Source organism: Polypterus senegalus, chromosome 15 (genome assembly GCF_016835505.1).
Source record: "Polypterus senegalus isolate Bchr_013 chromosome 15, ASM1683550v1, whole genome shotgun sequence".
Lineage (NCBI taxonomy): Eukaryota > Metazoa > Chordata > Cladistia > Polypteriformes > Polypteridae > Polypterus > Polypterus senegalus.
In genome coordinates this window covers 90,363,256-90,424,203 of record NC_053168.1, presented here as the reverse complement: position 1 = coordinate 90,424,203, position 60,948 = coordinate 90,363,256, and the positions used below count along the sequence as shown (strand labels likewise).

At 39.1% G+C, this 60,948-nt stretch overlaps 1 protein-coding gene across 2 annotated transcripts; it reads left to right on the top strand.

Moving 5' to 3' along the window:
- Positions 1-8,186: 8,186 nt before the first annotated feature.
- Positions 8,187-41,834, top strand: LOC120515928 (pyruvate dehydrogenase [acetyl-transferring]-phosphatase 1, mitochondrial-like). 2 transcript variants are annotated; one of them, XM_039737304.1, is made up of 2 exons: positions 8,187-8,312; positions 37,938-41,834. In XM_039737304.1, exon 2 carries the CDS (start codon positions 37,968-37,970, stop codon positions 39,612-39,614), a length of 1,647 nt encoding a protein of 548 aa, XP_039593238.1. In that variant the 5' UTR covers positions 8,187-8,312; positions 37,938-37,967; the 3' UTR covers positions 39,615-41,834. The 2 variants fall into 2 exon arrangements, with proteins under 2 accessions (XP_039593238.1, XP_039593237.1); XM_039737303.1 differs by having other exon boundaries at positions 8,224-8,312; positions 37,933-41,834.
- Positions 41,835-60,948: the final 19,114 nt, after the last annotated feature.

Here is a 60,948-nt window from a genome sequence, read left to right as displayed (position 1 = left end):
GTGTCATGAACACATGAGAGAAAAAAAGCTAGTGGCTTGTTCACAGTATAATCCTGCCCCCACTAAAGGAATTGACTGTGCATGTGATATTTTTTTTATCCGGATTTTAATTGCACTCACCTCTGAATCACCTCTCCTGACTCCGAAGTCAGAAACAAGCACAATTACAAATGGGAAATAAAACTGAAGTGCGGCCTTTTGAGTGGGATTATGAAGAAAGAGGGATTAGATCTAAGCAGAGTAATAGCCATTTATTTTTGGGTATGCAATTTGGGCATATAAATGCCATAAACTCCTTAATGCATAAGGGGCCAATACCTCAGATTGGTGTAAGTATATATTATTAGTGCCAACATGCAACAATAAGGTAGTGTGACGATGTGGGTTCTGGCTCCACACTCCCTTTGATGTTTGGGAACCCTTGAACCCAACACCGTCGATAATGAAACCGAGAGAGCTAGTCAGTGAAGGCAATAATTGAGCATCTTAGCAAGGGGATGGTTAAAAGTGAAAACAGTGCTTTTATTAAAAAACAGTCAACAAAAACAGTGTTCCATAAATAGTGCAGTTGCAAAGTTCTTCATTAAATAAATAATCCATAAAAAGAACACATGGAGGTTAAAACCATTGGAAAAAAAAAACAATCCTTTAAAACGAGAGGTAAAATCTTCTCATGGAAGCAGTCTTAAAAACAACAACAAATCCGGTGCATCGTTTATTAGCGTTTCTGTTAGCGTCTCACCTGCTTATCCCATTTGGGCTTAGCAGCAGGCAAGACGCTCTCTGCAGCTGCCCTCCTAGAACACACGCGAGACTGGAGACCTCCCGATCCCTGGCTCCGGTATGGCACTCATCCCAGTCCCCGAGACTTGATTACCCCAATAGCCAGGACGCACACATTGGGGACTCCACCACCAAGCCTTACACACACATTGCCAAACACATTAGGCAGCGGGGCTCCAATGATCCTCTCAGCAGCCCTCACCACCTTCCTCAGTGCTTTCCAGTCCGAAGCGCTGTAGCTCTCCTGCCACAGAGACTGGTTAGCATGCTCTCCATGGTCCCTCTGCCGAAAGTGGCGAGGACTGACTTGCTGAGATGGGCCCTCTTTAGCCTCCGCAAGAAGATCAGGCGCTGGTGAGCCTTCTTGGTGATGAAGGAGGTGTGCAGGGACAAGGTGAGGTTGTTTGTCACATTTACTCCTAGGAACTTGGTAGACTGCACAATGTCCACAGCAGTGTTGTTGATGTAGACCGGGGTGTGTGTCAGCTGTTTCTTCCTGAAGTCGATCACCAGTTCTTTCGTTTTTTCGACATTCAGTTTATTCTATCTATCTATCTATCTATCTATCTATCTATCTATCTATCTATCTATCTATCTATCTATCTATCTATCTTTGTGCTTGAATCTGTTTTAATACCTAATATGAGTACCTTAAAGCAGTGTTTCCCAACCTTTTTTGAGCCATGGCACATATTTTACATTAGAAAAATCCCACGGCACACCACCAAACAAAAATGTCACAAAAGTATATGTAATGAAATATAATTATCTTCTAGTTTCAATTTACTCACAATTTACTTACTTAGTGTGAAACCTGGGCCTGTTTAGTTGAACACGATGCTGATATACACGCAGGAATTGAAGAAAGACACACACGAAGATCTTTTTCAACAGCTCTGAGTCTCTCTTTTTTTCGTTTTTTTAGCAGTCATGCTTGAAAAGCTAAGCTCGCATAGGTAGGTTGTGGAAAATGGGAGCAGGGCTGAAATAGCTCTGCTTGCCAGAATGGGGAACTCCTTAGCAGCAGTCAGCCAAGAACTGTCCAACAGTAGATCAGCAAAGCTCAGCTTTAAACCACTATTTTCTCTCAGTACAGTTATTTTCTCCTGTTCCTGCAAAGTCATGTCCTTTCCAACTGCGGATGAGCTGTATGGCTTCCTAACCCAGTCAAGGCAATCAGTGGAAACTGAAGGGAAATAAAATGACAATTTCTGTTCAAGAGTTTTCAAATGCTTGCCAACTGTCTCACACAGTGCAGCAATGTTGATACCTTGCCATTTCTGGATGTGTGGGAACATGTCAAGGTTGGCACTTTCCACATGTTGTTGCCAGAGCTGCACCTTTGAAGGAAATCCATTTATTTTATCTGCTCTTGTGAGCAGGTTTTCATTTCGGCCTTGCATACGTGTGTTCAGGTCATTGAAATGTTGAAATATATCCGCCAGACATGCTAGTCTTGCACACCACTCATTACTTGAAAGCAACTTAGCGTCGTCACACCTCTCATTTGTCAAAAACACTTTTAGTTCCTCCGCAGTTCATACACACAGGCTAAAATTTTGCCACGGGGCAACCACCAGACCTCCGTATGCAGCAATAGCACTTTATGCTCCACTCCCATTTCCTCACACAATGATGCAAACATGCGACTTTTTACAGGTCTTGTTTTCACAAAGTTTATCATACACACAAAATCGTTCAATCCGGGAGCTAGGTCTGCTGGTAATGTCTTGGCAATGAGTGCTTCACGGTGTAGAAAACATTCAGTCGCAATAACATCTGGATGTTGCTCTTTCACTCTGCTTACAAATGCTTTGGTGCGCCCGAACAGGGCGGCAGCTCCATCAGTGCAAACACTTATGCAGCTTTCCCACCTAAGTCCTCCTTGTTCAAGGCACTTTGATACAACTCGAAAAATTTCCTCTCCTGTTGTTCTTTCTGGCAATTCCTTGCAAAACAGGAAGTTTTCTCTGATGATGTCTCCATCTACAAAGTGCACAAAAGTTGTGCATGTCCACTGATATCCGTAGATTCATCGACTTGCAATGCAAATTTTCCACTGGCGTGCAACTTTTCCAAAACAATCCTTTCAATGTCTGCAGACATCTCATCAATACATCTGGAAATTGTATTATTTGAGAGAGGGACTTGGGCTGTTTCTTTAAGAGCACCAGGGCCGAATATCTCATTTGCAATGATTTTGCAGGCAGGTAGTATTAATGTCTCTGCCACTGTGTGTGCCTGTTTTGATTTGGTGATGAGTTCAGCAACTTTGTAGCTAGCTTTGAGAGCTCTCTCATTTGTCTTTGTGGTTTTCCTCGCTAAAGATGCCTGTTTCTTAGTCTGTTCACGAAGCTGAGCTTTCTTCTGACCACTACTCATACGAGGGCCTTCATCTGGGTCACAATTTTCTCCAGAACCCAGTTCGGATTGTGTACTTTTTCTTTTGAGATATTTATCCATTGCTATCACTGCTGTCACAGCCGAAGCATCACTAATTCTACTGTTTGAATGGCAACAGGTAGATACACAGATTAAGAGTATTTAATTGTTCTGCCTATCACTGTCCCATAGACGAACAAAGACAAATTATTTGCAGTAAATAAATAATCATTTTCATACCAATTAAGTGAAATTGAATCATTTTCCACGGTACACTTGATGATCTCTCACGGCACACTAATGTGCGCGCACAGTGGTTGGGAATCATTGCCTTAAAGGATGCATATTTTTACAGGCAATGTTCTGTTTGTCACATTATCCTAAGGCCACCTCCTCGATCTTGACTAAGGGGATAGTGTCAGATTTACTAAACCAGATTTCTGTGAGAAGATACAAATCAGACTGTGTACTTAATATAATTTACCAAAGCAGCTTTATTTCCAATAGTGCAAATATTTAGTTTATTTATTTAAACTGCAAGGATGTTTTGTGCTGATATTATATTTTTGTTTTAATTTAAATTAATATACAAATACACCTACCCCTAATGAATGATCCAATTTTAATTCTTGGTCTAATTATGCTTTTTATCCTTTGGTTATCAAGTGATTTAACTTTTGCTACAAGACTAATTTATAAGATGCCCCACAACAGGCACTCTGGATAACAGCTACAGGATAGTAACAGGTGGGATGAACAACAGCCCATGAATTAAGATTACAAGGCTACAGCCAGTATGGACCATCTTTCTTGAAAAATCTAGGCCTTTCCAAAAATCATTCCAATCGTTCACAGAAGCTATGCTTTTATTTGCACACCAGGTTTCTAAACCAGCAGTGAAGGGAATTAAATCTGCTGTAGATGATATATCTATATAATCTTGGTAAAAGGCCAAACAAAATTAAAAGCTAAATTTTTTTTTAGCTTTGGTGCATAAAGATATGAAGTTCCTCTATAGCCACTTATGCATGAGGTGTCCATCTCACAGAACATGGCCTTATTTCAAAGTTGTTTGTGTACATTGCAGTAAACCCACAAGTCAAAAACAATAATTGAATTTTTACAAACTCAAGAGTGTTTTATTCTACATAAATCCTAAGTTTCCATATTGTCTGCTCTTTTTCATTATTAAAATATGCAATTTGCACACATATACCCAAAGACAAGCAGTGCACCACAATTGAGTGAATCTGCTTTTATCAAAGATTTTACCTACTTCAAGCCATATACAGTGAAAGGCTCATTATCATTGGATAGTTGAGTTTCACCCCATTCTAATGATGTATAGTTGTCTATGATTGGCCATTCATATTAAATGCCATGGCAGTACTCAAAAGACAAGAAATAAATGGCTTCTGTGACAACTCATCTTTACACATTTTTATGCACAAAGCTTGAGCCAGATTCTGCTCACAGTTTTGACTCTATTAAGAATGATGCATTTGATGAAGGACTTGGTGCTATGTTTGACTTGTAAGTACTTTTTAGTATAAATTTGATGCATTGCGGCATGTAGGCTTACAATTCAAGTGTCAAGAATTCAACTACCATACCCGGATACTGTGTGTTGCATGTTCTTACTATGTTAGTTTACTGAGCAGTGTTTTAAATTTCATCTTAGAGCACAGGCAGCATTTCCTAGCATACCTGTGAGTACTGTTAGGCTGTACTTGTGCCTCTCAAGGTTTCATCGAGGACCCCTTACTTTGATTGAATATCATTGTATCAGGCATCGCTGTGTCATGAACACATGAGAGAAAAAAAGCTAGTGGCTTTTTCACAGTATAATCCTGCCCCACTAAAGGAATTGACTGTGCATGTGATATTTTTTTTATCCGGATTTTAATTGCACTCACCTCTGAATCACCTCTCCTGACTCCGAAGTCAGAAACAAGCACAATTACAAATGGGAAATAAAACTGAAGTGCGGCCTTTTGAGTGGGATTATGAAGAAAGAGGGATTAGATCTAAGCAGAGTAATAGCCATTTATTTTTGGGTATGCAATTTGGGCATATAAATGCCATAAACTCCTTAATGCATAAGGGGCCAATACCTCAGATTGGTGTAAGTATATATTATTAGTGCCAACATGCAACAATAAGGTAGTGTGACGATGTGGGTTCTGGCTCCACACTCCCTTTGATGTTTGGGAACCCTTGAACCCAACACCGTCGATAATGAAACCGAGAGAGCTAGTCAGTGAAGGCAATAATTGAGCATCTTAGCAAGGGGATGGTTAAAAGTGAAAACAGTGCTTTTATTAAAAACAGTCAACAAAAACAGTGTTCCATAAATAGTGCAGTTGCAAAGTTCTTCATTAAATAAATAATCCATAAAAAGAACACATGGAGGTTAAAACCATTGGAAAAAAAAAACAATCCTTTAAAACGAGAGGTAAAATCTTCTCATGGAAGCAGTCTTAAAAACAACAACAAATCCGGTGCATAGTTTATTAGCGTTTCTGTTAGCGTCTCACCTGCTTATCCCATTTGGGCTTAGCAGCAGGCAAGACGCTCTCTGCAGCTGCCCTCCTAGAACACACGCGAGACTGGAGACCTCCCGATCCCTGGCTCCGGTATGGCACTCATCCCAGTCCCGAGACTTGATTACCCCAATAGCCAGGACGCACACATTGGGGACTCCACCACCAAGCCTCCCGACTTCCGCTGCCTTTCCACGGCCTTCTGCGGCTCGTCGCTTTCCTCTAGGCACTCCCGCTACCTGGTCACTCAGCGGGAGCAACCTCAACTCAAACGCCTTGGTGTCGGCCTAACACCCAGCTTCCTCGCAGCTGCCTCTGCCTCGATCGCGCGCTCACCACACTCACGCACCGCCTGCTTCCTCGCTCTCTGTAACCTCCGTCCTCTTTTCCTTTCTTTCCTTTTTCTTTTTTTTTCTCCGATCAATTCCTTCTTCTACACAACCGACTCGCGCTTCTTTTTAAAACGTGAGGGGCCATCACAGCTGTAGCATTAGCCACGGGAGCAATCACGAATGTGGGCAGTTCCTCACCTGTGCACACGGTGAGAAACGCCCACATCGACGACTGCCTGCTCGCTATAACATCGCCCCTCACGAAGCCGCCTCGGGTGCGGTGATTATTTATTTAAAATGAATGGCCTTTTCTCAACGAGCTGTGGACCCATAACACCACAGGTAGACACTTGATTGTAGTCCAGAAGGCCCAATTTTGCTTCTTTGTCAGATAACTTTACCCCTGGAAGGCATTTAACTTTGACTGCTGGATTAACATAGTTTGGAATTCTAACATTCTGAGCTATGAAAGAAGTCACCAATTATGAGCACTTTGTTTTCAGCCTCGACAGATGTGCTGCTGAGAATATGTTTTAGGCCCAGATTTTTGACCTTGGTGCAGAGAAACTAAATTATGACTTCTTAGGACCCTGTCTAACTGTTACCCACTCACCCTGCTGCTGAATTGGCGATGCTGAGTTTGATTGTGTACTGACTTCAGTAGGACATGGAGAGACTAAAGCCATATCAGAAATGGCCGAATTGTCTAAACAAACTGAATCAATTTTTAGATTGCCTAATCACTATTCCCCCACCAAATTCTGAGTTAACTATGCATTTTTGGCAGATGAGGCTTTCTGTATTGTCGTCTGGAGAACCTAAACTGCATGGACTGCAGGACACAAAACATATAAACAAATAAATCTTAGAAGTACCAATACCATTGATCATTCAAAAAGCATCAGGTGGTAGGCAATTGCAAGGTACATTTATATAATACAGAACCAACTAAAGTCACCAATTCATTTTTTGTTTTGAAATGTGGAAGATAATCCCATCCACACAAGGACAGAGTGTTCACACTCAACACAAACATTGCCCTTGCTGGGATCTGAACCCAGAACTTTCTAGCTATGAACAGAGATGATACTGGTAAAGGTTTTCAAACAAATCGCTTCATACAACAATCAGATATATTTACACTTGAGCTGATATTATGAAATCTGTTCTTATTGAATATTTTGTATTTTTGGATACCCAACGTATTGCACCTGTCTCAAGAAGATATGCTCAAGTTAGTTTTTGGAAACACCTAAAAAACCTTCAAAATTAACTGAAACTTACTATAGTGATGAACAATAAAATACTACTAATCATAACGCATGTAAACAGATTTAGCTTGACTGAAGGCTTGAGTGGTTTTAGGCACCTATTTTTTCACATGTTATTTTTATTTTCAGGCTGTCACAACACTGGAGAGTAAGTACAAATTCAATTCCAGCTCAAAGTGGTTTTACCCTGAAACGTTGTTGGCACACTGACCAAAAATAGTTGCGCTATGGAATTCTAAGTACCCAAATGACTTAGTGGAACATCCTGCCACAGCGGCAGGAAACCAGACAGAGCTGGCAACCCTTCAGAACTGATTCACGACATTCTGACCTTGATAAGAGAGTTATGATAATTACAGTAATGGTTGGGCAGACCAAATTTTTACTTTAAAACACCATGATTTGAATAGCACGACTATACAATGGCATTTGTCTGAAAATGACATAATACTACAATATTGTAGCAAGCGCTCAATAATGTTAATAGTTAAAGAACAGTCCGACATTTATAAACTTTCTGGTCCTGTGCATAGCGTTTTAATGAAAGAAATTAAAAGATTACTTGTGTATAAGTAGCAGCAAAAGTGGGGGAATTCACTTGTGTTAGGCAGGTTACAACGTTATTAGAACAAAGTTCATAAAATTTTTGTTGCTATCTACCCGTTGATCCATTTTGTGACACGCATAGTCCGGTTATGCAGAGAGACAACCCACTTTCTTCCGCATAGGCCACAGAACAGGACTTGTGTATACTGAATTATACTAAGACCAGACCCGTCTCAGCTCTACTGATTTGTCCCTGTCTCTGACAATAAAAGGTTAAACTACTCCTTGTTACGTCACTACATTTTTCGTGCCTCCGTCGGATGGCCAATCAGCTACTCGAGTGAGCACGCCCAACTAACCTGGCATGGTGGCAGTTTTGTGTCGCTGCGGCTCTAGTGTCAACTTTGCAGGAGTGAAGCAGAAGTCTTGTGCAGCCTGTAGATTGTCGACGAGCGGTGGGTATTCGACTGTTCGGTTTGTGTGCTTTTTCTGACCTTGTTGCGTCGCATGTTGTCATTTCGCAAGAAATGGCTGTGGTTTGCAGGCTTTATACGACTTAAACGAAGATGTGTTTGATTGCAGTTGCTAGAATAGGCGCACTCACTTGGCGCTTGCATGCTTAAATCCCGAGAAAAGATACGATTTCAGTAGGTGCTTCCCGCTGACGCTGTTGTGTGTGACATACTCGAATTGATGTTTTTTTACAGCGAGGGACGAAGTATCTTGAACTCGCTTCACGGCCCATCCCATGCAATGCAATGCAATGCCAAGGCAATGCAATGCTGAGCGAGGCATATTGGTCGATCAGGAGCATTTTAAGCTAAATGAAGGACGTTACTAGGGTTTTGTGGTTGAAATCTGGTACGTTGGTAGGTAGAGAAATATAATGGGTCTTCATGTATTGCAAGAAACGTGTACAGGGCCTTTTAACAGCGGGTCAATGCATATTGTCTTGGGTGTCTTTATGAAATCTGTAAAATACCGTTTAAAGTATTCTTATTTAAATATAGGATTTGCTTCATAAAATTAACGCGTCCAACAGCTACGCACATTAATCGAATTACACATTACAGTACTTTCATCTGCGCACTATTAATCTAAACCGTTACCTTTTAGAAGTCTGTCACGCAGGATTAAACGAAGCTGAGTACCATTTTTGTCTGTGATTATTTTAAGCAGGGAATGTTTTCTGGAAGCGAGGCGAGCCCGCCTCTCTGCAGTTCTAGTCAGTTTACTTGGGAAATATTTTGGCGTGGGGGACGGGTAATTTTAACCACTTTTATTATACTAGCGTTTAAATGCGAGACTCGTGTACGTAATGACAGAATGCGTTTCTGTGCTGATAAGCGCTTTGCTGGAGAAAAAGGCGGGGTGGTTAGTGAGGTCCGTGCAACGTTTTAATCCCAGGATGTAAACAAATAAAGGCCTCAACTGCGGTCACTCAGTAAAACTCCAAGTTAAGTAAAGGGATGTTTTTACAAGTCTTGTCAACGTGGTTTTAACAAATATCTACAGCCTGACAACTTTAGCAGTAGCCTTTAATTCAAACGTTTTAAGAGTGTTTTTAGACTTAATTTCAGGTGCTTAATAAGAACAGCATATACGTCTTTAGATATATATTTCTTACACTTGAGCACAGGGAAGTGATGTGACTTTAACAGGGATTGGACCAGCAGACTTGGGCCAGGTATTCCAGGCAGAAATTTTGAAGAGTGTAAAACTGAAATTGGCAAGTATGGATTAATGAAGTAAAAGTGTAAAAATGGGAAGTGGCATGGTAGAGCAGGTGTTTATCGCTGGCTTACAGCTTGCAAGCCCTGGTTTCAAGGAGTTCAGTGTGAAGTTTGCGTGTTCTCCCCATAGTTGAGTTTTTTCCCCCATCTTGAAAGCTTTTTCTTTTTTCATATAATTAACTTTATCACCATGTCCTCTAACGTTTCAGTTTAGCTTGTTAACTCTAAATTGACCTGGTACGAGTCAGTCTGTGTTTATGCCTTGCAATGGATTGGTGCCAAATCCAGACCCAACGTACCATCCTTGGACCCAGTGCTGTTGGAATGGCACCAGCTGACCAAGATTCTGAGATAGATAAACAAATGAAAAATGTAATTGATAGTAACTTTTTGAAAGTATGGTAGATTGTTATTTGTAATATTTGCAAATAAAGTTGAGAGTACTGTATGTCATTTTTAGTCTTGCTTATGTTATCTTTAAAATGTTTAACATTTGCATAAAACTGTGGCAAGGACAACAAGAAAACCAAGCAACACTGATATAAAGTAAACTCTGTTTGTTGTAGGCTTTTATCACTGATGTCATGCACCTTATTGCAAAATAAACAAGAAGGCTTAAAAATAATAGTAAAGGCATCAAAAATGGATGTTCAAATCATAACCACAGAAAATCATTTTTCCAAATGTAATAAACAATAATGAACATGCATTCTCATTTTAAAATAAAATGCTATGAACGTATATGGAAATGGTTGTGAATTCCAGTTTAATCCAAGTGATTATTTTAGTTATAAGAAGATACTGTAGCACAGAAGGAAAATCAAAGTACATCTAGTTAAACAGCAATATGTTCATGTCACTGTTTATTTATGTATGTTAGACATTATTTTACTTTTAAATTATTAAATTACATTTTTTAATTCAGAAAATTTAAACAAAAAGTATTATGTGCAAGAGTATTAAAATGGCATTGCAGCGGAAATGCTTACTGCACAGTATAATTATAATTCTACATTTCAAATCATTTATGAATACATCCAGTTTGGTTTGTTTAATGATAAGAGTGGAACATGGTGGACCAGTAAACTTATTTTCTGGGTTTATGCATGTCTCAGCCTGGGTATGTGTTCTGTGCTGCCATGTCCAAGGCTATGTCTACACTACTATGTTTTCATTTAATAACCTTCATCCACACTCCCACATCATGTATGAAATTGTCTCTGTCCATACGAAAATGACTGACAATGAATTTGGTGTAGATGTTCAAATGCATTAGGCATGTGCACACTGGCCTTCAGCCAAGAGCTTTACCTCAGAACTGTACCTACCAGTAAACTATTTGCATTTTGCTTAAGTAAACTGCACTCAAACTTCCAAGGTGCAGTTTAAATTCATGCAGGTAAGCAACATAACAAGTGCAATGGAAAGCAACTCCTCTGTGCCCAATGTGGTTTTCATCTGTGAGGGGTGACTAATCAGGGATCTGCTACAGAAAGCAGAATTAGTTTGAAATCTGGTTAAAGTAGGTCTATGCTCACTGAAATTGTGTCCATTTTGTTCCAGAAAACCTGAATTTAGCCAAACCTGTATTTCTATAACACATTTTTAGAATTATGTGATATGTTTGGCCAGAGATGCACATATTTCATTATTCCTGCATTTTGGAGCGGGATCAGGTTTTTCCTGTTCCAGAAAGAAAGATCTGACAAAAGTAGCTCAGTTACTGGAGCAGCAAGTGCTCTGAAACTAATCTGCATCTACAACAGGAAAAAGACGATGCTGGCCTTAGAGGCAGAGTTTGAAAGAAGTCATATATGAAACTGGCAAATAAAAAGTAAAGGTTAAAATTGGCAAATAATACAGATATTTTACAGAAGATGACTGGAAAGGAGTATTATGTTCAGTGTCCTGGAGTTGTCTTTTCCCTGTTGGAGATGACACTGGTATTTGATGTGTATTTAGTGAAGAAGACAACTAAAAACCTGTAAAATGTTTGTTTCTCAAACTACACTTTGCCATATTTCATTAAGAACTATGCCCTAATCGTGCCAAAACTGAATGTAATCAAATGACTCATCCGCGTCAACAGTTGGGGTAAGAGGCATTCCACTTCTAAACATTTCTGTGTTTTACCAGCAAGCATAAATTTCATCAATTTGGAGTGGTCAACTGAACCTGTGGCAGGTATGTTTTTGGTCTCTCTGAAAAAGTTTACTCTATGTTAAGTTGTCAAAATAGTGTATTATGCTTGTCTTATATCATACTGTTCTGTTTTTCTTCTGATTGTCCTGACTGATATATCACAAAGTTTAGCAATAGCAGGTACTATAACCCTATCTGCAGGTATTTATTAACCATATTTAGGGGAGTGTTGGGGTATCAAGGCTTCAGTTGATGAGCTACATAATCGTATGCTGTAGCTGTTCGGAACATTAGCTGTTGAATACGTTCTAAGGATGTTAACTGTAACAGCTGAAAATTCTTCTCTTGTTGTTTCTTCTATTACACCTTCCCTTTCCAGCAATTTGTTGACTCTGAACAGAATGAAATCATCATTTACATCACCGGCATACACATGTTTAGTGAGACAATGGATCGATCCCCTGCCTTATCAACTCCTTATCTGTAGCAGTGGATGAACCCCAACTGTTGACTCCTCTTACTCTACCTTTGATGCTGGTTGGTCATTTGATTACATTTAGTTTTGCCACAATTAATGCATGGTCTTCAATCCAAATGCATTATAGGGCATAGATAAGGCAGAGAACTACTGCTATAGCTAAAAGTGGTGTGCAATTTCAACTGAAACATTAACCTTGTCATAGTTTATATTAGTTTTTGTGAGTGAGAAGTTGGAAATCATTATAAATTACATTACAGGTGATCCTGCCTGCTGGAGAAGAGAGTCCTAGTTTATTGTGTTGACGGAGTACCTAGTTTACATATGCCCTGAGCTTTATCATTTCATCTCTGTGTATACTTCTATGCGAATGAGATGGTAATAAAGTTACTTTGACTTTGACAGTGCTTGTCAGTTTCAATTGGTGTGTTTTTTCTGATTGAAATGGAACACCTTAAGTGTGTATTTTCTTCAGGACAATGAAGTAGACAAACATTAATATTAATGAAATCTATTCCATGATATTTTGAACTTCTAAATCTACTGTTTTACATGTAAAACATATAGATCTCTCTTCTTCTGTCCTCTGGTTTCTACATCCAGATATATATTTTTCTTGTTCTTTATTTCACGTTATACTATTTCTTGTATTATTAATTTGTTAGTTTTCATGTATCCTTTGGGGTCAGAGTACAGGGTCAACCATTGTATGGCACCCCTGGAGCAATTGCAGGGTAAGGGCCTTGCTCAAGGGCCCAGCAGAACAGGATCTGTTTTGGCAGTAACGGGGATTTGAACTGGCAACCTTCCAGATACCATCGCAGATCCTTAGCTTCAGAGCCACCACTCCACCCTATGATGTGAAAGCTTCGGCTACAGTTTTCCATTTGTCTTCAATTTCCTCTTCCTTTCTTTGAACTGAGGTATGCAAAGATGCCTTGAATTGAGAACAGTGTGAAATAGCGCAGATATTAGTCTGCTGTTGGTGTTCAGTTTGGACTATTAGGTAGCATCTGTTTGCAAATTAATTTTGTTAATTTTGTGCATGCAATGTACATTCATGCTACATACAGTATCTGTAAATACTCCTTTCAGGTTTAGATTAATTGCAATGTTAATTTTTATAGTTAAAAAAAAAAAATCAGTTATAAGCCAAAAATCATGACTGAGATACTTTTAGATGAAATATGAAGTGTACTAATTGACCTCAATGTAAATAAAGTCTTTTGCTTGGGAATCTGTTTTTGACATACCAGGTTGCAGTCTATCCTGACAGCATTGCCACAAAGCAGTTGAGGGGCACATTCGTATGGAAAAATACCTATTTTCAAATAAAAACCTGTTCCCAGTAAACAGCAGTTGCTTAATTGGTGAAAGTGTTTATGGGATAGGTTGGCATCCCCTTAAGTAATACTGTTGCATAGCTATAAAATACAGTAATCCTGTTACATGTTTAAGTAATCAATACATAGTGGGTCTAATGCCCACTGCAGGGCTGGCCCTGGGGATTACTACAAAGAAGGGTGTTGACTATCCATTACCCTAATTTGCTGTAAACATGTTTAGAAAATGAATAGAGTGATAGCTTCAGAAAGTTGATGGTGGATAGAGCGATTTAAAAAAAAAAAAAAAAAACAAACAAACAAAAGTAACATATTGCTGCTGGATAGTGAGCCTTCCTATCCCAAGGCACGTTATGCACTCGGGACAGTGAAGCTGGCGTAGTACGTTTGTGGTTCCAAATTGCTAATTGCACCTATGTTAATTGTTTATATGCTGGAAATAATCATAAATCCATACAAATCTAGAAGGAAACCTGGATGTTTTGTTGCAGATACCTAGCCTGCTAGAAGCAAAAGGAACACAGAGTGAAAACCAATAATACATTTTTAACACTCTTGAAAGAAATGAGTATTTTACATATTAACTTGAATCTGACTCCTACTTCAACTACATGTAACTTGTAATACATTGTTAAAATTTCCAGTTTCACACATGAAAATTCAATTTAAGAATATTTTCTTCCAGCCTTTTCATAAAAAAAAAAAAAAAGTTTCTTTTTAATTTTTTTAAGGATTTTCATTTAATGCTACTCCGTGTCTGTAATGTAGGAATAAAAAGTGAATGTTCACTTTTCCCTCTGTTGTAGGACGTGGGTCTCTGACCTTTAGAGTTCTATCAAGGTAACTGAAGCACACTCATTTTAAGAAACAGAATAATACTATTTATTGATAAACACAATGATTATGGAAATATGATAATGGCGTTTGTATACTGAAATATAAAGGAGGACGCAGAGAGACTAGACTAACATATAACATAAAGAGGCTGGCTGTTTATTTGCTATTTAGAGATCTTTGATAGTCAGTCTTTAAAGGTGGTATTTGATGTTGTGCAGACTTGTTGCTTAGTTGCTGCTCCTTTGAGTTCAAGTGGATGGTTCTTGCATTGGAGTGCACTCTGTATCACTTTTCTGTGTGACCCTTTGTGGTGTGCAGTGCTTTCCTCAGTTATGCCCTTTGCTGTGTCATCTGCAAGTTAATAGGGAATAGCATTACTGTTTCTGGCACATTTTCCTTCTTGAAATGTCTATTGGCATACAGATTTGTCTTGGCTGACTGGATTTCATCTTTCTGTTCCGAAAAGATTATTATTTTCTGCTCCCAAGAGAGAGTGAGAGAGAGCTTCATTAGTGAAATCCAGTGACATTCCAGTAAAGGTTTGAGAAAATTAGTTTGATCTGTTTCAGTGGAAAATATTGTTTATCTGTGTATCATCTGCATAGCAATGGAAGGAAATAGTGTTTTTTTTTTTTTAAATGAATCCTTAGGACAACATGTACAGCTGTATCAAATACTACAGTCAGATCTAACAGCAATAAGACCGTGGTATTCCCAGAATCACTTATTAAAAGAGAGATCATTTAAAACCTTAAGAAGTCCAGACTGTGTGCTGTGGTGTGTTTTAAAACCACACTGAAATACTTCAAAAATGCCATTTCATTTAAGAAATTTTGCAACTGTCAAAAGGCAGCATTCTCTAGAATTTTTGAAAGAAAGTGCAACTTGGAAGTGGGTCTGAAGTTTGACAAGTCTGTAAAGTCCAGCTTTGTTTTTTTTTTTAATTAAAGGCTCCCCTACAGCAGGCTTACAAAAGGCTGGGACTAAACCAGTTTCAAGACAACTATTTATAATGTCTGAAATGCTAGGTCTGACAGTTCAAAAGCATCTTTAAGAAGGTGAATAGGAACAATATCTGTCGGACAAGTTGTGGATTTAAGGTGACTAACTACTTCTGCCAAGAAAGGGAGAGATACTGGCTCAAAATTATGAAAAACAGTACATGTAAGAGGAACAGATGGGTCATCAGGAGAGGGTGTAATGTGGGATCTAATGTGAGCAATTTTATTAACAAAAAATTGGAGAAAATACTCACAGACTTTTAGTGTAATGTCAGGCTGTATAGAAGCAGACAAATGAACAATTAGGTTAATAGTATTAAATAAAACTGTTTAACTATGACAGTTATTTGAAATAATATCTGAAAAGTACTTTATCCTAGCAGGTTTTACAGCTTTCTGATAATTGGACAAACTGTCCTTTACAATATCATCTGACAGCTTGACACCTGAAGCTTGTCTTTTTCCACTTGTGCTCTGCTCGCCTACATGCTTGCCTCAGGGTATGAGTGGCATTGTTTAACCATGGCTCAGATTTTGATTTTGATAGCTTAACTTTAAATGGAGCAACAGAGTCTAAAATGTTAGAAAAAGTAACATTACTTAAAGTGACTAGATGGTCAGTGCTCAGTTAAGGTGGGTGGAACGCACTGCATTCATTATTCAAGACCAGCAAGTCTCACTACTAATGTTGACTGTTTGGCAAGGTAAGGAGGCCTAAGTTATAACAGGCATGTGATCAGAAAAGCAAGCATCACCAATATTACTGTTATAGACAGTTAAACCATTTGATAAAACAAAGTCTAATGTATGACCATGCATATGTGTTGGGCCTTTCACAGACTAAACAAGATTAAAAGAATCAATGAAGTTGAAAAAGTCTTTAACCAGAGGTTTACTCAGGCAGCACACATGAATATTAAAATCCCCAGGAATTAAAAGTGTCATAATTTGATGTAGATGCACCACTGCACACAACACAGAACAAGAGTGGTCAATTTCAAACAGCTATAATTCAAACCAGGAGTAAACTAACGGTTTTCAATTGGTGACAGTAACAACAGGTTTTAAATATTGTTGTTACTTCACTATTGACCCCAGACCAGCAGACCTTGGGGAACTAAAAAACTTGCTGTCGGTTTGGGGTACTAATTCAGTGAAAGGGATTAACTCACCCACTGTTAACCATGTTTCAGTCACAAATAAAAAAAATCCAATCCTCTTGAAGTAAAGAAATGATTTAAAATAAACATTTTGTTAGCTAAGGATCTAGCATTTACCAGAGTCATCTTCAATTGAGTCAATTTGCCAGACTGTTGGGGCACGCTCTTATGGAGATGCAGTAATCACCAACAGAGGAGCTGATCATGGAGGCTTGAAACAATAGGCTGGATCCATTTATACATAGGTTCCCGGAAGCGCCATGAGATGAAACAATTATAAGCCAAACTGTAGCGAGGATTAGAAACCAGAGGATATGCCAGGTAAGTCTAAAGCCTCACAAGTACACCCCAGCACTTTCCTGGTCTTCTCTGATGCTTCCTTCGGGACAATGGTCAGTGCTTACAGCAGAAGTATGCCAGTATAGCTAGCAGAAAGAAATGGAGGACCAGTACTCTGGCCTGTGTGATCGTAATGAAAAGGTATGCCAACTGTTGATCTTGCATTTAAAAGAGATTGAGAGTCATAAACCAGCAAAGAAAAGACATTGTGGATAAAAACGACAGGGCAATCAAAAACTAAATGGATCAAAACAAACTCGGGCGACCATCTTAATCCGTGAAAAAAAAATTCTTAATTTAAATGACAGAAAAACAGAGATTGTGTGTTTTCGACCTTCTGATCATACTTGTGCTAGAGAAATTAATCTTGGCCCTTTAACAACCTACAAGCTCCTAACAGACGGGCAAAAACAGAATCAAATTGCAGCAGTGTTAGCCCCTTTTCACTGGCTTCCTGTTTGCTGCAGGATTTTGTATAAAGTTTTACCATTTGTTTTGAAGTTCCTGGTTTAGCCAGAAGTTATTTGTTGTACCAAGTACTAGACTTAGGCTTAGAGGGACCAGTAGTTTTGAAGTAGCTGCCCCTAAAATTTGGAATAGTGCAACTCTTTAGATTAGGTCAACACCAACTTTGGTTACTTTTAAATTAAATTTCACCTGAAAGCCCATCTTTTTGACAGCTTTCTAAATTGGTATGTGAGTACAGTATTTATTTTTGTTGCTTTTGTTAACTCTGTGTGTGTGTTGTGTATAGTATATAATATGTATTTGGTGTATAAAGGAAGCTGTACAGCACTGTGGTCGACTTATTTTGTATTTAAATGTGTTTAATAAATAAAATATGACTTTACTTGACTTTACATTAGCTTGCAGTTGCAGGGAGAGATTTTCAGTCATTTTTGAATAGTTTACTAACAAGTCACTCGGGGCAAAATGCCCCAGGGAATCCCCTGAGAGTCAGTGTCTTCATTTCTCACTTTCTGGCTTTAGAAGTCTCTGCAAAGATGTCAGTGCAACTCTGATGTACATTTTTGTTATCAAATGAAGTTAAGGCTGGTCTTGGTACGAACAGTTCAGTCAGTTAGTTTGGAATGCAAGCTGGGGGAAGGTCAAGCTGAATATCTGCATCCTTGTTAAATCTGTTTTCTTAACAGGCCTGGTGTGCCACTAAAGTCGAGCAGAATGAGCAATGCTCACTTTGTATTGTGATAACTTCTTTAATAAATAATATATGAAAGCCACAATGGCATCTGTGCAGCCTTTAAACCCAAACTTTAACAGTTTAGGATGCTAAAAAGTACCCTGATGATTCACATTAGCAGTAATGAAATGATTTGTGTCTTGTATGTTGTGTGCTTTCAATCAACATAGTAAATGTATTAGTCTAATTACAAATAAATGAGTCAGAGTTGATGATACCATAAATTGAGGAGTCCAAATTGAAGGTTTTTTCTACGGACTCCACCGCCACGATTATACAGCTTTGCTTTTAATTTCCCATTCCTTTTAAGTGCTTCTCTCGGAAGTTGTAGCATTGAATTTTCAGTTGTATTTTTGTAACTGTCAGTTACAGGGCTGCACCTAGTGTTTACCCAAAAAGTCTTGGCTGTAGAGTTTGTTGACTAGGATGGAGTTCTAGCGTAGCCTTAGTCCTCTGAACTGTGTAGCAGCCAGGCATTTTTGCTGTGCTATTGTACAGAGCCAGAGAAGTGGTAGCTGTCTCCTTGGTCAGGGTTCCATGAGCTATGAGGACACATAAAACAACAGTTCTTCTCACACAATATGTACATGATTCAGTGAACTACAGAAAGAAATCAGGACTAAGTTCAATTAAGCGTGAAAATGTGCAAACACCAAAAATGAAATGAGATTTGTAAAACCCATCATAGGCACATTTCTATGAAATTTACCCTTTGAAACATCACAGGCACCTTGTAAATATGCATACTGTACGTGAAAGTGCATTGAACACTACCATGTAACATCCCTATATGGAGTATGCTAGCTAACCTCATGCCTATGCAATTGTGATGCTGCTGATAGAGCAGCTCCCTCCTGATGCATGGGGACCCTTCCACTTGCATTCTAGGGTATCTGGCTGTGCTTCACAACTGAGAGTGTAAGATCATGCAAGGCATTGTAGCTTCTGTCCTGTGTTTTCTGTGAGTCCTGTAAAGGTGTAAGGTGCCAGCGACTGAGTGGTTAGCTGCTATTACCTGCTACGTGTAATGATGTGATTGCTGTCACAATGAATAGTACGGGCCATATGAAAAGCTGAGCTTTTAGCCACTATATACAGCACTATCACATCTGTCAAAGCTACTTTGCCCCAAAGTAAATGAATCATGTGTTGACCCAGGCTTTGTAGACACAATGCTCACCAGGTGCCCTTATTGTAATGTGAGTACAGTAAATTCGGATTACTTTGCGAGAACTAAACACCTCTGCAAATTGCCTTATGTTGACAAAAATGTTTTATGTATGTACACCCTGTAATTTCCCCTTGGGATAAATAAAGTTATCTATCTATCTATCTATCCATCCATCCATCCATATCCCCATACCATACGAAAACTGTATGTAGTGCCTCACCAGTTAACTTCCAGTGCAGCAGGCATGATGAAGAGTTAGATTGGCAGATATCCCTGACCTGTTGGCCAGTTCCTTCAAAAGTGACAACAGGTAGCCTAATATAAACTGATGAAAAACCAAAAAAGTTCTTTTTTGCAAATACATAGCATTGACCCTTTTAAATTGCATCTAAAATACAGTTTGTGTATCATATTAATCATTTTTGTGGTGTAATATGTTTGTCACATCACATAATAATGACTCAGTGATATGAATTATCATACTTGCGAGACTTCATTTAGTTGGTTTGGCTGTATTTTCCTGCTTGATCAAAAGTGTTGTCGTTTTCCATTTTCTCCGAAATGTTGTGTAGGCTTGGGTCAGTGTTGCTTTTCTTTTATAAACACCAACTTTTATGTGGGAAGCCGCATATGCGCATTTCAATCCTCCTTTTTTTATATAAATGTACACAAGCTTGATAAAATGAGGCCCCTGGTATTTATGGTCTGTGCAGTCTATGGTTAACTATGTGCCACTATGCATTTTCCACATTTAAAGGGGCAGAAAAAAAGGGTGTTGCCTTTATGAAACAAACTTGGAAACACTACATTAAATTATCCATCCTTATCACACATTTTTGGAAAAACTACATTAAACCGTAATAGTCTGACTGCTTTTGAGGGCTTCAATTCATGGCTTATGAATAGGTCTGGAAATTCTTACATCAGTTACCATGCACTTTAAAAGCATCACTTAGAAAATACTAAATCGCAAATTAAATACTGAATCAGTGCATTAACCAGTAGATTTTGAGTCTAAATTTTGTATTGTCACGTCTAGTACAGAAATTAAACGAGGCATCATTATCAGGAAATTCTATTTTCAATAAATGCAGAATCAAAATATAAATATATAATTGTGCTTTGATTATGGTATTTCTTGCTGTACTCAGATTTCAGAGAATAAGGCCAGTTACAGTGATCCCTCGCTATATCGCGCTTCGACTTACGCGGCTTCACTCCATCGCGGATTTTAAATGTAACATATCTAAATATATATCATGGATTTTTCACTGGTTTGTGGATTTCTGCGGACAATGTGTCTTTTAATTTATGGTACATGCTTCCTCGGTTTGTTTCCCCAGTTGATTTCATACAAGGGGGGCTAATGGCGGATGGCTTAGAAGCTACCCAATCGGAGCATGTATTACATATTAAATAAAACTGCTCAATGATATACGATATGCTTCCTGCGCGGTGCTTGATTGTTTGCATTTCTCGGTCTCTCTCACTCTCTCTGACATTCTCTGCGCCTGACGGAGGGGGTGTGAGCAGAGGGGCTGTTTGCACAGAGGCTGTTTGCCTAGAGGATACGGACACTCCTCCGCTTTATCGCGGTGCTTCGGCATACTTAAAAGCCCAAAAGCACGTATTGAGTTTTTGATTGTTTGCTTTTCTCTCGCTTTCTCTCTCTCTGACATTCTCTGCTCCTGACACACATTCTTTGAAGAGGAAGATATGTTTGCATTCTTTTAATTGTGAGAAAGAACTGTCATCTCTGTCTTGTCATGGAGCACAGTTTAAACTTTTGACTAAAGGATGTTATTTCATGTCTAGAGGGCTCTAATAATGTTAACAGTGTGGGAGAGTTTATAAGGGCTTAAAATATATAAAAATAACCATACAAACATATGGTTTCTACTTCGCAGATTTTCATCTTATCGCGGGGGATCCTGGAACGCAACCCCCGTGATCGAGGAGGGATTACTGTATATTGTTTATACAATTTTACTTTAAAAAGACTAGTTGGAAATAGGTTTACATTGTTCAAAATTGAGTGTTGTAGGTTATTTTTCTTATGTAATGGTTTAACTGCTGTAGTCTTTAAAGAATCTGGAAAAATTAATGTGTCTAATGATCTCTTAACTGTGCCTAGTACACTATTTATAAGCATATCAAAACATATAAAAAGTGGATTGGGACTTGGATCAAGGACCCAATGGATGGTTTTACTTGAACAATTATTCTATGAAGTTCAGGTGAAGGAGTTAATTCACTGTATTGCATGCTGTGGTTCAACAAGTTTTGATTTGGACTTTGTTATTGTTGTATGGCTTTTTAACTTGCAGTTTGGTATTTTGACGCTGTATTGCAGGAGATACTTTGAAGTCTGCTCTTTTCTTAAAATGTTTTCCCACATTCTCTCAACTCTTCCTCTCACTGCTTCTGGAGAAAGGATATCTAAAACAACCTTTATTTTCTATAGCGCCTTTATATAGTGAAATACCAACCCAGCATGTTTGACAAGTTCAAAATTTTTGTACTTTTTTTGTTTTTTAACAATTGTAGTGCAGACAGTTTATATTGGAGCATTGGCCGTCTTAAAAATAATGTAAATGAGTCTATCATCTTTTAGAAGTAAAGGGATCTGTCTCTCAGAGTACTGTGCCCTGTTACTAAGGCATGATACTAGGATGTTATTTAAGTTAAGGAACTGTAAAATGTTCTCATGTATAGCATCCACAAAAACATCCTAATAAAATGTGACAGTCTGTTTGTATAAGAATATAGTCACGTGCTGTCATATCTGCAATTGAACACTTTATCCTGGTGCCAAATAAAAAAGATGTGACTAAAAAATAGATTTATTCAAAGTAGTGTATTGCAGCCCACACATCTGCCTTTTAGATTAAATATCAGCTTTAATTAGGCCACCAATGAGTCAATATGGGTGTCTATAAGGGTAGCTCACAATCCAGGCTTGATTTCTGCCTGTTCTGAATGTGGCTGAGATAGGCCACCAGTGCCTTTGATCATGATCTAGATTAAACAGGTTCTGTTTTGAACAAATAGAAGATACCTCTATCTTCATTTTAATTCCAATATAACTCTGATAGCCCTCAATCAGAGTGCACTGTGCTGGTCACAGTTTAACCAGAAAAGTTACTGACTTCTCTTATGATCAATAAAATTCTTATATATACCATACAGTGCTAGTCAGACATGCAGACTAATGACTTAAGCCGATGTCACATTACGTGACTTCTAAGATGGGTGTGTCAGATTTGCCGACCGTAGATGCTGATCTTGTCACAGGACCATGTCAGTTTAAATGACTGAAAACCGATGTCCATCTCACATTTTGTAACTGCAAGCTGACTTTCTAGTATGGTCATGCTCGCCCATTTTTGTGACAGCCAGTAACATGCTGCCTAACCGGGCATGAGCTCTACGAAGGGTTCACAGGTATGGAAGGTTCAGCCGCAATCTCTGCCTTTTTATTTTTTCCATTCTTTCATGGTTCATAAAACATGAGTGAAATCAGACAGATGAGCTTCTCTTCTGTTTGTAAGGTCCAAAACACCCACCTTCCTTATTCCTCATAACAGCATTATATGTGTTTTACTTCCAGATGAGCACTCATTCATTGGTATCTCTCATGCACACTGAATCCAACCCTACAACTAAAGAGGATTGAGTTGCAGTCTAATTAAAATGATTCACCAGACTTATGTGACTAGCATGTGAGTGCGCCGTCGACTGTCTCTGACCTGCTAAGATTATGTAAATGAAAACTACAACTGAAAATTGCTGAAAAAGTTATTGAATTTGATGTAGTCTTTACTGATTAGATTTCTAATTTTAAAAGTGAGCTTTAGCATAAGTACTTGGTATGAGTTATTACTTCTTTATTAGCACCTAGCAGCTCCGGAGGCCAAACAGAACAATGAAGGCTGGCCTGGATAACAGTTTGGTGGGCAAGCTGTACTGGTGAAAACAATGATTTTTTGTGTTAGGGTAAAAAAAAAAAAAAAAAAATCAGTGCAAAAATACATAGATCAGTAATCCATTATCATAAATTCATTTGCTAGAAATCTAGAAACTGTTGGACTGCACCTAGTTACTTATAAAGTGAATAGTTCATTTGTAATAGTGTTAAAAAAAAAATAAAAATAAAAAGTAGTTATGCATTTTGTAAAAGGAAGTCTATACAGGTAGTCCCCAGGTTACGGACATCCGACCTACGAATTACGAATGAGGCCGCAGCTGCGACGCATGCGCCTCAGTAACTGCCACTTCGTCTTCTTCAGCCTGGGAATGCTGCAAGCAGTGGGTGGAGAGGGTCGATTTCATTGCTCACGCGGTTTAGTGTCCCCCAGGCGGCTCCTGTTGGCAAGTGGTGACCCGTCCGGGGCCACAGCTATCGCCCGTGTGCTGGACAATGGTTTGCTCCCCGCCCACTACGCCACCGCAGCTACTGCTCCTGACTGGACGAAAGCTGGATGGAGCGGAGGGGGGCGTTTCACCGCCCGTCCAGCACACATGGCTGGTAATGCTGCAAGCGCTGACCCGGTTGTGGCTGAACGGAGGCCATTGTGGGTGAATGGGGCGGCAGGGGTAGCATTGTATTGTACCTCTGGATGGCTGCCTGTTGAATTGGGGTTGGGCGATTCACTACCTGCCTTTGGCCGCACCGTGTTCGTTCTCGGTGGGCAGACGCTGCAGGCAGCATACTGTAGTGGAGGTGACTGTGTGGTGGACGACTGATGAACCCCCCCTCACTGCCCCAAGTCATTCTCAGTAGCAAGCCTGCTTGTACTGTTACACACATAGCAGGAAGTTGTCTCTTGTCATTACATCAGACGTGTTGACGCGTGCTTTCCTGCTGTGATAGCGTGTACAGTGCTGTGCAGAAGAGCTCATCTTAACCTTTTGTCTTCACCCTTCAACAATGTCTCTGAAACCCAAATCTGATGCAAGTGCTGGTGATATAGTAAAGAAGAGAAAAACCATCACCATTGAAAATAAAGTAGAAATAATAAAAAGGTCAGAGAGTGGGGAAACTCCATCATTCATTGGCAGAATACTTGGTTACATTCGGTCAACAATAGCATTTATTAAAATAATGTACCTGTTCCGACTTACATACAAATTCAACTTAAGTACAAACCTACAGTCCCTGTCTCGTACCTAACCCGGGGACTGCCTGTATATAGTATAGCACATAAAGTAAAGCAAATTTGGCGATATCCCGCAATTACAAAAAAGAGAAAATTTATATACATCTCACACCTTATGGAGGAATTCTAGGTAGAGCTTGCTGAGAGGAAATGCATGTTGCACATCTTTGTGTGTGCATAGCTAGTTATTTTTGTCAGATATTTGGATGTGAGATTGGAACCCCCATATGTCATCTGCTGGCAATAGTAGATAAAGCACATTATACCAAATAAAGACGGAAAACTGCTCTAAAACACCATAAAATAGGTAGCTGAGCATTTTTGGCTTCCTAGAGAAAACAGCTTGGAGACATGCAAATGATATAAAAATACAGTAATTCTTAATTTCACTAAGCTTTGCTCCTGCTGTGAATTAAAAATATGTGTAGTGAACTATGCTTAATTAAAGAAGGATTTAAAGATGAATTAAGAATATGAAAGCCTTTTTATAATCATCCATCATAAGCACACCATTACCCAGTTAAACGTTTACTTTTTTATCTGAATGTAATTTTAAATAGTGTGAAAATGTTATTCAATTGTCAAGCAAAAGATACTGTACTGCTTGTTGAATCAGCATACATACATGAAGATAGGATTGCACAATTAATTGTATATTAATCGCAATCCTCACTATAGGTGCCACAATATACCATTCACAAAAAGTGGTGATTACTGCATTCCATTTGGTACTCCTGCTGTGTTAAAGATGGAGGTTTTCCAGTCAGTCAGTCATTTTCCAACCCACTATATACTAACACAGAGTCATGGGGGTCTGCTGGAGCCAATCCCAGCCAACACAGGGAGCAAGGCAGGAACAAATCCCAGTCACAAAGTGCTTGTAACCAAGAATGAGCAAATTGGCAAATCTGAAACACTCGCATCATATTACAAATTATAGGTGACTATGCTGAAATCATTTTTATAATAATAATAATTATACTTAGTGAAATTTATGTAGCACTTTACTAATACACTGGGGAACCACTTCAAACACAACCTGTGTGTACCATCCACCTGTATGATGTGACAGCAGCCATTAATGCCAGTACGCTCACCACACATTAGTGGTGGCGAAGGTGTGAGAGAGAGTTTGCCAGTAAAGGTCAGGGTCTGATTATGGGGCCAGAATAACCAGGCCATGGTGGACAATTTAGTTTGGACATTGGGAAACAATCTTGCTCTTTTTGAAAGATGCCTAGAGATCTTTTATGACTACAAGGAGTCAGGAACTTGGTTTTACTGTATAAGAAACATCACCTGGATGCACTGGGACACATCATCAGTGTTGTATCCTGAGGTCATCAGGCATTTCGGGTCTCGCAACATCATACACCCTCGCTCAGGTGACCTAGCCGGGGTTGATCACTCCCCAACTTGTGTCCCAGTAGCAATCCATGGATCGACCCTCTTCATCCAAAGCCACCTTGAGGCTTTCTCTGCGGCTTCACTTGTGGATTGAATGGCCCTCTTCTTGGCCGCTCCTGTTAGCCCAACCGTGTGAGGACTCTACAGAGTGAGTGTCCTGCAAATCCTCTGCAACCTATTTCTATGGGCTCATAGAGTACCCTCCAGCCTCTGCCCCTGCACTCCTGTACCAGCTCCTGGTACTTGGCACGTTTCCTCTCCCTAGCTTCCTCAATACATTCTTCCCAGGGCACTGTCAGTTCCAGCATGATCAGCTGTTTTGAGGCCTCAGATGTAATGATCACGTCTGGCCGGAGTTGTGTAGTTATAATATGCTGCGGGAACTTTAGTTGGTTTCCCAAGTCAGCCTGCAGCTGCCAGTCAGAGGCTGTGTGGAAGAGGCCTGTTGTTACTGCCTTTGCCTGGGATTGCTCTCCTGCTTTAATGAAGGTAACTGACTTCTTAGGGCCGTGGATGTGTTTGCTTGTCTTAATGGCTGCAGTCAAGCTTTCAACAACTGCCTTGAGCACCTTGTCATGGCGCCACCGGTAGCGTCCATCTGCCAATGCCTTAGGACAGCTGCTTAGTAGATGTTCTAGAGAGCCTCTTCCTGAACAAAGTGGGCAGGATGGTGTCTCGCTCTTTCCCCAGACGTGGAGGTTTGCTGGACTTGGCAGGACATCGTAGACCGCCTGCACCAGGAACTGGACACGAAAGAAATCTCCCTGCATGATGTCCGACCATGTGATCCTACGCTGGAGAGTGCTCTCCCACCTTGTCCACGCACCCTGTTGCCGGCGTCCTACTGCCCTGCTCACTCTCTCTTCCTCCACCCCTGCTCGGACCTCTTCCTGGAGTAGATGGATTCTCTCCTTGCCCTGGGCCTTGCCAACCTGGGTCTTTGGGAAGTAGCCCAGACCTGCTCTACCTGTTGCCACGGTGCCAACCAGAGCCTTCTGTCTCAGGCGTGACTCTGCCACCTTCACAGCCTTCTCCGCCCTCCACTTCCTGCCTGTTCTCACCTCAATGCCAGCTGCTGACACCTTACAGTCCTTTGAGTTCCTGTACTGTAGGACTTCTCTGGTGTGTGCTACCATGAATTCTTCTGTGAGGCCTCTAAATGGTAGCTGCAGGATGTTCCTAGTTCCATACAATGCTGCGCTGGTGAGGCTGCGTGGGAGTCCCAACCACCTCCGAAGAAAGCTGCTGATCTTCTTTTTAAAGGACTCAACTGTTGAAAATGGGACTGCATATACCAGCAGAGGCCATAGGACCCGGGGCAGGATTGAATGCTGATAGATCCAGGCTTTAAACCTACCAGGCAGGCCAGACCTATCTACTTTGGTGAGCCATGTCCCAAGCTCCTGTGTGAATTTCTGAATGGCAGCTATGTCTTTCAGACTTGAGTCAAAGACTTTCCCCAAACTCTTGACTGGCTGCTCTGAGATGGATGGGATGACTGTTCCTGCAATAGCAAATCGATACTTATCAGTCACCTTCCCCTTCTTCAGCACCATGGACCTTGACTTGGAAGGCTTAAAACTCATCCTTGCCCATGTGATGAGTCTCTCAAGACCTTGTAGGATCCACCTGCTCCCTGGGACCGATGTTGTTGTGATGGTTAGATCATCCATATAGGCTCTTATCGGGGGCTGTCATATGTTTCATGCGAAGGACACCACCAGTTTTTACAGCACAGTCTGCCCGTCATTACAACTGGGCATTGGGATCCACACACAGGCCACAAGGTAAGAACTCCCTAATGGTCTCAAAAACACCTCTTCCAGCAGCAGCCCAAGCTCTTCATAAATGATCTCCTATTCAAGCACTGGTTGGGCTGAAACATGCTTAGCTTTAGGTGGATTACCTGTTCTGAAGTGCAGCTGTTACGGCTGCTGGTTCTGTTTTCTTTTTAGGAGTCTGATCCTCTTCCATAAAATGCTTGGTAGATAAAGAAGAGTGTTGAGTCATTATTACAAATTACATTCTAAATGGACATCCTGTGTTACACCTGGCCAGTGAAGTCTCACCATGTGAGCAGCTAGGCTTTCCATGGCAAGACTGGTTAGTCCTAAGAGAACAGTTCCTTTAATCAGTTAGGATCATTTTCATAACAGTTAAAATACTTTTACTTATTCCAGTTGGCATACAAATACATAGTACATTCTAGTAACATCCCTTATGTCATTAAGTATTATGTAAAGTCACAAATTTATTAAACCTATTAAAAGTCTTAATGAGATATCTAGTTCATAGAAATAAGACTTCTTACATGTAAACTGTTATCAGAAAACAATATATAAAGTAAAAATGTTATATTTGATTTCATCTTCTAATTTAAATGTGCTGGTACAAGTGATGTCAGGATGTTGTAGTTAGGCAGTTTTAAGCACATTGTCCCTTATAGATCCCTAACAACATCTTTTAAAGATGTGAATTTCTTTCTCTTGTTTGCAGCAGCCTCCTAAAAAAATAGGAGAAAAATAAATAATATTGACCCTAAGTCACCATACACTATTTTAGATGTTTCAGTACCAAAAAGAAGAGAATTGTCCAGATTTGTCATTATTTTGTTTTCAGTAGTGATGATGTTGATCAAAAATGTATACTGTGCTAACTGTTGTAGTACTGCAGACAAACATTTACACATAGTTGTGTGAATGAAAGCTAAGCAAGCATCACCTAGTCCTAGTAATGTTAGGTCCACAATACAGATAACCATTACCTGTTTATGCTATAATGCATGTTTGTATCTAGCAGGCTATTGAAAGCAAAACCAGATTACAGTAGTCATCACATTTTATTTATCAAAAGACAGGGCTCTTGATTAAAACTGTGCACAGCATGGGTTTTATAAAATGATCTGTCCCTTCCATCAATTTTTCTGAAGCCTTAACTTTATTCCAGGTATTGGACAGAAATTAAAAGGAAATCTGTGGCACTTTATGCAACCAAAGCCGAATTATATTTGACTAGAACAATGGAAACCTGCATGAACACAGCAATTGATTATATTGATGGAATTTACGCTTAAAAGCAGATGCTTGCAAATCACATAACTCCCCTTAAGAATTTACATGCAACTGCTCAAAGACCAAGAGTTGCACTGGTTGTTTGATATTGCAGGAGCAGCAGCATATTTACAGGATTACAGGTTATAGAGCAATTGTCTTGAACGCTTTTGTTATCAGTGACTGAACTAGATTCCTATGCTTTGGCCATAGACAGCACTTAGTGATTAGTGAATATTGTATGGCATTTAAAAGTGAACACTGCTTACAGTGGTGGCTATACTGGATTTGATGGCACTGTATTTTTATTCTACTACATTATATAAATGACTAAATTGCAGCAGCATGTGAAAGTGTGTCACCATCCAAATACTTCTTGAGCTTGTTCGATATTGTTAAATTTAATGATTTTACATACCTGTGCAACTGTACTATCAGGTGGTGCTTACATTAACTTCATTGTCTTGCATTACTGTCATTTAAAACTTTATTATCTACTTTGATTTTACACATTCTTTATTTTCTTAATAGAGAAAAACCCCAATTTAACATTCAGGTCATTCCATGGAGGTTCACCTAGGTGACATGCTGCATAGTTTAAAAAAAAAAAAGCTTGTTTATTCATTTGGTTGGTTAAGGCCAACAATAATTACCAAACAAATAAAAATCTCTTTTCTCACTGCACATTAACCTGCTTCAAAGTTTGCAGCTGACAAAATGTTTAACATTCGGAACCCTTTGCAAAATGTCAAATGCCTCCTGAATCAAGAAAGATCAGTTTACTTTAGTACAAAGTGAGGATTGTTTTTCACTTATCATATTCTTTGAAGTCAGTCATAAACTTTACTTTATAGTCCCTTAAAAATTGATAATGACCAGAAGAGAATTTTTAAAAGTCAGTGTAGGATTTCACGTCGGTTGTGTCCTGTGTAAGTCCAACCCATTAGTTAGAGCCACAGATGCAGGCAACATAATCTCTTTGTTTAGGAGTTAGAACAGATGGTATGGATCTCACTCTGTGTTGTTTATAATCCATAGATGTTTAGCTTGTTTTTGTTAGGGTGTTGTTATCTGGTGAGAGAGGAATAATGCAATGTTTCTCATGGTTTCCTTTTAGCTTTCTGATGGTAGAATCTTACTGCATCATAGTTACACAGATCACCTGATCACCTTTTTAGGTGTGTTTATATAAAATGTGTGAGGCACCTATTGCGATAGCCTGGTCTGTCTGTCTGTCTGCTGGTCTTTCCTCTCTGTCTGCAAGAAACAATGTGGGCCCCCATGGACCTATTTTGTTTAAATGTAGTACCATTATTCTTCAAAGAAATTTGTATTGGCAGATCATTTTTGATTGAGATATATTGAAAGATTGTGCTGTACACAGTTTTAAAATTTTAAAATCTAATTTGATGGTCAGTATAATTCCCTCAGGTGACCATATATCCTGGGTGACATGGAAAGTCCCAGTTTCCAGCTGTGCATCCCAATAAATAATTGAAGAATATCAAAATGTCCTGGTTTAAACGAACTACCCGATAGACTGCTCTAATAAAACATTGTTCCAAGAAAACAAACATCCTCACAATGTTTTTGGAATTGTGAATATAAAACGAGGATCCCCCATACCACCCCACCCTTCCAAAAAACACCCCCAAGATGTAATTAACTGCATGTATAATTACACGGTCAAAACTCCAGTGAGAAGATTTGATTAAGAACTTGTGTTAAATTTGAACAGCATTGCAAGGAGAGCCAAGAAGCAGATAAAAACAGAGTACTACCATTTATTTGTTTCCATATCAACTACTGTGAATAATTATATGTGTTTATTTGTGAAAATTTTTGTCCATGCCCTGATCCGTTTCTGGTAATGATCAGATAAAGCTGGCATTAAATAAACAAGAATGGGCCTAAAGTTTAAGCATACATGCTACACAAGTTTCCCTATTTGAGAAAAAAAATCTGGTCACCCTATAATTTACCATCAGAGTGCTTAATTCACCCAATATCTATAATGGGCAGTTGCTGTAATAAAGATTCCCTTTCCATAAAAGTTACAAAGACCAGACTGGCTATGTTAGGGCTGTAACGATTAGTCGATGTAAACGACGACGTTGACTACAAAAAATCGTTGACGCTGTATTTTTTTTATCGACATGTCATAAACAGAACCTTCAATAGAGGCTCCAGTCACAAAGAACCACATTGGTTTTTGTAACTGCAATGCACTATATCAAGAGTTCCCAAAGGGGTCGATTTGAACTTTCATGGGGTCAATAGTTTCAATAAAAAAATTTGGGGGTCGACGACAGCAAAAATAGACCCCCTTACTACTGCTATTTGTTTGTTACATCAAAATATCTATAATTCCAATAGGTACCTAATTAAGAAGTAAAATAATTCAAAAAACACTTTTTTGATAAAAACACATTACATACCAAACTTGCAAACGAAAAGGTAAAATGTGTCATTAAAAGAGTCACGCGTAAGAATGCATGAAAATACATGTAGCACAAACATGTCTGTGCATTGTCTTTTCAAATGTATCAAAACAAGTGCGGACATGAAAAACCATTGCATGTCTGCACTTGCTTGCGGTGGGATGAGACAACGTACTGTATATTCGATATTAGCAAAATCTATTAGTCTTGTACGATCATGCTTTCATAAAACACTATAAATTGGTTCGTTTGATGTGACATGTACTTATTTGTGATTTGAACTTTGAATATAATTATTTATTGAGGAGCAGTACTATGAAAAAGAAAATCGGAGGACATTTTATTTATTCGAGTTTGAACAAAAATTTTCTGTTTCAAGTACATACTTTATTTTTTTTTTATCACGGGCTGTCAATTGTTTGTTAATAAAAGTTTTTATTTCTTCAGATAATAATATGACTGAACCAAAAAAGAAATGCAGACAGTACAGCTTGGACTATTTGTACTTATTTTGAATTTATATATTTTTTTTTTTTACTTTAATTTTCGTTAGTGTAGGTTTCGATATTAAATGTTGCACAAGATAATTCCATATTCTGTAGTCCTTTTATCTTTTTCAGTCATTAATTACAAGTGATTAAAATGAAAAGTTTGATATCTAGTGAAATATTTAATATCGAGTACTGTACAAATTTATTAATTTGAGTAAGTAAAGTACATGACTAGGGGGTCGACAGTTTTAAAGGTTTTTGGTAAAGGAGTCTGCGGCTGAAAAAAGTTTGGGAACTCTTGCACTACATGAATGTCTGGGGGCAGTACCATATGTTATTGTTTGTCAAGACTGCACACAGTCCTACCAACGAAGAAGAACGTCTGAGGAGAAGAAGAATGTAGAGGAAAATAAATGTGGTTGCATTGGTGAGTTGGATAGAGGAGGGGGAAAGAGATGGAAAAAAATTAAGACAGAAACTTTCTAAAGTGCGGGAGCACGTAAAAGAAAAAAAGTAGAATACACCACTGCGATGCATGAGCATCTGAAACGCAAGCATCCTGGAGCAGTGATGCCGCCATCTCTTGAGAATTTATGTTGCCGTTGTTAGTTAGTTAGTTAGTTAGGGTCAGATTAAGGGGAGGGAGAGCGTGAATGAGACTGAGAAAATAAAAGTGAAAAAGCTAACTTTTACAAGTAGCTAATTCACACCTGATCTGACGCTGTTCATTTTCAAATAATACTGCAATTGTGTGATGATGTTTTCTGATTGGTACTATTCAGGTCATGCAATGATTTCTTCAAAATGTCAAATATTTTTGTCTGTTTCTTTTTTTTTTACCCGGTGCCGAGTGCTGACACCAGAAGGCATGAGCTTATTCAGTGCTAGCAGCAGCACGCAGGTGGCCGGTTGCTTGTGCTATAACAAGCTTGACCTGGCGACGATCAAAGCACATGTACTGTGCAAGGCATGTACGCGGTCCACTGAGAAAAGAAGAGTGTTCATGGCTCACCTTGCAGAGGAACATTCTTTCCTCTGCATATCCTGGAGTCCAGCGTCAGATCCCTGGGGGGGTGGTAGTATATGTATTGTGATCGTGACTGAGAGAATAAAAGTGAAATAAAAAAAAAACAGTAACTCTTACAAGTACTATACATTTAATACAGTTTGTTACAGATGCAAATCAAATGTATGTGTTTATTGTATAATATTTACAATAAGAGCAACTTACTACTGAAAACAGTAAATATACGAGGCAGTCAGGATCGAACCGGGGGACTCTTGATTATAAGTCAGCAATTCCTAACGCTGCACCACAGAAGCGATTCTGTCATCCTAGAACCTTTTGTGAAAGTGTTTATTTCATCTTTGCACTTCAGGCTTTACACATTATATAGTTTATGTCTACATTTTTTCATTCATTTCTAAAATATGAAAAAGTTTCAATTTTAACAATGTATTTTTTGGTTAAGTTAAATGCGCTTTTTTTGTTTAAAGACTACATGCACTTTAGTTTGTATTGTTTAATGTATTTTTTTTTTATTGTGATGGTTACACTAATATAAAACTGTGTCTGTGTGCTTATGTTTATGTGTTTGAGTAAAAGTGGTGCCTGTGTTAGACTAGAGTCCTGTCCCGGCCTGCTTTCACCATTTTGTCAAATCCTGGTGAGCTATTTTTGGGTCCCTCAACCCTGAAGTGGATTTAGAACCAACATACTAAACTCAGTCCATTGAGGTTTATAGTACCTGCCATTGAGGTTTACAGTACCTGCACAGTCCTTGAATGCACCTAAATATTATGCCATGTACACATTTTCTGACTTGTTTTATAGTGGAACAACACATGCTAGTGTCCAGTTTCTGGAAATTTTCCATTTTGTTAAGTGGTCTTTGAAAAATATGTAAGAATTATTTTGAGGTTTGGAGAGTTCAGCTTTAATCAGTGCCTTTTTATTTTTCCATTCAGTCATTGTACAATTATGGGCTCATTTATACTTCATGCTCAGAATGCGTATGCACACACATCATGGCTGCCACGCGTTCCCAGTGTTCATTTGACACGTCCTCTGAGGAGGTCCCCAGAAATTAACGCGATACATGCGTGAGGTGCAGTACCACCAAAAAGTCAAGGGGCACAGTGTGATAAAAGTTGGAATGTGATGTCAGAGTCTCTGTTTACTATTAACATGTGACAGAAAGCCACTATGCAGATCCTAGTAGGTTCGATATGCGCTCTTGCCGACATACAGAAGCATTCGTGGTGCTTTTATATCCAAGCGTTGCATATTTCCGATCGTAATGACACGATACTTTTTGAAAGTCTCACATACCATCTTTTGTGCCGTCTTTTGGGGCTTCCTCCTGACCTGACAGCAGCGGTAACAGCAGTCGAAAGCTACACTGAACACATTAAATGTATGATATTCCAACTCTCTGCACATTTAGATTCTTTAGATTTATACTTGATATCACTTTCATGATGAAATGCATTAAAGTATGTATGTTACATTTTACAGATAAATCGTTAATTTCGTTTAAATAATGAACACTGTTAATAATTACACACGTGGGGGTGACATGGTGGAGAAGCGGTAGCGCTGCTGTCTTTCAGGGAGTCACGTCGCTGATATTCTCTGCCTGGAGTTTACATGTCTTCCTGCTGGGTTTCCACAGCTTGCTCTGGTTTCCTTCCAAAGATATGCAGATTTGGTGCCACTAAAGTGATGCTAGTGTATGTATGTGCTTGCGATGAGCTGATGCCTCGTTAAGGGATTGTTTCTTCCTCGTGCCCAATGCTTGCTGGAATGGACACATCCCTGGATTGATGGAATTAATCATTAAACATCCTTTTCATAAATATTGTGGTAAAGTGTCATTGGAATTTAATGGGTGTTCCAGGCAATTCACAACACAGCGAAGCCGAACCTGTTCTCACTTTGATAATATCTCGCATTGCCACCTGGTGGATTCATCCAGATTTACGTAAAGTACGCACGCAAGTATAAACAGGTAGCAGTAGCATCCTCTGGAGCATGCGTCGCATTGCGTGAAATATAAACCTGGCCTAAGATGTCAGACAGATGAGCTACTCTTCTTCTGGTCCACTTTTATTTCTTCCTTTGCTCCCACATTGTTAGGGCCCTATGGAATCTGTTTTATTTTTGTATTTTGAATTTTGGTTTTCAGTTTTATTTTTCCTTGATTCAGATTTTTGTTTTTTTTTACTGTAAGAAAGTAGTAGCAGCTACAACAAAACAAAAAATAATGAAATGGCACTTTACATTCCTTTTAATGAAACAGCATACTAGCACAACTGAACCTCATTTTGCAGTTCCATTCACCTGTTAGGAGCCCAGATCCTCCATGATGCTGTATGCTGAGACTGCAGTAGGACAGTGAATGCCCTCCAGAATTGTACGAGCTATTCGAGATGAAGGTTAACTTCATTTTTAGAAAAAGGAAAGAGTGACCCGCTTTTAAGGGCTTGTTGCATCTGAGGAATAGTCTGCTGTTCAGCCGACTTTTGTAGGTTTATAATTGAAGAGTCAAATGTGGACCTTGCATGCCTCACCCCACGCAAGGCAAAACTTGTATGAAATCCTGAAACATCGTTGTTAATTTTTAAAAGGGAACCCGTAAACAACCAGTGCTGTTCACTAATAACATTTTTCTATGGGAAATACTGTTAATACCAGTTAAATACCTGTATAAGTTAATCTGTTAAATGCTTCACAGTAAATACATCATGTACAATTAGAACTACCTGCATAAAAGAATTAACATAGAGCCATATATTTGTTCACCTATTACTATGATGAGAGCTATGTGGTCTTGGCTATCAGGGGTTTCATCAACGACAATATATACAGTATTTTCTTGCCACAAATCTTTTGAAGAAGGGTGTCCTTATGTTGTTTAAAAACAATGGCCAAATCAGTTTGACGAAGACTGCTCTCATTTTCTGACAGCGCACCTTCTTGTTTACAATGCTTAGTAAAGAAAAGATGCATCTTTGTCATTTTTTCGAGTGGTATGTCTGACTCACATGGACACAAACTGGCATTTTGCATATGACGATTTTGTTGTTTCCTCTGTTGTTACCAGAAGGGGAACACTTTTTGATCTTAATTTCTCTTTGTTTTTGAAATGGGTTTCAGATTTGACGTGGTCATTACGAGTATCTTTTCGTGTTCAGTCCATGGGTTGCTGGCAAAACTTGCAGAAAAGTTGTCAAGATTCATAAAAGTTAACGGGATATTGTCTTGCCTTCAATTTTGCAGTTAAGCTTGTGTTTCTTAGTTTTTTTGACATAGTTATGGTATCTGATACTGCTCACTTTGACATTTCTGTCTCGTGCAGGCATAAGCTAGAGGCACAACTGGATTTCTATGAAGAATTGCGTTCTCTTCAAAAATAACAAACTAGAAAATAGTATCTGAATGTTAAAACTACAGATTATTTAATCATTTAATTTATTGGGAAGTTTTGTAACAGTCACCCATTCAGCCTCTAAATTCCGCACATTTCCGTTTTTTAATCTAAAATCCATTTTAAAGTGTTAATTCCGTGATTCCATCCGTGTTTTCCATATCTTGGAAATCTTAGGGCCCTACATTGTATGCATTGTATTTTTAGTATTGAACATTCATTGCATGAACTCACACATACAACTTAAGACCAAACCAGAACTTTGTGACTACATGACTATCAATCATGGAGGCATGATACAACTGTTCCAGAATCACTAAGATTACTAAAGACTATGACTGAAAATCACTGCAAAACTTTTGCATTGTTATGGGTGTTTTTTTTTATCTTGCAGCTGCATTTTTATAACTCCTTGTGAAGCCACTGGGGAATTCTCTTTAAATTCTTACAACTTTCCAAATTTTTGGATGAAATACTTTTAAACCAGTTACACTCCTCCGCAACTGACTCGACACTTAAAAACTTAACCTCGGTTTGCCTTTTTAAAGGTAAACGTGATAGTTTTAGTTTTTGGGCATTCTGACAAAACACTGTGAATTATATTATGGTCATTAGATCCTAATGATTCAATCACCTCTGCTTGTGAATTCTATCTAGATTATTACAAACTACTAAATTTAGATGGGCTTCTGTATTGTTTTTTCTGTTTTACTATACTGGGTTATTTCTTACTTTGTTTACAGTATAAAAAGATGTTATTCTGAATTAGATTTTTTACCTTTTGTTAACTTCATGTTACACCCTCTGTAAACAGCCAGTGTCAACTGTACCTCTTTGTATTTTAGTACAGATCCATCCATCCATCATCCAACCCGCTATATCCTAACTACAGGGTCACAGGGATCTGCTGGTGTCAATCCCAGCCAACACAGGGCGCAAGGCAGGAAACAAACCCCAGGCAGGGTGCCAGCCCACCGCTAGGGGCACACACACACACTAGGGACAATTTAGAATCGCCAGTGCACCTAACCTGCATGTCTTTGGACTGTGGAAGGAAACCGGAGCACCCAGAGGAAACCCACGCAGACACAGGGAGAACATGCAAACTCCACGCAGGGAGGATCCGGGAAGTGAATCTGGGTCTCCTAACTGCGAGGCAGCAGCTCTACCCACTGCGCCACCGTGCTGCCCCTAGTACAGTTCAATTCAGATAAGAATAGGTAGGTATGAATTACCCTCCAGTTAAGAAATTGTTCTGAAAAAAGCACACAAATCAGTATTACTGGCACACATCATTTGGACCCCTTATTGACAGGCCTCCTGCAAAAGCCCTTTTGATTTTCTCTAGATATTTGCTTGAATTTCAGGGATTTCAGTTCAAAGAGGTACCATTAAGTTAATTGTCCACTTTAAATTAACCTGACATTATTGAATATGGTATTCCCATATTAACCAATTATTAACCAATTTAAATTCCAGTATTGCACCTTGCCATTGCTCCAGATAAACTATTTGTGACCTAGACCAAGAGAAAAACATGCTTACAGAAACATGAACAGATAAAGCCCTGCAGCATCGGTGGACGCCAACGGCAAAATGGTCATTTTTTTTTTTAACAAAACAAACACAATTGTTCATTTGAAATAATTATTAATTATAATGCTAATATGTTCATATTTGTTTTGTTTTTAGAGCAGTAAGGAGATTGTTACAACATCAGACATTTGATGAGCACATTTGCCATGCCAGTGACATCCCAGTTGTTTGCTGTCCTTCGAAATGGAGAAATCAGTAAGATCTGCAGCTCTGCCTTACAACCGCAAAACAGGCATCTCTGTAGAAAAGCAGTAATACTAAGAGTGAATAAATGTCACCTTCGATTCTTTCAGACAGCTAATTCAGGAATCTGTGAGCCTAAACAACTGACAAAGAGGAGTCCTGCATTGCAAGTTCCCAGCAGGAAATACCAAACAAGTTCTCAGCTGCTTTACAACCTAACACCCCCTCAAGTTAACAGTATCTTGAAAGCAAATGAATACAGTTTTAAAGTTCCTGAATTTGATGGCAAAAATGTAAGCTCGGTTTTGGGCTTTGATAGCAATCAGCTTCCTGCCAATGCTCCCATTGAAGACAGAAGAAGTGTCGCTACCTGCTTACAGACCCGTGGAATGCTACTAGGTGTATTTGATGGCCATGCTGGATGTGCCTGTGCTCAGGCAGTTAGTGAAAGGCTTTTTTACTATATTGCAGTTTCATTACTGCCACAAGAAACTTTGATTGAGATTGAAAATGCAGTGGAAAGTGGACGTGCAGTGTTACCAATCTTACAGTGGCATAAACACCCCAATGATTATTTTAGCAAGGAGGCCTCTAGATTGTATTTCAATAGTCTAAGAACATACTGGCAAGAACTCCTTGATCTAAACAGTGGAGAAAATCCAGATATTAAAGAGGCTCTGGTTAATGCTTTTAAAAGACTGGATAATGATCTCTCACTAGAAGCACAAGTTGGTGATCCAAATTCTTTCCTGAATTACTGGGTACTCAGAGTGGCATTTTCTGGGGCAACTGCTTGTGTTGCACATGTTGATGGTGTAGATCTACATGTTGCTAACACAGGAGATGGCAGGGCAGTACTTGGTGTCCAGGAAGAAGATGGTTCTTGGGCTGCGATGACCTTATCCAACGATCATAATGCCCAAAATGAAAATGAAGTAAAGAGGATACGATCTGAGCATCCTAAAAATGAGGAAAAGACCGTCATCAAGCAAGATCGGTTACTTGGTTTGCTGATGCCCTTTCGGGCATTTGGAGATGTTAAATTCAAATGGAGTATTGAGCTACAGAAACGTGTACTGGAGTCGGGGCCAGATCAGTTGAATGAAAACGAGTACACAAAGTTTATCCCTCCAAATTATCATACTCCTCCCTATCTCACAGCTAAGCCTGAGGTAATTTATCACAAGTTAAGGCCACAAGACAAATTTCTGGTCTTGGGAAGTGATGGACTCTGGGAGACCATGCACAGACAAGAAGTTGTAAGGGTTGTTGGAGAATACCTCACCGGTGTTCATCAACAACAGCCTATAACTGTTGGAGGCTATAGAGTTACCCTTGGACAAATGCAAGGTTTACTGATGGAGCGAAGAGCTAGATTTTCATCTGTGTTTGAGGATCAGAATTCTGCAACACATCTCATAAGACATGCAGTTGGAAACAATGAATTTGGAGTGGTGGATCATGAACGTCTTTCTAAAATGTTGAGTTTGCCAGAAGAGCTTGCTCGCATGTATAGGGATGACATCACTGTTATAGTCGTACAGTTCAATTCACATGTGATTGGTGCACAAAATAAACCAGGAGAGGATGTTTAAGCAGAAGTGTGAATATTCAATTGATCAAAGATGAGTTTTTTTGTGTGTGTATGTTTGTTTTGTCCTTTTATTCTTGAAAATGTATCATTTACTGGCTTCTAAAAATATTTGTGTAAGTACTTTGTCTGATCCTTGTGTTGAAAGTCACTTATCGGTGATGAATGTAACATTATTGTTTGAAAAAAATTTTCTGAGACCTAAAGAAACTGAGACAGTTAGTTAAAAAATGAACAATTGAAGTCACACCAGGTTTTAGGCAAGCAGTTTATTTTTCAATCCATTTTTTATATAGTTATAAAATGAACATTGTCATGGATAATATATTTCCTTTACTTATAAATTTCGTGTGTATCATTGGACACAAAATATAAAATATTAACTCTCTTCATGCCCTGCAAACATCTTGTAACTCAGAACTGTTTGATTGGTTTCACACACTGTGTATAATGCAACTTTTAGCATGTTTCAGTACAATGTTTGCTCCATATGCACCATTTTGTATAAAGTATTTTATCCTCCCTTCAAAATGCCACCAAATTAAATGAGGCTACATGACCACGTTTGTTCAGCAGCCTGTGTTTTGCTTCTGTACTGTTGTTTCATACTGTAAAATATTTAACAAAACCATTGTTTCACTAGTTATAACATCTATATAAATATGACGGTTACCTTTAAGTATTCATTTTCCTTGTTATGTCATCAGTGTACATCATTTTAATTGAAGCAAAGAATTAGATATTTAATTTTACTTCTTAAACATTTATTTTGTTGCTTTTTATTTGTTTTTTTGTTTACAGTCTCAGTGTGATGTCAGGTGTTTTTTACACGTCATATTACTTTTTATGATTAAGGGATATCTAGAATTGCAGTAGGAAAGTGAATTTCTTTTGGCACAGTAGTTTTTCATGTTTTCTTTTTCTGAGCACATCAGGTGAGGTTACTGTTAAAGTGGTAGATGGTTTCACCAGCTTACTTATCATATATATATATTATATATATTATTATTATTATTCAAGATAAACATTTGACTTGCACTATAGATTTAGGAGTTTAAATAGTAATAAACCAAGTCCTTGTAATTTGCTTGTAATCAGATTATTTTTTTAAGTCACATTCTTTTTTGCACATTTTTGTGAAAGCATCATTGAAAACATTTGGCTGTCCCAAAAGAAAACAGAAAATGTTTAGTTTATTATCAGCAATTTATTAATGTGTATTTAATAGTAATATAAATCCTTTGTGTGAATTTATTAATGGTACAACTCATTTTAGCCTTTTGTCTTCTCAAGTATGTTTTCAAACTAATATGAAGTTTCAGTACTGTACTATTGACCTTTGGAAGTCAGTTTTATAGAGCAGGCTTATTTTATTTTATTTTTTTTTTTGGAAGGCTGTTTATTTTAAGGCAGTACAATATACTTTAAACATTTTCTTTTGTGAAAAGCAACATGAAAAGTGCCGCTCTTTTAAATGACTAAACTTAATCTTAAGTTCTCTGCATTAAAGCAACAGGTGAATTTGAAATGGTTATTTTTCTTATTTTACTATTATCAGTAAATTTGATAATCTGTCTGATTTCATGAATATGATAAAGAAATACATCTAATCTTTATCTAATATATATTTTAATGGAAACATTGTTGCAGGGGCTAAGCTAACAACTCTCTTTATAAATATTAGAATTTTACCTCTAACACAGCTACATTTATTGATTTTTTTACTTTATTGTTAAAAGAACAATTTTAAGTGGCAGTTTTACATTTATACTTTAGAATATATTAATTTTGTTTTGTTATAACAGTCCTCTTCACGTTACATTGGATATATTGGAACTCTAAGACTGAGAGTATGAACGTTATTACATTATGCACGTGCCTTATAAATAGATTTGTTGTTTTTGTCAGCCAGGATTGTTTACTGGTTACTTTTGTAGATGTGTAATTACTATAGTTATAGTGTGAGAACAGCATTTGCTTACTCTGGTGTAGCATCAGTATCTGAGTTTATAATATAAATCAAGATTTCTGCCTTGGTATCCAATGCCATGCACATTATATAGTTAAGAAATTTGGAACTATAGCTGCTGGTAGCCCTTGCAATGCATATGTGATTTAGAGGTGAGTTTATTTTGAGGTAAGTATTAGCTGTAGTCCAAATGGAATGTAATTTGTCACATACAGTTTATATTCTTACTTTCTTTTTTATCTACATCAAGTTAAAGCAGCTGCCTCCCATTACAGTCCCACAAACTTGGTGTCTTCAGTGATGATGATAAAGAAAATGGGTTAGTGTCAGGGATTGTAATAATACAGTATATTGTAAAATTGTACTGATGAAATGAGCAAATAAATCTTGCATATGTTGTGTTAATTGTGATAATGTGTATCTCCATTTTAAGATTTTTATGTTACATTTGTATATTATTGTTTACTAGCCTTTGTGATGTTTCTGCATGTCAAAAAATTCATATTGTTAAAGATTGTTTATTACTTGTTGTTCTGGCTATGAGAGCACCCCACCCAAACATGATATAATTCTGCATTTTTCACATGTTAAGAAACATCATTGTTTGCATTTCTTGCATTATTTTTGTGAAAAATACATTTCTCTTAGAGTTGGCTAAATACTCCTGTGCCCCTGGAGTTTTTGCAGGAGAACAGGAATGTCCAGAATTCCCACATTCGTAAAAATGTAATTTGGTTGAAAACCTGTTTATGCTATTCAGAAACTAAAATATGTGTGTTTAAGTTGTTCTATTGCTAATTTGGCCTGTCTTCAGTTCTGTTTCCATATAGGAGTGTTCCATATCTACATATTCACATCCAAAATAATTATTTTACATTGTGTTTATTTTTTTCTCTTCAGTATGGTTTTTTTGGTTATTTGTTTATACAATATCATCCCTGTAAAAAGATATTTGTGAAAGTACCACAAATTCAAACAGATACCTTTTCTTACTAATTCAATTATGATTTTTAATGTGTTAAAGGATTTTTTCATAACGGTGAATGTTAAACTATACTGTAAGCCATGCTTTGGGCCAGCAGTGGTGATAAGCCGTGTTACAGAATATAAATGTACAGTATAAAGCCACTGGGCTAATGATTAAAAGATTTAGTGTGCCTCTATCTGGTTTAGTCCAGCTGCTGAGGGAAAGCTATGCATTTTTATTGATCTTTTTTTTAGAGAAAGTAAACTCTCTGAATTTCTTGTTTGGATCAAAACAACTATAAAATATATGAATACTATTCTATCAGTAATTTTTTATTTTTAGTTTTGGTTTGTGTGAGGTCAGCTTTATTGGTAGTTTAAACTGCTCTCTGTTAAGGGATCAGGCCTATGTTACTAAGGCATGGCAGTTAAATGTTTATTGTACTGAGACCTTCTTGATACCTGTTTATTGTGACATTAATTATTGAATTAAATCCCTTCCACACTTTATGTAGGTACGAATTTGTACCATAATTCAACTGTTTTTAATGTTTTTTCTGGTCATTAAAATTTGGTTTTTATAACAAAAGACGTTTAAGTATGCATTTTCTATGTTTTTCCATTTTGGGTACTGTAAAGAAAACTGTACATACCAAACATGTTTTTTATAAAGGGAGTTATAATTTTAAGAGATGTATTGTACTACATCCAGAAGTAGTTATATATTCACTTTATCTTCTTGTTCTTCTATCCTAGAAGCTGTATTTGTGGAATGTCACCTAATAAGGGAATCTGAATCCATGTATTGTAAAACACAAAAAGACACAAGATTAAGATACTGTATAGCACACCCATTGTCATTAAAGCAACTTCTCTGTTTTGTTGTGATCAAATTACATCAGAGATGTGCTTTAGTTTATACTTTTTCAGACGTGAGTACAGAAGCAGCACTTGCCTGCCTCTTAATGTCCTTTGATAACAGTTGACTTGGTTTCTTTGTAGTACATCGGTCTTGTTGTCCCAAGCTGTTATGTTTTCAGATATGGATTTTTTGTTACAAGTTTTTTTTTTTTTTTTTGTAACAATAGTTGCAGGATATCTTTATATTCAATAGTTTCTACCTGCAAGCGTAATTAGTGGTGACTGACTGCAGCAAAGTTGGACCGGTTTGTGGTGATTGACCTCTTTTTAGAGAGTATCATTTTATCAACAATGTGAAGTTGGAGCACTAGTCTATCTTGTAACTATTATAATTAAATTTTCTTAATTTTGTTAAAATACTAGATTTGTTTCAAAGTAGACTTTATTATTACCCTCTTAAAATTTGGTGGTGGAATACTGCAATAAACAATATGATGTATGGGGTAGTGTAGAGAAATCAGTAGTCCAGTTCTGAAACTCTGGAAGTGCAATGAGGAAAACGTCCTATGAAATTATTGTTATTCTTAGAGTATTTAGTACAGTGTTCTTAGAATTTTAGACATACATAATTCTAGGATGTGCTGCTACTACCAATTCTTGTGTCATTTTTAAAGTCTGGAAACATATTTTTAATGGATTATGGTTTCATAAATTTGGCTTATTTTTACATAAATGACTGGTATAGATAATTTATAGTTTAAATTAGTAAATATGTATGCTTTGGCATTTACAAATTAAAACCAAGTCTTCTTAGCATCATATAACAGCATTTACAGTACAACATACGGAGTAAGCAAATTGCAGTTTAAATGTATACGTTTAAAGATGTATTTAGTTTTTGCCTTGATTTTATATTTTTGTATATAAACTGGAAAAATGTGGTTGTAATTTTGTATATTCATAACATTACTTTCATGACTATATTATGTAATAAAAGTCTAAGAGAAAAAATCACTGGTACTTTATTTTTAGCATATATTTTTTTAATTAAAAGATTGATACAGTTATGTAATTTAATTTGTTTATACTTTAAAAATTACTTATGTTGTGTAAATTATGATCACTTTTTTACTTTTAGCCCTATAATTGAAAGTTTATATTGAACAAAAGAATGGATTGTGTCATCCAGTATTGGTTTACATTGTAACAGGTATTTTTCAAAGGCTATTTGCGTTTACAGTAATCCCTCCTCGATCGCGGGGGTTGCATTCCAGACCACCCCCCGTGATAGGTGAAAATCCGCGAAGTAGACACCATATGTTTTTATGGTTATTTTTATATATTTTAAGCCGTTATAAACTCTCCCACACTGTTTATAAATATTCCCCGCACAGTTATACAGCATAAACCCTTTGTATTCTCTTAGATATTAGGTAAGATTCATTTAAATTATGTATGTAAACACACTGTTTATATACAGTAAAACCTAAATATTATTTTAAAGATATCGAATGTCTCCAGTATCACATGTTACAGCCATTACGATAGACAGGCCACCAGCAGTAAACACGTACAATGCAAGAAAAATAGTATACAGTAAATGTGTGTACAGTGACAATAAACGTATGTACATGTACTAAGTACTGTAAGTATAAAATTAATTATGATTACTCACCAACAATGACACGATGACTTGTCCGATAATGATGAGTTTAGTTTTACTGCACAACAAAGGAGAGAGTTACAGCTCTTCTAAAGCAGCCTCTTCAGGCGACTGTGTAGCACCGCCGTTGTTCTTCTAACCAGCAGTCTTCAATCCAAATCCCTAAAGCAGGTTCCATTCAGACTACTGCCTTATTACATCCACTTACAACTCGTTTTGCACCCTGGTTAAAAAGACACTGCGGCCGTAGATCTTCTATTCCTTTCCTACTTTTTAAATAAAAAGAATCGTAGCCTCATTGATGCCGTAATGGCGTACTACAGCGGTGTAGCTTTTCTCTTCCTTCAACATATCCAAAACGTTTACCTTTTTGGCAATCGTTAACATCTTCTGTTGGCGCTTGGGCACGGCCCCTGAAGCAGTAGCTGGAGCAGATCATTTTGGAGCCATAATGAAGGGCTTGACTATGCACAAAGATAAACACAAAAGAGCACAAAAGTTAACTCTTTACACAGCGAAACACGTTGATACTGAATGAGCGAGACGAGACTTCCTGATTAATGCCGCGGAATCGAATTTAGCGCTCCATCACTGAGCTATTCAGCACACAGGAACTTAACTGCGTGGTCTGATTGGTTAACTTCTCAGCCATCCGCCAATAGCGTCCCTTGTATGAAATCAACTGGATAAACCAACTGAGGAAGCATGTACAGGAAGTAAAAAGACCCGCGAAGCAGCGAAAAATCCGCATTATATATTTAGATATGCTTACATATAAAATCCGCGATAGAGTGAAGCCGCGAAAGTCGAACCGCGATATGGCGAGGGATTACTGTATGTGCCTTTTTTCAGTCATACTCTAGGCTAATTGCTTTCTAACCATAGGCCACAGCAGTCCTGGCAAGGATAACGTTCTAAAAGCAATTTTATATTTCGTATTTTATTGAATATATATTTCTTCATGTAGTTTTAAAGTAAAATTAACCAGATATGTTCCTAAGTTTTTTTGCCTTTAAGTTTTAGTTAATCCTATATCGATAGTTATTGACAAGCGCTGCACATCTGAACCTGTGTGGTACTCGAGCAGCTGTCAGGTGATGAGTCAGAGAACACAAACAAACAAATACATGCATTAATGCATACATATATACATAAATGTGAAAAATTGGTCCTTAAAAGTATTATTGATTACACAGCAGCCAAACCAGAGTCTCCATGCTTGGCTGCATTTCAGTTCCATTGCTCCTTTCCTCAATACTCATGATGCAAGACCCCACTCCTGCCTGTGCCAATCGGAAGTGTCCCAGTGTTTACATGGGGCCCAAAGTGACCGCTCCTTCTTACTCTTCACCTCTTTTAGCCAATCCATGCAAGGACCAAGGCTGGTCTTGAGCCAGACATTAAGTCCAATGAATTTTTGCAAAAGAAGAATGTCTTAATTGATGACTGCAGTCTTTCTCACCCCATCATATGTCTCTGAGGTCTGCTGCATCAACTTTACAATATTGTGAGTTTTTGTTAACTTGATTTTGCTGTACTCTTAAAGTTTAAAAAAATTTCAAGCTACTTCAGAAGAATATGCAATGAGCAACAAAGACAAATAACAGTTGTTACTAATAAAACATTTAACATTTTATTTTCATGTTCATTTATCAAAAATATTTGGTACAGGTTAATCCTAGGAGCAGAACTCTCCAGCCATGAAGCAAGTTAAGCCATCATGTTGACATTGAATTATTATTTTTTTTAAATTAAGTTTAATTGCATTTCATCAAGATTGAGAAAATATCTCCATGAAGTGTAGTTTAAAACATTTCAGCGTAAAATGAACAGGCTCTGTGCAGTGGCATTCCCCTGTCCAAAGTCTTCAACAGGCTTACGTAGGAAGTCTTGGGCTATGCCAATTCCTGCGCTTTTTGAAATTCACGAAGGGATTGCATAAGAAAATTTGAGGCTGACTCTATTGGCGTTATTGTCTGTGTCTAAAGAGTAAAGTAAATAGGGAATAGCTTGTCTGCGCGCGCAGTACCTAAGTGATGGCTTGCATTCCCAGCCTTAGAATTGCCAGTGCAAAGGGGTGCTGAAATAAAGAAACGCATTTACCTTGAGTAGTTGTTGTTTTTTTATTATTGTTCTGCTTTCCTTTACGATCTCCATTCACACGTAAAAAGCACAATGGCACACCAGGGGCTTCATGCACAACACCGTGTATAAAATTTGCAGTATAACATGACGGAAGCACAAAAGCGGAAATGTCCTTATGCACAAAAAAATTCCAGATGCATAAATCTGTGCGAACGCCAGCTTCCACGTTCTTCCGCTACATAAATCCCGGACAGCGTGAAAATTAACGCATGTGCATGTGCCTGCTGTCCCGCCCCAACTCCTCCCAGAATTACGCCTCTTTGAATATGCAAATCAATATAAATAGCTCTTAAGTTCAGTGTTCTGTGGAAAGGCAATGACAAAAACACGAGGGAAAATAGAATTTTAGTGAATACCAAGTGGAGGCAAGGAAAAACTTACTATTTGTTGGTTTAAACAGTGATATAAACAACAAAAGGAAGTTGATCGAGTGACATAGTGTGTCAGAGAAACTTGAAAGCTCAAGTTCACAAAGTCGCACAGTGCCTGAAATAAAAAGAAGTTGTCATATCAAAGTCACTGTGAAAAGGCAAGTCGTAGCTCACTGACTGAGTGTCATATGAAAGCTTATTAGGGTACAGAGAAAAAAAAAAGGCACACCGTGGGGAAAAAAGCACAAAATGTCAACTTTAATCTCAAAATTTCCACTTTAATCACATAGTTTATTTTGTCATTAAAGTAGAACAACATAAATTTAATCTTAAAATTGTTTAATTTGCTAGTTTCTCAAATCCCATCGTAACTAAAGTAGCACGGTAAATGCTTTGTTTTGTATTTGATCTTCTATGTGTGTGAATTACTACATGCCTCCGGGCTTTCTCTTCCTCCGACAGGACACAGAATCCATTACTTTCGTGATATCACAGCTCTCTGAATAATTAAAATACTGAGATGTATATGTTACCGACCTCAGGCCTAGGGGAACCAGGGCCAGGTACAAGCCACTGTTGCTACAGGGTGTAGCCACAGTGATGTGGTGAAAAGCAGAAAAGAAACCGGTAGCAGTCCTGAGTCTCAGACCATACTTGTGTATTGTGCTTTATTCTCCTTTTACCAGAAATATATATTTACTAGCCCCGCATAATCAGGCCGGTTTTTTTTAATAATTTTTAAGCACAGGGAGAAAATTTAACATTTGCAAAATCGGTAATGTAATAAATCAGCAAGAAAAGCAACATTGTAACAATGCAAGGAACAAACCAACACACAATCGTCCGTGCGGCGTAGTGAGGTGGGAGGGGGGTGTGTACAAAGTGCAGGAGCATCTAAGAAGACGCAAGTTTGTTACGGATGTGAATTGCTGTATGTAGCGTGTACAACGCTTTGCTATGCTGCACGTGGTCGTGCGTCGTAACCGAAAACTCGTTTTTTAAAGACTGCTCACTTCATTGTGTTTTAACCTCAGTTGTAAAGGAATGTTTTAATGATCCTATGGGATACCCCTTGCAAACAGTTTTACACGCTGCATATGGCGATTCACCTCCGCGAGAAACATGCCTCTATTAACAGTCAACCTGTGGGAGGGGGGTGTGTACAAAGGGTTGGGACGCAACCAGTAGGAGCGTATGAGTCGCACTTAGTGGCAATTCCACGGTTTGCAGCCCGAATGGGGTTCAACGGCTTACCCACGCCTAGACACACGCTCAATCTCATGCATAATTATTTATTGAATGGTAAACACTTCTGGAAAGACACGGTTGTCTAAAACAGGTTAGTGTGAGAATACAACAGTAAGTGAATGAAAAGATGGAACTCTGGAGAACGCAAAATACAACACTAGTGAACCTGCGGCATAACAATCGGCGCATAATTATTTAATGATGGTTGAACACTTCTGGAAAGACACAGGGACACTAGGGTTACCACTTTTAATACAAAAAAATAAGGGACGCATACTGCAGCGGGGGCCACATCCCTTGGGGGCCAAGCACAATTTCATTCTCAAATACGGGACGATTCCGTATTTTAAAGGACGGGTGGCAACCCTAAGGGACACCCCTCGTAAACTGTTTTACACACTGCATACAGCGAATCACATCCACGACATGATAGATGATCTTGTCGCATCCGCCCTCGCACTCGAAGCATACACACTGCCTGGTCATGTGTCCGCTCACAAGAGAAACTCACGGAGAGCCGCCCACCAGCTGCCTGTGTGTGTGCCTCTGTCTGTCTCTGGCGCGGCTTTCTCTTGTGCTGCCTCTGTGTGAACCGGTCAGGCACAGAGAAGGTCAGCTGCTGACAGAGCGTCTCGACTGTTGCAGGGCCTGCATTGGTGAAGCAGGTGAGACGGTAATGAAACAGAGGCACAGGGCTTATTGGTTTTTAAAGACTGATTCCTTCATTGTGCTTTAACCTCAGTTTTAAAGGATTGTTTTAAGGATCCCATGGGATACCCCTCGCAAACCGTTTCACATGCTGCATATGGCGATTCACCTCCGTGAGAAACATGCCTCTATGAACAGTCAACGTAGCTCGGAGGTACATGACATTAACCTGACCTGCACTGCATGTGGCCTCTACGACAGACGAACATAAATGACGCCATTTTTTCTGTGTCGTCGTGTCTGAGTTGGTGGGCGTGGCCCTGCGAGTTGTCATCGTATCCAATGGTCTTGGGAGTTGGTGGGCGTGGCTCCTTCCTGTGTGCGCCATAGGTGTCTCACTTGTCAGCGGCTTAGTGAATCCACGCCCCTTCTGGCGTGCTTTTCATGGCTGTCTTGCCTTAGTGAATTATATATATATATATATATATAGATGCTTCAGTTTCTGCATAGATCAACATGGCAATCAGTGAAACAATCGTGCAAGCCAATTTCCTCCTCAAGAACAAATAGTGTAAACACATTTACTTTGGTTCAACAATGGTATTGTGGCCAGCTATCAAAGAGTACTTGATTAGAAACCAATGTCCCCAGAATTATATAGTTTTCAAAGGAAGCAGACAATTCTGTTATCACCACATTGTGTGTGGATGAGATACTTAATCAAAGCAGGCGATAGATAACCATCAACATCAACCTGTAGCAGAATTTTCTGCATTTTCTTTAAAATGCTGGTTTATAGTCCATTACACTAAGCAACACACAAAAATGTCATTTTCTTTAGAATAGTGAATTCTAGCCCATTACACTCTCCCCTACTTTTTTTTTAGATGTCTCCTGACATCTTCCTGTAAAAGCTCGGCCTTTGATTCAGTTTCTATTGTGTCTTAACCAGTGGTCTTAGGTAATAATCAAGTCCTGGGTATGCTGGATACACTATTGTGTGGCTTGGCAACAGATACATAGGATTCTGTATAACTGCATGGACACCAGGATTCCAAGGCTGGTATGATGGCTGCCCCAGTCTGTGGTAAGTGAATAGTTCTCTGGGTTTGACAGTGCGAGCTGATCTTCTTAAAGTGCCATCTTCTCTGACATTCTGATGTTCTGTTGCTAGGTCTTCTTGACCATTTGTGGGTTCCACTACTTCATCAATGTTCCGCACCTGGGGTTCAGCAACACTGGTCTCCATTTCCAGTTCTTGTTCCCTTGATGTTCCTTGCGAAGGATTTCTGTCAGTTTGTCATGGTTCAGAGTAGAACTCTCAGGCTTTGGCTCTAAGCCTGGAGCGTGACTCAGATTCTATGACCTCAGATCTGACGTGCAGGAAAGCATGGTAAGCGACGGGTGCCATATGAGGTTTCTGCTTCCTCATCGGAGTGATCAGACGCTGAGTCTGGTGTCTCACTATTTGTCCTTACTGGTCTTTGCATTTTCCTTTTCACTGTGTTCGATTTAGTGTCTTTTTCAAAAGGTAAGTTATTGACAGGCAGCAGGAGGTTGCGGTGTACTATCCGGGGTGTTCTGCTTCTGGCTGTACCTTGTACACTGGGCTGTCTTTAATTCTCTCCACAATATGACATACCTCTTTTTCCCAGTAGTCGTGGTTTTCCTGAGCCTCCTTTCTCATATAGGTTTCTGACTAGGACTGTGTTACCTGGTTGAAGAATAGCACCCCTCGCTGTATGGTCAGAATACTGCTTACCCTTGGCCGATGCTTTCCGACTGTTCTCTGCAGCAATCTGGTAAGCTTGTTTCATCATGGTTGCCCATTTTTGCACAAAGTCCTGGCTGTCTGTTTCCTCATTGTCAGTTGTAAGACTGAACAACAAATCGATAGGTAATCTTGGAGCTCTGCCATACAAGAGAAAAATGGTGAACAGCCAGTTGATTTGTGTCTTGTACGATTGTATGCATGCACAATTTGTGGTAGGTAATCTTTCCACTTAGACTTTTTCTCTTCTTCCAAGGTTCGGAGCGTCTGAAGCAGAGTTCGATTGAATCGTTCTACTGGATTCCTCTGTGAATGATAGGGGGTGGTGCAGGAGTGGGCTATTCCAGATAGTTGTTGGAGCCTCTGAAATAAGTTATTTTCACACTCATGCCCCTGGTCATGGTGCAGCTTTGCAGGGTAGCCAAAACGGGGGGATAAAGTCTGAGACCATCTTCTCAGCTGCGATTTTTCCAGATTTGTTTTTGGTGGCATATGCTTGTGCAAAGCAATTGAAGTGTTCCATCGGAACCAGAACATACTCATAACCTCCTTTACTTATCTCAAGATGCAGAAAGTCCAGAGAGAGAAGTTCAAAAGGTTCGCTTGTAGTAATAGAGTCCATAGGTGCTCTGTCTGAGTTACTAGGGTGCTTCTGCTCGATGCAGGCGCATTGTCGAATTACATAATTTTCAATCTCTCGTTGCATGTAATGCCAATAAAATCTCTGGCCAGATGAATCACCTTGTCAGATCCGATATGTCCCTTATCATCATGGAGGCTTTTAAGGACAACTGCTTTCAGTTTATGTGGCAAAACAAGTTGCTTTCTTTTTCCTACTTGCCTGTACAGTACTCCCTTGTAAATGGTGAGTTTGTTCCATTCATGTATCAGTCTCTTTGTTTCAATTCCCATTTGTTCCTTGTCCTTCTTATTTGGACCCCATCCTCTGCTTTTGAGGTTAATCACTTCTCTGATAGTAGCATCTTCTTGCTGTGTGACCCTAATATCATTTAGTGTGACTGTATCAGCACTTCCTGGCAACACACCATCATCCATTGAGGTGAACTGTAGAGCAGCCACTCATGGCACTTCTTTATCTTTAGCTGCTTTGTCCCCCTGCCAGACAGCTGAGACGACTTCTGCAGATATTGTTTCATTATACTCAGTGATAGTGGCCTGTAAGTCCACAGGGAAGCGGGACAGTGTATTAGCATCTGTATTTGCTTTCCCAGGATGGTTTGGATGTCAAAGTTAAAGTCTGCTAATTCTCTAACCCAGCAATGACCCACTGCATTCAATCCTGCTGTACTCAGAACATACGTCAGAGGGTTATTGTCAGTATATACAATGAAGGTGGGTGCATAATATAGATAGTCTCTAAATTTTTCACAGATTGCCCACTTCAGGGCCAAAAATTCTAACTTGCCAATGTGGAGATGGTAATTTCTCTCAGTGGGGTGAGTGTTCTCGATCCGTAGCCAATTACACATAGTTTACCATCCTGCTGTTGGTAAAGTCCTGCTCCCAGTCCTTCATTTGATGCATCAGTGTGCAAAACAAAGGGCAATTCAAAATTTGGAAAAGCAAGTATGGGTGGATTGGCGAGTATATCCACATATTTAGAAATGATTGTACGATGTTCATTTGTCCATTGAACTGATGTCCTTGAAGGTAGCCGTACATTGGATTTTATCCTCCCTCTTACTGTAGTTGCCAAGCTGGATTTTCCAATATTTTCAGTAGTACCGTTTAAAAGTTCAAACAAACTGGGAAAACTCCTGTATGAAGGAGTGGTAATAACTAAGGAAGCCCAGCAATGATCTGACTTCTCCAACTATTGTGGGTTCCTTTTCCATTAACTGTCAGACTGCTTCCAAATCCTTAGGGTCAATCCGCACCCCCTCTTCAGACACTAGACAACCTATGTACCGGATTTGTTGTCTAAATAACTCACATTTGTCTGGTTGTAATTTTATTCTGTGCTTTCTCATTCGATACAGTATCCATCTCAACTCTTCCACATCGTCATGAAATGTTTATGAAAAGCAAACTACATCATCCAAATTTTGGGTGCAACATTCATCTCTCAGTTGCTCCAGTACCCCTTCCATGTATCTTTGAAATGCTGCAGGAGCATTGCTCAAGTCAAAAGGAATGTGTACCCACTCATATAGCCCCCGTGGGATACTGAAGGCAGTGACAGATCTTGAGTCCTCGTCCATGAAACCTTGATGGTATGCACTTCCTTGATCCAGCATTGAAAACCATGAGTAGCCCCCAAGGTTATCCAGTAGGTCTTGAATGCATGGCAGGGGGTGTTTGTCAGGGATGGTTTTACGGTTTAGCTCTCTGAAGTCCACACAAAGACACAAACTTAAGTCCTTTTTCCTGCCACGGAAAACTGGAGAAGAGTAAGCCGAAGTGGACTTCTTTATCCAACCATGGTCCAAAAGGTTCTGGATGTATTCCTTCACCTCTTTGTATAAGGGCTTTGGAATAGCATTGTACCTTTTCTGCACAGGAGTATCATCATTTAAGTGGAAGTTTTTAGCTTCAAATCTGGGATGCAACCAATTTCACCATCTTCCTGTGAAAATGCATCTGATTCTTCATATATCATGCGCTTGACTACCTCTTGTTCTTCCTCTTTTAAGTGGGACAAATCTACTTGTGGGTTCCATTTCTCTAGTAGTGTATTTGTCGCTTTCCTGTTTAGCTCTACTGTACTCTGTGTGTGCAGAATTGACTTGGCCATCAATTGGCTGGCTGAGTATTACTGGGTCAGATGGTGGTGGTAGGACTGGCCAGATATCAATAATTTCTTCTAGAGTGCCTAATATTGTTCCACTAGGAAGGTAGATATCATGTAAGGTGTAAATTTGAAGAGGTATGGTACTTAGTTTTGAAGTACCAGTTGGACTGTCAACAATGGCAGGGAGTAGTTCAATGCCCTCTGGGCAATGATTCTCTGATAGTGGCTCAAAAGTCATTGAGCCTCCTCTAGGCAAATAATTTTACATCTCACTTGACATATCTGACATGCTGGGATAACAAGCCCCTTTTTCCCCATCCTTACTGTAATACCTGGTGATATTGCTTCCCCAGGTTTTACTCCTACTGCAGAGATGATATTATCTGCTGTGTCACCTTTCAGGTTTAATGCCTCACTCAGCAGCGCGTTAAGAATGGTGGTATCGGTCTGGTCACAGTATCTGAAGTGACATCTCAATCCACCCTTCAAATGGAATCTCAGTGCTATTTGCTGCAGTAATACAGAGTGGACTTCCTGTTAATAAACTCTCAAGTGACTGAATCTTAACATCAGGCAATGTCTTCCTTACCCACTCTCTCCCCACTATGCTAACCTGTGCTCCTGTGTCTAATAGCATTTGTGTTTGAATTCCATTGATTACACACTTGACCATGCAGTGACTCCCAATTAGTTGGGCAGCACGTTTTGCTTTAGGGGGCAGTAGATACATGTTTTGCATTGTGGGAGCCTCAGTCTTGGGGGAACCTGTTACTCCTGTTGGTCACTGGTTGTCCCCTCTCCAGTGACCTTCCCCAGTTTCCCGATTCCCATCTCTTAGCACAGCCAACAGCTCTGTGTCCCATCTGACCACAGCAAAAGCAGTGAGTACACCGTTCTTTTCCCTGCTGGGCACATTCTTGATATCTTCTTTTAGGACTGTCTCTTGAGACCTGAGTGTTCAATTGTGGCATTGCATTGACATCTGTCCGAGTACTGTTACCAGTATGCTTTGTGATCTTTTCAAAATTTCTTTCTAGCACAGATACTTGAGCTGTTAGCTGCTCAATGGTTGTATTATGAGCTTGATGTGTACAGGCAACTCTCAAATTATCATCATTATAGTTCACAATCTTGTCAAATTGTTTTGGTAGTTCGGACACTTGAGCAGTTAACTGCTTTATAGCTGCACTGTCAACTTGCATTCCATCATTTGTTTGACTCAGTCTGATCAGCATTTGAACTGCCCTTTTGTTGTATGAATTTACAGAGACTGACCTAAGTTTACTTGGAGTGTGAATACGCTTTATTCTCTCTGCTTCCTCTCTGGTAGATTTAGTTATCTTCTCCAGAATTATATCATCAGTCACCTTCAAGTCAGTAAGAAATGGTTTTATGTCTTGGCTGATGTTATTTTTTTCATTGAACCCTTGAGAAAGGGTATGACAAAATATCCATGCTATATCCAAACCACAGGGGTCTGCTGGAGCCAATCCCAGCCAACAAAAGGACCAAGGCAGGAAACAAACTCCAGGCAGGGCGCCAGCCCACTGCAGGGCACGCACACCCACTAGGGACAATTTAGAATTGTCAATCCATCTAACCTGCATGTCTTTGGACTGTGGGAGGAAACCGGAGCACCCAGAGGAAACCCACGCAGACATGGGGAGAACATGCAAAGGCAGGGAGGACCTGTAATCACCTGTAATCACCTGTAATCACTCCTAACTGCGAGGCAGCAGCGCTACCTCCGCGCCACCGTGGTGCCCATGAAGAAATATGCCCTGACCTAATTTTCTGTCATAACTGAATTCAGCTCCATGCTGCTCTGATGCCAGCAGCATACATTGTCGAAGATCCATTATCCTATATACAAAATGTTCGGGTGTTTCCTTATCTTGTTGCTTTGTATTGCTCAGTTCCTGAAACAATTCTGTGCTGCATTTATCCCTAATGTGTAGCCTAAGAAATCGTTTGAGTTCATCTAATATGAGATCATCTCTACTCATGAGAAAATTTTTAAAGATACCTGGTTTAACTACTTTTAGTACAGACTTAACAACTTCATACTCAGTAAATCTCTCATGTAGCCCTACATCTATTTGTTTGCAAAGGTTACTGTATGACATTTCAGAGACCCCGTCATAGATTTGCCCACCATGGACTTTGAACTCCCTACGAGGCAGAAAAGTAGCAACATCAGTGAATCTTACCACTTGATCTGAAGTCATATAAGGAAGGCATCCTTTCTCCAAGTCCCCAGAGTTCCTCCTATTTTCAAAGTTTCTGCCAAAATGTTTATCTTGGCTCGAATGAATATCTTGATCCAGCTCTGCAGTGGTAACACCTGTACAATCCATACTCCTAGCAGGGGTGAAATCCTTTCTGGTTTTGAGTTGTGAAATCGTATCCTGGAGGTGAAGTAGGTGTGACATGCCTTTGTCCTCCAAATTTCTCAAGTTATCACTCTTAACATAATCAAAAAGGAAATAATAAATTTCTTGTTCACCTAGTTGTGAGAGTTTTACAGTTTCATCTCCATCTTCATCTTCTATACTTGCAGCCGAAGGCTCAGTTGATTGTAATCCAGCAATATTAATTTCTTATCAATCAACCAATCAACATTTATTTATATAGCACATATTCATACAAAAAAAAATGTATGCATGGTCTGGATGTTGCCATCTCCCTTCTGTACCTGAAGCTGGGCTCTCTGGATGACACGATTACAGAAGTCTTCCCTGAAGTTTCACAACAGGGATTACCAGGTGTAGTGATGACTGTCTCCATGACTGGGTGTTGATCCTGGACGAGCCCCCATTTGTTACCAACCTCAGGCCTAGGGGAACCTGGGCCAGGTATAAGCCACTGTAGCTACAGGGTGTAGCCACAGGGTGTAGCCACAGTGATATGGTGAAAAGCATAAAAGAAACAGGCAGCAGTCCCGAGTCTCAGACCATACTTCTCTGTTGTGCTTTATTCTCCTTTTACCAGAAATATATATATGCTTCAGTTTCTGCATAGATCAACATGGCAATCAGTGAAACAATGGTGCAAGCCAATTTACTCCTCTTAGAACAAATAGTGTAAACACATTTACTTTTGTTCAACAATGGTATTGTGGCCAGCTATCAAAAAGTACTTGATTAGAAACCAGTGTCCCCAGAACTCATTAATTTTCAATGGGAGCAGACAATTCTGTTATCACCACATTGTGTGTGGATGAGATACTTAATCAAAGCAGGCGATGGATAACCATCAACAATAACCTGTAGCAGAATTTTCTGCCTTTTCTTTAAAATGCTGGTTTATAGCCCATTACACTAAGCAACACACAAAAATGTCATTTTCTTTAGAATACTGAATTCTAGCCCATTACATATATGTGATATCATTTTCATGATGATAGGAGTTAAAGCATGTTATTAAACATGGGAATACGGTGACACAGTGATTGTTCATGTCTCACGCAAGATGTTTGCTGTGCCGTGCGCGACCTTCAATTAAATAATTTGCAGCAGTGCTGTCTCTTTCAATCATACTAACCTCCAATTTCTGTCCTTTCCAAATACCCAATCACCACACAGTCAGCTCTGTAATATACGTTAAGCCATCTGTAAGCTTAGAACGCCGATTCTTCAAAACTTTTAAGGAACATTGAACTATCTTTGTAGTACGTGTTTAATTATTCTATCCATCTATCCTGCCAGTGTCACATCAGCACCAGCAAGAATACAGCGCAAGGCAGGAACAATCCGTGAATGAAGCGCCAGAAGCTCGCTAGCGCTGCAGCGCCGTGTTCTCACATGTTTAATTATTAACAATATAGATTACTTAAAAGAAGTTCAAGTTTTATCTGTATAATATAATAAACATATTTTGCTGCATTTCATCTTAAAAATGATATTGTCATCATATGTAAATACGCACTTTATAAAGTGGCTCAGGTTATGCAATGCCGTTGCGCTAACAATAAACACTGCCCTCACTCACCTGGAAAGAAGAAATACATATGTTAGAATGCTGTTCATAGATTACAGCTCGGCATTCAACACCATCGTCCCTTCAAAACTCATCTTGAAGCTTGATGACCTTGGGTTGGGGACGACCATCTGCAGATGGATTTTCTCTTTCCTCACAAACTGGCCTCAGGTGGTGAGAGTCGGCAAATACACGTCCTCATTACTCATTTTAAACACAGGAGCACCTCAGGGCTGTGTGCTTAGCCCCCTCTTGTATTCCTTGTTCACCCACGACTGTGTTGCAAAACACGGCACAAACACCATCATAAAGTTTGTAGACGACACAACCATCATAGGCCTTATCACTGATAACAATGAGATGGCCTACAGAGAGGAGGTGCTGGCACTGAGTAACTGGTTCCTGGATAACAACTTGTCTCTTAACGTCAGCAAAACTAAGGAGATGATCGTGAACTATCAGAAACAGCAAGGCAAAGAACACCAGGCCATCTATATCAGCGGCGTAGAAGTTGAAAGGGTTAACAGCTTCAAGTTCCTCGGAGTAAACATCACCATGGATCTCTCGTTTACCCTTCACATAGACACTGTGGTCAGGAAAGCTCGCCAGCGGCTCTACTTCTTGAAGAGGCTGAGGAAGTTTGACATGAATGCCAACATCACCTCAAACTTTTACAGGAGTGTGGTCGAGAGTCTGTTGACGGGCTGCATTACCATCTGGCATGGGAGCTGCTCTGCCAGCAGCCGGAAATCACTACAAAGAGTGGTGAAGGCAGCAGAGCACATCACGGGCAAGAGTCTCCCTTCCATTGAAGACATTTACCTCCATCGGTGCTTGCGTAAGACAAGCAGCATCATAAAGGACCACAGTCATCCAGCACGGCAGCTGTTCTCCTTGTTATCATCTGACAGACTATACAGGAGTCTGGTTGCTCGGACTACAGGACTTAAGAACAATTTTTACCACCAGGCCATTCGACTCCTCAACAGCAACACCTGAACACCTACATACACTTACATCCCACCTACATTGCACTACCTCTACATTGCACTACTCACACACAAACTGTACATGCACACACTCGGAATACTGACTGGAACATGCATCTACACTTTATGGAATATGCATTTGTACTCTATAAAATATTATCTGTGCAATAACTGTCATTTGTACTTGCTGCTCATTCAACTCATATTGCTCTATAACTTCTTTTAAAACGTAGGCTGAGTGACTTGTTTTTCTCGTCATACACATTTCATTGTAGTGTTGACCCTGTGTTAACCTATATATGACAAATACATAAAACTGAACTGAACTGAATAATATTATAACTGTATCGCAAGTTTACAGTGAGGTGATTGTACTAATAAGTACAAACAGCTCTACAAGGAGCATTTGATGGACTGATTGAGTGTGTTTAGGGTTCTTGGGATGAAACTGTTTCTGAACTGTGAGGAAAGGCTCTGAATCGTTTGCCTTATGAGAGCAGTTCAATAGACAGCATGGCTGAGGCACCGTGTGCTAGATGCTGTATACCAATAATTTTCTTTATGATCAGCTGCTGTACAGCTGTGATTCACACTCAGATACAGTGATATAAATACTCAGAGTGGTGCAGTGAGAGTAATATTGGAAAAGATGATCAGATGTGGCAACTCCTAATGGGAGCAGCTGAAAGAAGAAGAACAAGTTGCAGTGAACAACGCTAAAGCAGTTATGGTATTTGGAATAGTTCGACCATTCTGTGGACCATTATATTGTTACAGGTTAATTACAATCAGATGCATTAAACTAATAAACAATATGCGGTTAATTTCAGTGAATTTATAAAGCCACGTCAGTAATGTGGATCTAAGAAAGAAAGGATGACCAAGCAGGAACAGTAGCACTGCTTTGATGCTGGGTGCCGCCAGTCTGCAAAACCGAGTGCAGAACTTGTGTACAACAGGGTATGAGGTACCGTGGAAATGTGCGTGGCTTTACGCCAAGTTTAGGTTTTATACATCGCGATTTTGAACGTGGAAACGTTCTTACGCAACATTTTTGTGCATACACACTGTTTATACATGAGGCCCCAGATGTTTTGGCCTCCTGTCAGCTTACGCTGACAGTGCCAATCGTTCAAGTATTTCAAATGGTGTTTCTCTCTATTGGAAGGGATGGCCTTTGTTTCAAGTGTAACCTTGTTGATCTGAATAACTGTCTGCCAAGTGTATAGCATTGCATCTTGTATCTGAAAAGCAAAGCAGTGGTTCACTAGGAGGCTGCTCGCTGTGGACACAAAGGATATAATGAAATGTAGAAAGTGAAAGGAGGAATCGGAAGGGAGCACATAAAGTGAAGAGAAAATGAAGGCATGATCTGAACAGTAGAAGCTTAGAACGTAGAATGAAGAAACTGGCATGAGGCAAAAGTGACATTAAAAGAACAGAATGTGAGATAAAGAACTGGCTTTTAAATGTAATGGTAGAAATGAAGTCCAGTTGGAGAAGGCGAGGGACACGTTGCTGGTTGCTTTGGACTGCAAGCGGCACCGCACGGCAGCTGTGGCTACACGCGCTGGCAAGACATGAAGAGATAATCTTTGAGAGTGTGAACTTGACATTAGTGCATGCGTTTGAAATTTGTTCGAAAGTCGTTTTGAAGTATTTCAAACGGTGTTTCTCTCTAGTAGAAGGGATGGTCTTCGTTTCAACTGTAAGTTTATTGATCTGAAGAACTCTCTGCCATGTGTATAGCATTGCATCTTCTAGCTGAAAAGAAAAGCAGCGGTTCACTGGGATGCAATGCAATGGTATACCATGTATATAAACAACAAAAGGAAGTTACAGTGTGGCAGAGAAACTCGAATTGTGCGTATGCACTGTTTATGCATGATGCCCCAGCAATTCCGAAAAGTTAAGGTGCAGCTGCACCAAGAGTAATTAAAATGTCACACTGTTAAGTCACAGAGGAACACAGAATAA

Coding starts and splice junctions, on each gene's coding strand:
- LOC120515928 (XM_039737304.1), top strand. CDS start 37,968: ATGAGCACATTTGCCATGCCAGTGACATCCCAGTTGTTTGCTGTCCTT.